Source organism: Lactuca sativa, chromosome 8, assembly GCF_002870075.4.
Source record: "Lactuca sativa cultivar Salinas chromosome 8, Lsat_Salinas_v11, whole genome shotgun sequence".
Lineage (NCBI taxonomy): Eukaryota > Viridiplantae > Streptophyta > Magnoliopsida > Asterales > Asteraceae > Lactuca > Lactuca sativa.
In genome coordinates this window covers 127,712,958-127,785,046 of record NC_056630.2, presented here as the reverse complement: position 1 = coordinate 127,785,046, position 72,089 = coordinate 127,712,958, and the positions used below count along the sequence as shown (strand labels likewise).

The following is a 72,089-nucleotide window of genomic DNA, read 5'->3' as shown; positions in this document are numbered from 1 at the left end:
TGTAAGGTTGAATCGAACTCGGGACTTCGGGGATCGCTCCTAAGGACAGCTACTTCGAGATTGTAGGGAGAGTGAATGAGAGTGGTGTGCAGAAATGGTATGCCCATCCTCTCTGTTTATAATCATGGATTTGGGGTGCACGCGTCGCACGTGATCATCGTGGCTCTATCTAGAGAATGACACATGTCACTTCCCAAGTTAGCCATGTCACTCGCAATCTACTCAAATCCGATGTAAGGTGTGCAGCGTGCAGAGACACGCCCCTCGCGTGCACAAAAAGATTTTGTAAAAATCATAACTTCTTCGTGCGAGCTCCGACCTAAGCCCTCTTTATATCTATGTGATGATCTCAACGGGTACTATAACTTTCCTTTAGGTTGTTTTATCTAGTTTTGACTTTCATTTTTGTGTCTAATGGGGGTAAAAATAAATGATTTTACAAAAATCATCTCTCTCTCATATGGATCCCGTTTTCGGCAAACTTTTCCCTAAAGTTTATATCTTAAGGAGTACTATGAAACTCCTTTTTGCACTTTTATTCAAAACTCAACCAATCTCTAAGCACCATTTTGACGTAATTAATTTTAATTTGCGGTTGATCTCTATTTTTATAAAATCCATAACTCTTTCCTTTAGATTTGGATTTTTACGAATCTTATATCCTTGAGATCATGTTAACGGATACTTTCTAAGTATGTTAACCAGTTCAGGAAACGGTACAACTTTTTGGACACTAATTTTTTAGCCTAATGGACGTTTTAACCAATAAATGTAATTGCACATTTGACTTTTATTATCTCAAAATCAAATATTACAATACTAAGCTATTACATCTATTTTTCTACTCTTTCCTAATGGTGATCAGCGACTGAAACCTCTTGGTTGTCACATTCTCCCCATGTTTAGGAAATTTTGTCCTGAAATTTTATCTTGTCGTTAGGCTTCCTTCGAACAAGTGAGGGTACTTGTTCTTCATTTGATCCTCTCGTTCCCATGTGTAATCTAGTCCTCGCTTAGAGTTTCGTCGTACCTTGACAATGGGAATCTTACTCTGCTTGAGTCGTTTGACCTCTCTATCCATTATTTCAACTGGCTCTTCGATGAAGTTCAGTTCAGAGTTAATCTGAATTTCATCAAGTGCAATGACAAACGTATCATCGGAAAGACACTTTTTAAGATTAGACACATGGAAGACGTCATGCACTTTATTAAGCTCTTGGGGTAACCTAAGTCCGTAGGAAATTGTACTATGTACCTCGGATTTAGTTTACCCCGTTTTCTACACCTTATAACTCCTTTCCAAGAAGATACTTTGAGCATCACACTATTTCTGACTTGGAATTCTAGGGGTTTACACCTTTCATTGGCGTAGCTCTTCTAACGGTAATGTGCTGTTTTCATGTATTCTCGAACCTGCACTATCTTTCCAGTCGTCTCGTGGATAATCTATGGGCCTGTTCGTAGGGTATCCCCTGCGAATTTCTTGGCCAGTTGGGTATCGCCAACTTCTATCCAGCAAATGGGAGATCGACATTTTCAGCCATATAGTGCTTCGAACGGTGCTGCTTTGATGCTCGTGTAATAACTACTATTGTATGAGAACTCAACTAGAGGAAGGTGAGTATCCCATGTACTTCGAAAATATATCACACATGCTCTTAGCATGTCTTCCATCGTTTGTATGGTCCTTTCACTTTGGGCATCAGTTTGTGGATGATAGGTTGTACTCATATCCAAGCGTGTACCAAGGGATTTTTTCAAACTTTGCTAGAAGCAAGTATCATATTTTGGATATCATTTGACATCGAGTCTTATGATAAATGAAAATCTTGTTTATCAAGATAAATGATGAAGACATCACTTGGTGATGAGAATATTTTTGTAATTAGTTTGCACTAATGGATCATTCAGATTAACCACAATACATGGTAAGACCGACTTCGTATAGTCGTGAGTCTGGAACCTTTCAGGTGTTTAGAGCTCTCATAAAGTGAAGTTAAGAATCAACCAGGCAACAGGATGAGACACTCATAGTGAGCATTTCAGCCTAAAACTTTATCAATCGTCTAAGGAATTATGAAAGAGTTTCATGAGCTATCTCCACCCAGAACACTGCCACTATGAGTGTTAGTTGGATAGTGAGACAAATCATTCATTGATTTTGTACTAGATGAGTCACACTATTCTTACTAACAATTCATGGATTGTACCATGAATAGTCTTACGAGAAGTCTTTTGGTCTTGTACCAACTGAGAAACTTCATGAAACACTCTATGAGATATGAAGTAGGATTCACTCCTTGCTTGTATATATGGAAATCTACAATTATGAGGCTTACGCTCATCATGAAGCGCTCGACAATCTAGAAATTAGAATAGAGATGTGTTATCTTGTTAGAGAACCCATCAATCATTTTGTATAGTTGTTTAACAACCTTTTTTAGAACAAAGTGTATGTCACTCGAAGGGCAGTTTTCCAAGAAAGGGAGCCAATATCCAAAAGGGCTAGTGGGAGCCATATTGATCTTGATAAGATTCAAGAGTCAACCAATAAAGAACCTAAAGTTGGACATAGCATTCAATTCGGTATTGAAAGAGCTATTGAGGAAACTGACATATTTCCACTTTTTCCTTATAGATCTGATCATGGAAACCATACACCTAGTTATTACTAAGGTATACGAGTCACTGGTAAATAGCAATCAGAGTTACCAGCTATTAGAAGCTATGGTAGGCCCAAAAGGCTACAAAATGAAAGGAAGACATGGAAAGTGAGATTCGGTCCATGTATGTTGAAACTTGGTAGATCAAGCACTTGGCCTTAATAATTAGGTGTAAGTGGATCTTCAAGAAGAGCCAGGCATGGATAGGAACAAACACGTAATCAAACCAATATATGTTATGAAGGATGTGTAAGCTTAATAAGTTTATTTATGTACCTAAATAATCATCTCGCAAGTAGGATCGATATTTAAATGAGAAGCTTCAAGGAGTTTGAAATTTGAGTGTTGGAGCATGAAAATGATCTACAATGATGATTGTTTATTTGGTTAGGGGATTATCCCTAGCCATGAGTGTTGTTCATGTAACATTTGCATCTCTCTATCTATTCATTATCAGTTGACTCACATATTATGTTCTTCACTGTTCATATGATTATCTTCTTGATAATATTATTTTTCACCAATGCAATCGAAAAAATTGGTTCCTACAAGTGGTATCAAAGCGAAACCTTGAAGATCTCACGATTAGTTCAAGGGAATGTTCATGATTGGTTTATTATCTTGAAGATTTTCTTCATTCTTGAAGCATTTCTCAGCTTTCGCAACTGAAAATCTCCTGTGAATTATTTATTGTTTTGTTGGTGATGTTGCTAGAAAAATAAATATTTTGTTGACATTGTTCATGCATTTTGCTGCTGTTAAATATGAGTTTATGAAGAAAAATATTTTTTGTTGAAGAATATGAAGTTCCTTTTAAAAAGGTGGTGTTTGATCTTGTTATCCCATGCAAAGAGGTGCTTAGAAAAAGACAAAAATATGGTTGCGAGATAAAAGATTCTATCAGAGGTTGTGATTTCGGAATTTGTGAACTTTTAGTGTGTTTTGGACTTTGATTTCAGAGTATACAAGGTGCTCAAGCATGTAGTACAATTTGTTTATGCATGCATATTTAAATTGTGGGTCATTGGAACATTAAATGCTTGTTTGATGATGGAAAACATTTATTATCCTATTGGTTGACTTCTACATGTGAGAAATATGGGGATGCAACAACTTATGAAATTTTCAGTATTTTATCACTTTGCATTTAATGCTCTAACATCTACTATTGACTTGTGACAAAATCATCATGTCTGAAGATGCCTCCTATGTCGAAACTTCTCATATCCAATGCCCTCACCTCACTTTGGACAACACTTCATATTTAATCTATATTCCGATATTAACACCTCGTTGTCTGAGGATACACTCTTTATCCGAGACACTTAGCTTCCGGAGTACACGCCTCGCACCCCATCTCAGATTGATCCTCTTGAGGACTTCGCCTTCCGAGACCCACTGCCATTCCGAACCATCCGTCTCGGATTCACCCTTCTGAAGACCTGCTCACTTCGCCCATCTCGGTCCAGACATAGGATCCGAGATCTAACTCCAAAATACCCTTCCCTCTGTGGCAAGCACTTCTGACCTTCTCTCTTCGGATCCAATTGACTCGGATTTTTCTGATTCACTTCGGATCCATCTTAAAACCATTTTTTTGTTTACTTCGGACTCATTTGGTCCGAGACCACCTTGTTCATTATTTTTTAAATTTTTTTCATTTAAAACCATTTATTTTATTTAACACCCATTATTTTTTTAAAAACCAATTATTTTATTTTATCCAATTTTTTTTAAAACCAATTATATTTTTTAACACCAATTTTAACCTCATGGTTCATGACTTCATTCTTCTTGTTGATTATAAGTGAAGACACAATTGGTTCAGAGATTTTTATTTGTGCGTTCTTTCTCTTTCCGAGCAACTCGCATTTGCAGCCTTAGATTTTTATGCTTCAAAGATTCGTATCCACGATTTTCTTTCCGAAACTTGTTTGATCAACAACATTTTCCGAGGTTTGGATCTTTTCCAAGTATCACATTTTACTTCCTTCGGACTAGTTGTAAGGGCTAGAATGTTGTAATAGTCGAAGGGTCAGTTTGATTGTTACGAAGTATCTGTTGTCTTCGTATATATAGGTCTTCGGATGTATTGTTATTTTACTAAGGCATTATAAAGTCAAGTCTTAACTCTTAGTCCTTAGTATTGTTATGCTTTTGTTCTCCTATAAATAGGGGTCTGTAATAGTGATCAAACGGGTCTAGAACAGAGATTTACAGTTTAGTCATTGTATTCTGTAAACTGAAAAGCATAATACGAGCTGATCAAATATTCTATTTACTTCTCTGTTCTTCTTTTGAAATCATTTACTCAATTCATACTCGAATTACATTCAAACTCGATTCCAAATCTCATCAATTGGTATCAGAGCAGGAATCCTTTCTGTGATCTGATTTTCATACGTTCAAAAAGATTTTTGAATCTATTGTTTGATTCAAAAAGTTTCCGTTCTTTTTATATGTGAAAATTCTTCTTGATCTAGGTCTAGGATCTGATTTTGCGAATATTTTTGTGAATCGGTTGTTCGTAGTGTGATTCTAATCTGAAATATACAATTTGATTTCAAATTCTCAAAGTTTTCATATTATTGTTGAAGTTTTGTTCCGTACAACAATGGCGTCATTCAATCTTAACTCAATGACATCATTTTCTCATTTACTTGGATCATCCACAAAGATTCTGATGCTAATTCCAGAATATTACGATCAGTGGGCAGATCGTATGCAAGACTACTTGAACGGACTGGATGAGGATTTATGGAATTGCATTTCTGGTGAAATAAATCCACCTGCAACAGTTCAGTCAATCGGTGCATCTTCAAGCAGTTCAGAGGTTGAAAATCAATCCAATCGTTTAAAACAACTGGAGAAGAAATACATGAGGGAATTAAGAGGTGCTTTGCCTCCTGTTGTGTACAATTATGTCAGGACATGTACAATAGCTAAAGAAATCTGGAACAATCTCAAAGACAAATTTCAAGGCAGTGAAAAGACAAAGATCACATCTGTGAAACAATGTCTAGTGGAGCTCAAGGATTTCAAACAGAAGGAATCTGAATCCATTGAAGTTTACTATGATCGATTCAACGAGTTAATCTACCGTTGTAATCGTTATGGTATCATAAGGTCATCAATGGAGTTCAACTTGATTTTTGTAATGGGACTTCGAAAGGAATGGAGAAGTGTAAGTATGATGGTGAAAAATCAGCAGAGTTTTGACACTTCGACATTAAATGACTTGTACAATCAGTTGAAATCTCATGAAAATGAGGTTAATGAAATAGCTGAGGAAACAATGGCAAGTCTTGGTGGACCATTGGCACTCATTTCGAAGGGTTCAGAAAGAGAGAGTTAAAAATTAAAGTCTGATGAAGAAGAAGGTTTTCTGATGAATTCTGATGATGAGGCTGTTGCATTTTACTCAAACAATCGAGTAAAGAAATTTTTTAAGAAACCTTTTAATACAAAGAACAAGTCATCGGATTCGAAGGGTAATTTTGAAAACAAAAACAGAGTGGATGAAAAGCTAAAAGAAGTAAAGAAGGATTCGAAGAGCGAAATGGAGAAAATGGAAAAGATGTTAAAAGGTGATAGGGGGATGAATTGCCATTATTGCAATGGTGCTAATCACTTGGCAGTAGATTGCTTGTTAAGAAAGAAGGAAGAAAAGAAAAATAAAACAAAGGATGAAGCTTATTATACAGAGAAGCTGGAGGAAGTGAAGTTAAAGGCAAAGAATTTGTCTCTGGTAGCTCATGGAGAAACTGAATCAGATGGTACATATCAAATATGGTCTTCAGGTTCTGACGATGAAGAGATGAAAAATCCATCACATGGAGTCATGTTTGCAAAGATGGAAGAGGATTCAGACGAAGAACAGACTTACGAAGTGCGTGGGCAATGCTTCGTATCGAAGTCTACTGACAAGTCACCGATGACAACAAAGGTACGTAATATTCTTGAATCCTTTAATATTCCTGTTTCTGCATATAATTCTGAATTAATATCTTTTGATGAAACTGTTACTTACTTTGATTCAATTGTTGTGTCTGCTAGCAATGAAGCGAAAAAGTTAAGTGATCAATTACTAGAGACAAGAAAGAAGTTAGATTCAAAAGTCACTAGGATTGATTACTTAGAATTGCAAGTATCGAATATTATGGCAGATAGGGAGAATTTGTCAAAAGAAATAAATTTGTTATTAGCTCAAAGAAATATTTTTTGTAATTCTGCAAAAAGACTATATGGAAAATTAACTGAATTACACCATTCAAGTGAGATAAGTAAGGAACAACATAGAAAATTGCTACCATTTTTAGCTTATGACAGAGCTAAGGTAGATAGTATTTCATATGATTGTGAAAAAGAAATTTCTGATTTTAACAAAGTTCCAGATGATAGGTTTAGATATGGAATTGCTAAAGTCGAAGATTGTCTTGATGCTAATGATTTAGTAAACATTGTGAATGAAACCTTAACTAAATCTGAACAGATTCGAATTTTGAAAAAGACTGAGAATTCTACATCTAATTCAGAATCTAATTTCGTTGATATTGAAGATAATTCTGATAATATTAGTGAAATTAGTGATTTAGAGGATGTAGATTGTTCTCAATTGTCTGTAATAAATGTAGCAAATTATTTTAAAGGGAAAGAAAAATGTGAAGATTTATTGGTAAAAATTGACACTGATCAACCTTCAACTTCGAAAGTTTGTGATATGGAATTTGTGGAAATACATGATAGTCAAATAGATTATAGTGATAATGAGGAAGAAAGTACAAATTCGAAGACAAATAAAAGTTCGAAAGAAGTTGAAATTCCTCGAGTGGTTGTTGATCAAGTTTATATGGATTCACAAGAGTTTGAGCAAATTCTTAGTGAAGAAGGTGCTCATTATCTTGAAACGAATATTGTGGTTTATCCAATCTTCAAATGCACTGATGATATTGTATTCCCAAACCAAATCTTCGTAACAACAGGTAATGTTGAAAATATTAAGCCTGAATTCAAAATTTTGGTAGAGGAAGACAATAAGAAAACTTCTGATGAGGGTTTCTTTTCGAATCAAAGCACAATTGAAAACAATCTAACAAAGAATTCATATATCTTTCAACGTCAAAAACCAAAACGAATATGGGTTGAAAAGTCGAAACTTGAAAAGAAGATAGTTAACACAACTGAAAATGTGTTCACAAAGCACGACAATGTTAAACCAGAAATTAAAGAAGTCAACAAAGCTATAAAATTAAATTCAAAAGAGTTTAAAGCACAAGTTGAAAAATTCTCAAAAGAAAATAATATTTCTAAACGTCAAGCAAGAACAACAATTTTTTGGCAAACTATTGAGTCATTAAATAAGAAATCATTAAATTTTTCAAAAGGAGGAAAAGTTTTTAGAGGAAAATCAAAGACTCGAAATTTTGAAAAGAAAAATACTTCATTTTCAAATATTCAAACAAAATTTTCTAAAGAAACAAAAACAATACTTCCAAGAAAAAGTTTTCAGAAAAAGGTTGAAAAACAGATTTCAAAATCACAATTCAATACGTCTTATCATGAATCATATCTTTTAAAACCAAAAGTGGATTATGTTCCAAGTTCAGCAAAATGTTATAATCCTTCGAAGAAACAAGCTGACAAAGTATCATATGTGAAGGGTATAACAACTAAAAGAAATATTGATCATTGGTTGGAAGGAAATGGAAAAATGTATCAATCAAGTAAGTTTTCAAAAGAACAGATACATGAGGCGTATGACAAGTATGCAAATCCTTCAATGAATGGCAGTTCATCATCCAAGGAATCCAACATTACAGTTAAAGCCTGGAAACCAGTCACAAAAGCGAAAAGTGACATATCACAAACTCAACATGCGAAGGGGAATATCAATGAAAATTTGAAAACAATAAAAACTCATATATCTGACCCTTTGAATGAAAATGTTAAATTTGTTGACAGTTTCAAAACAAGAGTTTGTGATTGGGTTAATGGTTGTACTTTACAATTGAAAAAGACATCTAATATGAATGGACCCAACAAGTTTTGGGTACCTAAATTTTTTCAATAATTGCAGGTACTTTGTGACGAGCAATATGATAACAAGTGGTATATTGATAGTGGTTGCTCACGTCACATGACTGGGAAGAAGGAAAACTTACGTGATTTTCGAAGTCTAGAGAATGGTGGAGTGGTTAATTTTGGCAATAATCACAAGTGCAAAGTCAAAGGTTATGGAAAGATAACGAATGGAACATTCATTGTCAATCGAGTTGCATTTGTCGAAGGCTTACAACATAATTTGATAAGTGTTTCGCAACTTGTTGTGGGTATTGGAAATCAAGTTCTTTTTAATGAAGAAGGCAGTGTTATTTCGAATGTTGAGACAAATGAAGTTTTACTCAAGTCAAAACGGAAAGGTGATATGTTTACATTGGATATAGTTCCCATTGTTAGCAAACATGCTGTGTGTTTACTTTCGAAGGCTGCTGCCGATATTAGCTGGTTATGGCACAGGAGTTTGTGTGCAGCATGCGAACTAGGAAAACAACACAAACAAGGTCATCCAATCACAATAGATTCGAAGATTGTTGAACCCCTCGAACTTTTGCATATTGATTTATGTGGTCCTTCAACAGTTGCTACTCTTAAAAAGAAAAGGTACATTCTAGTAATTGTAGATGATTTTTCAAGATTTACGTGGGTTTATTTTCTCAGGTTAAAATCTGAAGTTTCACAAATGATGATTGGTTTTATCAAGAAAATGGAAATTTCGTTGAAGAAGCCAGTTCAAAAAATTAAAAGTGATCATGGAACTGAATTCAAAAATCGGGTTTTACATTCATTTTTGGTGGAAAAAGGCATTTCGCATAATTTTTTATCTCCATATACGCCACAACAAAATGGTGTAGTTGAACGAAGAAATCGATCATTATGCGAAGCTGCAAGAACAATGTTGGCATATTCAAATTTACCTCAATATCTTTGGGCCGAAGCTGTTTCAACTGCTTGTTTTACTCAGAATAGATCATTCATTCATAGACGGTTTAATGCTACTCCTTATGAAATCATCAATAATCGAAAACCTAATGTCAAACTTTTTCATGTTTTTGGATGCAGGTGTTTCATAATGAATCTTAAGGATAATCTTTCGAAGTTTCAAACAAAAGCTGATGAAGGAATTTCCTTGGGATATTCACATAATTCTATTGCTTATAGAGTGTTAAATAAGCGAACTCGCAAAGTGGAAGAAACATTCAATTTGACATTTGATGATAATTACATTAAAAAGACTAATCATCAATTTGCAAATTATCCTATTTTGCAAAATTCTTTGAATGAAAATGAACCAATTGAAATGGATGATGCTAATTATGAATCGATTTTTGGTACTTCAGATCAAGCAATTGATGTAGAGAGAAATGTGAAAGATAATCAACAATCAGAAAATTCGAAGCTTGATAATGACTCAATTTCGTGTTCGAATCAAAACACAAATGCAATATATGGTGGTCCAATGGAGGGGGAGCACTTGGATTCGAACAGTTTTGTTGAAGGGGAGCATTCTTACGAAGCAGATGTAATGTCAACCAATGTTAATGTTGAGGGGGAGCCAATCATCGAAGCGGAGCCAATAATCGAGGGGGAGTCAATCATTGAGGGGGAGCCCATACTTGAGAAGGATCCAATTCTTGAAGAAGAACATTTTGATGATGCTGAGGATGCATGTTCAATAAATGGATCAGAAAATGATGCTATGTTTGAAGATGCACCTTTGGATTTTTGATCCTGATTATCCACCATTAGATAAATGGACAAGAAATCATCCAAAAGAACAAATTCTTGGAGATCCACAAGCGGGAGTATTGACAAGGGCTCAACTTCATGCAAGAAATGAGGTATTAAATACTCACCAAGAGTTATGCATGTTTAATGTTTTTATTTCCAAAATCGAACCAAAGACAGTTAAGGTTGCAATGGAACATTCTGATTGGGTTGTTGCTATGCAAGTTGAATTGTCTGAATTTGAAAGAAACAAGGTTTGGAGATTAATTCCTAAACCTGTTGATGTTTCAATTGTTGGACTTAAATGGATTTTTAAAAAACAAAACTGACAAAGATGGAAACATTATTCGAAATAAGGCCAGACTTGTTGTTAAAGGATATTCTCAACAAGAAGGAATTGATTATGAAGAAACATTTGCCCCTGTCGCGAGACTCGAGGCTGTTCGTATTTTTCTGGCTTATGCAGCTCATAAAGATTTCGACGTTTATCAAATGGATGTCAAATGTGCATTCTTAAACGGTGAACTCGAAGAAACGGTTTATGTTGAACAACCACCAGGTTTTATAAATAACGAACATCCTGATCATGTTTATATTTTAGATAAAGCTGTGTATGGGTTGAAACAAGCACCACGAGCATGGTATGCAACATTAACATAATTTTTGAAACAATCTAAATTTAAACAAGGATCAGCTGATCCCACTTTATTTCGAAAGAAAGTTGGGATTCATCTGATGCTTGTTCAAATTTATGTTGATGATATAATTTTTGGCTCTACTGACCCTGCTTTATCTAAAGAATTTGAAGATTTGATGAAAAGCAAATTCGAAATCAGTATGATGGGAAAATCAATAATTTTTTGGGTTTGAATATACGTCAAAACAGAGAAGGCATCTTCATTAATCAGGAGAAATATACGAAGAATTTGTTAGAAAAGTTTGGAATGACGAATAGCACAAGGTTACGAATACCAATGGCAACGGGCATAAAGCTAACTTCTTCGTTAGATAAATCTGCTGTTGATATCACTCTGTATAGAAGCATGATAGGGTCTTTATTGTACTTAACTGCAAGTCGACCTGATATTATGTTTTATGTTTGTAATTGTGCAAGGTATCAATCGAATCCACGTGAACCACATCTAACAGCAGTGAAGAATATTTTTCGATATTTGAAAGGCACTACTTCGTTAGGTTTGTGGTATCCTTCGAAAACAGAGTTCTTTGTACAAGCTTATTCAGATGCGGATCTTGACGGATGCAGTCTTGATCTAAAAAGCACAACTGGTGGATGTCAATTACTAGATGGAAAATTGGTCAGTTGGCAATCGAAGAAGCACACATGTGTTTCGATATCTACGGTTGAGGTTGAATATGTTGCTGCAGCTGCGTGTACATCACAAATTATTTGGATTCAAAGTCAATTACGTGATTATGCTATAAATATGAAAAAGATTCCTTTATATTGTGATTCACAAAGTGCAATAAGAATTTGTCATAATCCTGTGCAGCATTCGAAGACTAAGCACATTGATCTCAGATATCATTTCATAAAAGATCATGTGGAAGAAGGGAATATTGAAGTTCATTTTGTGAAAACAACGGAACAATTGGCAGATATTTTTACAAAGGCATTGGATGAAAAATCATTTCTTCGTATCTTAGAAGGATTGGGTATGATTGATGGAAATTCACTTACATGTGATAAAAGCGAAGAGTGATGGGTCTGAATGATTTGGTGAACTGACGGACAGGGTGATTAAGTGTTAAGAAGTTACTGTTCATGGTCAACGCTTCGAATGGTTCGCATTCGTATGATTTATTCAATGTTGCAGTTCATATTCAGAGACTAATGTTCCAAGTCAACGGTTCGGATGCTTCGTGTTCGTATGTTTAGAAGATAATACATATCTCAACTAAGGTTAGAATTCTCGTTTTTTTTTATTATTATTTTCTTCGCTTTCGAAAAACCTGAAAAATCAAAAATATTTTCTTTTGATTAATTTGTTTTGAAAAATTAAAAATCCAAAAAGATTTTATTGTGTTCTGTTATTTTTTTTTTTTTGAAAAATTAAAAATTCAAAAAGATTTTATTTTGTTTTGTTATTTTTTTGAAAAAAAAATCACAAAAATATTTTTGTTCTCTTTGGTTTTTAAAACATTGTGTATTGGGAGTTTAGTCAAGAGAAAAATGCGAAGAGCTCATATTTGTGTCTTCTATGGGAAGGTATGATTTCGATAAATTGTGTACTAGTTAGGACGTCCCTAGAAGCATGTTGTCGCATGTTGCCTCAAGCCTCATATGACTATGTGTGGGAAATGAAAGCCTTGATGAAATTATCTCATGAAAATTTCTTCCCAACAAGGCTTGTATTCGCATAAGTCAACAGAGCTACCTTACTCTTCTCAAATGAGTTAAGAGTTTTTTGTTTTGTCCATTATAACAGAGGTACATTTCGATTCTTATCCAATCTTTTTATACCAAACAATTCTTTTAATCCAAATTTTTGAAGAGATTTGTCCTTGAGGTATTTGATCAAACCAATCAAAACCTAGACAAATCACAAGTATGTGTTTATGATCTAACATCATGAGTCCGTGATGGAGGTGAAACCCAAATATCATAAACCTTGAGGAATTGACGGGGAACTATGTTCCAGAACTTATGAAACATTTGTTTCAGTACCTTCTATACTCAAAATCATATTCATTTTTTTGAGTGATCTTAATCAAACATTCGAAACCTACGATGTTTGTTCCCAACAAGATCCAGCATAAAATTTTTTTGTATGAATATGATTTCTGTGTGAGTATATTTCGAAAATCCTAGTTACTTTGAATATCATTCGAAACAAATTTGTCACTGACTACATTGGTCACACAAATAATTTCGATTACAATTTATCATCTTATGTTAAGGTTGATATGTAACGAAATCTTCGAAGCCACCCTTTTGCCTTATAAAAGAAACCCTTCGAAACTTCTCTACAAGTTATCGATTGTAATTCACGGGAAACCAAGCAAGCTGTTAATTATCTCTCTTGATAATTTTCGAAGAAATCTTTGCCCGGGATTCAATTGTTTTGTGTCAAATTAAATTTTTGACATCACAGGTTTCCAAATTTTTTTTATTTGTTTCTTCTCTAATTTTTTTGGAACACAGCACACACGAAATCCTTGAGGTTTGAGTGTTACCAACTCAATCTGATGATTTCAAATCTCTGGCATATGACTTCGTTTTTTCAACCCAAAAGCGAAAGAGCCTTACCTCTATTCGAAGGAATCCGACGGTTACACTTCTTTTGGGGAATATCAAACAGTCTTGTCTCTTGGTGACGTATGGTATACGATACGAGTTTTAGGCGTGCTGACAGTTACGATTGTTACTTTTTGATGAGTACGGCCCGTCTTTCAAGGCGCCATGTCAGCAAGCATTTAATGCATCCCGCTTCAAATTCAAAATTCTAGGGTTACATATAAAAAGGGAACTCAGAGGTCTATAACACTTTACGCGATCAAACATTTTCAGTCATACAAGTTCTCTTTACAATTCATCTCTCAAACAGTTATCTTCTTCAATCATCTTGATCATACTCATCAATGGCGACTCACAAACAAGACAGTGTTACATCATCACCAACAACTGAAGAAGTCGTTAGTGTTCCAATCTTGAAGATCCAAGGTTCAAATTACCAAGTGGAGTCGGATTTATCCAAATATCCGGATGAACTCAAAATGTTGGTGGTTGCTTTACAGAATTCGGTTATGTCCAAAGCTATGTTTGATTTCTTTGTTGTTCCTATGTTGTGGTTATCAAAGGCTGCTTCCACTGCATCGTACAACAAGGAGACTGGTTGCGTGGAATTTACAATGGTGAATGATACTCGTATTAGGGTATCTAAGCAGTTATTTTGCAAAATTTTGGGGATTCCGAATACTGGTACGTATGACGAAATTTCATCTTCCCATGTAGTGTTCATGTTCAACGAAATGGGACATCAACCTCCATTGACGCGTATCAGTGACTTTAAGAAGTCTGGATTACCTACGGTATGGAATTTCTTGTTCGACATTTTTCTTCGATGTCTTACTGGAAGAACCGTAGGTCTCGACAAAGGACGAATGGAAGTTTATGCAATGGTGGAAGGGATTTATTATGATTTGAATGTTGATTACTCTGAACAGTTGTGGACAGAGTTTTTAACAAGTATTTCCAATACAAGTGCCAAGCAGGGAATCTCATGTGCTCGATATTGGAGTTTGATTATTCAATATGTTTACAACAAGGAGAAGATCGGAGTTCCCGATTTTGAAGAAAAAGCAGTGTTTCACATGTATGGCAGTCCGAAGGAAGTTGCTGATGATCCTGAGGTTTTTACATCCATAGCTCGTATTCCGGATGCGATGCTCAAGAAGGTGGATCCAACAAATGAAGTTTTGGTGTCATATTTGCAATCAATTGACACAACAGTTGTGACAGGAATGTTGTATGAAGAAGAGAAGAGGAAATCCAAGAAATCGAAGAAGATAGATGTTGGGTCTTCGGAAAAAGTGGTGAAGGATGAGAAGAAGAAGAAATCTCCAATAACTAAATTTGCTACAAGTGAAGATGTTCCTCTCATTTTAACAACAGTTGCTGATACACCCATTATTGAAGCATCCCCTTCGAAAGAAACTATTTCATCAAAGACAGGCATTTTTCGTTGAGTAAAAATAAAGCGAAAGTCTTCATCTCAGCTTGTTAAGAAAACACAAGTTACACATCAGGGTGCAACTATTAGGGAAATTCCAGCTCCGGTGTCTCCATTATCCAAAAAGCGAAGGGCTGAAGATCTTGCAAAGTTTCTAAAGAAGAATCAAAGAATATAAGATGTAGAGCAAGTTACTAAAACACCGGAGATTTGAATTCATGAAGAAGCAAAGACCAGTGTGTCTGTTGGTCTTTCGAAGTCTACTGAACAAAGTCCTGTTGTTTCATTACCTCAGGTTACATCGACTACTGATTCTCCTACTTTTCAATCTATTATGGATCAACCATTCACTACCATATTTTCAACTCAATCAACTGATCCACCAAACCCATCATCCCCAATTGATGAAACTATGGCTGCTGATGATGAAACTGATACTGAAGGCTTTGGAGGTACATTCGAAGCTCTTCATTTTGATCATACCGAAGAAGATTTTCCAGACCACATGTTGATGACAATGTAGCAATTCAAGATCTTGAATTCAAAATTGAATTCAATCTTGCAATCACAAGCTGATGTGGGTAGTGGTGGGGTTACAAGTTTGGAAGTTGATTCCTTAATCAAGATGATGGAAGACCGTGTGATTTCGAAGGCATCTGGGCTCATTCGGGATTCAGAGAGTCGTGTTCTTGAAAAAGTTGATCAGCATGATGTTTCGAATGAGAATCGTATTAGTTCTCAGAGATCTGATTTTGTACGAGAGTTGGAAGATCTCAAAATGGTTACGAAGGAGCGTCATGTGCTCTTCATACAGGAAGTCAAGAAAGTACGAGAGGATGTCAACTTACAGATCAGAGAACTTCGCGAAGACATGCAGAAGGAAGTTCAGATTGCTCAGCAGGATTACGCTTTAGCAAATTAGAAAATTGACATTATTTGTGATGCTATTGTCAAATGTGTCAAAATGTTTGAGCAGATAAATCCACAACTGACAATTATTTATGCCAAAGAAGAACAAAGTTTTGGAGAATTGGTCAGGTTGCTGAAATAATTAGAAGACTTGTCTTCGAAGAATGTCTCTTCGATTATTTCTCAAGAATTTCTGTCTCAAAAATTTTCTCAATTCGAAGCCATCTTACACAAGAATTTGGCTCCACTACTTCACGTTTCAAGCCTTTTACCAAACATATCGGATGCCCCACCTGCTTTCACAGGGGTGCAAGGGGGAGAAAAGATTGATCATACAAAGGCTGGGGAACAAATAAAGACAACCGAAGATGCGAAGGTAGTCGGAAAAGTATACCCTACGAAGGTGGTAGTAAAGCCAACTGTTGTTTCAGCTGATCCAGTCATTTCGACTATGATTACAGCAGTTCCAATTTCAAAACCTATATCAAAAGTTATTGTAATTGAGAAATAAACTGATGTCTCTTCTTCAAAGAATATGGCTTCGTCAAACATTAAAGACAAGGGAAAAGGAATTATAATTGAGAAGTCAAATAAAGAGAAGAAAGCTGAGGTGGCAGCTGAGGTTGAAAGAATGAGACATGTTCAAAGTATAATGAGACAAAGAGCTTTGGATAATTCGAAAGTTGACAAGGGTGATCCTTCAAAAGTTTACAACTACGAAACCATAGAATCCAGGGTGATGTTTGATCACATGTATTCTTTTGAGAATGTCCCTAAAAAGAGCTATGTGGTTACAAACACAGATTTTGGTCAACTTGATTTTCCTGTCAATGAAATGATGTTTGTTATGCCACAATTCAAAGCTGAAATGAAATCATTGGAAACCGAAGAGGGAAAGAAGATGAAAATAAGATTTCATGCAGTGTTGGCTAAAGCTCAGGAAGAAGTGTGGTTTTTAGAGAAGATTAAAAAGGTGATATCCATAAAAAGGGATGTCGTATTCGAAGGGAAGTTTGAAAATCTCAAGTATACTGTGGCAAGAGCAAGTGGAAAGATACAAGAATTTACAGTGGCAGACTTTCCTTTGATGAATACGTATGATCTAATCAATATCGCCTTGATGCTCAAAGACAAATCATTTTATTTTCTTCAAGACACTGAGCCAGATGTTTTTAATCTTGGGTGAAAGCACATCAAAATATTTTTGGAGAATTACTTTGAGTGTTTGGCTCAAACAGATGTCGAACTTGCTACTGTCAAAGGCTTCGACATAACTGCACCAATGGCACCAACGAAGAAACAGACTGAGCTGAACAAGTACGAAGATGGTGAAATTTGTATAAAGCCACTAGGGATTGTTTTTGCAGGAAAAGATAAAGCTGGAAGAGCTAAAAGATTTTTATTTCAAACTTATGAAGTGGAGAGATACTCAAATTCGTAATATACGAATTTAATTGTTCGTATGAACCACTGCAAGAAAAACAATGAAGGAGACAAGAAAGAGATAAAGAAAGTTATCTCATGGTATATGGAAATCCAAAGAGTGATGATGTATGCTGTTCAATCACTAACGTCTTGAAGACTTCGACCTTGATTCCAAAGGGGGAGATTGTAAGGACTAGAATGTTGTAATAGTCGAAGGGTCAGTTTGATTGTTACGAAGTATCTGTTGTCTTCGTATATATAGGTCTTCGGATGTATTGTTATTTTACTAAGGCATTATAAAGTCAAGTCTTAACTCTTAGTCCTTAGTGTTGTTATGCTTTTGTTCTCCTATAAATAGGGGTCTATAATAGTGATCAAACGGGTCTAGAACAGAGATTTACAGTTTAGTCATTGTATTCTGTAAACTGAAAAGCATAATACGAGCTGATCAAATATTCTATTTACTTCTATGTTCTTCTTTTGAAATCATTTACTCAATTCATACTCGAATTACATTCAAACTCGATTCCAAATCTCATCACTAGTTACATGTGGGCTTGGACCATCATTCAGACCGATTAGAATTCTATACCGGTTCATTTCGACCTTGATTGACGAGCCATTGGTTGTGTTTTGAGAGTTCAAGTTTGCATTTTGGTTATAGGCATTACTTAGGTTCAACATTATGATTCTTCAGTAGTAAGTTTATCATAAATATTCTACAGTGTTTGTTCTATTCAGGAATTGTAACGCCCGTGTTTCTGGGTTTATCACTAATGATGATGTAATAGTCTACGTCAACCATTGTAACCCATTTTAAAGTAATAAAGACGAATTACTTGAATATTGTGTGAATTATGTGCTTTTGTGTGCTTATTACTTGTTTATAATAATATAATAAATAAATGATAAAAATAAGTGTCAAAAATAAAATGCTAGATAAACCCGATATCGATGAAGAAAGTTGTAGTGGTTGCGACAAGGATTCCGGACACATAAAGAGCGCCAAAATCCGTGTTATAACGAAGAATTTATGGCATGTCGAAGTTTCGCGACAGAACCAGCACGACACTGCGTGACGTAAATAGTGAATTTACGATAGAGGAATTTTTAGCCTTAGAGATCTAAAATAAAGTCGAAGTATTCGTTAAACCGAGAGCATGCATAAAAAGAACGCCCAAATCTGACTTCGTATGAGGAAGTTATGATTTTTCTAAGTTTCGGATTAGCAGTACACGACCCAGAGTTCGAATGATAGATCGAACGATTTTTAGGCGACATAACCTAAACGAGAATCGAAGATCTCATTAATAGTAGCGCAACGGTAAAAAGACAGATGAAAACGAACGTCGATTGAAGAAGTTATGAATTTTTAACGGACTTTTCCAGTCCCGGACAGTTAAAAATATAACTTTAAAAATAGAGTCAAAGTTAGCTGACGACGTTTAAATGAAAGTTTTAGAGTACGATCCCACCTACACGTGGGTATAAAGAACATCGAAAACGGAGCTCGTATGCGAAAGTTACGAAATTTAGAAGTCGAGTGTGAAAAATGTGAAACTGGATGCGAGGTTACGCCCCACATAGACCTCCGGACGCCCAACATCCGCACTACGCCTCGCGTACAAAGCTCGGTACGCCCAACGACCTCGGTTTCTTCGGTTCGCATTGAGCCATGTCGCCCCAGTAGTTCATTGACACATATGGTACGAACTTCGGACTACGCCCAGCGTAGTTCAAGCCTTCGCAACTATAAAAGGAGGCTGAGGGTTGCCGAATTCTTCACACCTCCCACTTCTACTACTCTCTCTCTCTAGCCTATCCCAAACACCCCAAAGCCTAGGAAACCTTCCTAGCTCTAAGAGAAAGCCTCGGAGATCCCGGAGTCTCCCAAAAAAAGAGTTTTTCGGTTTGAAACTCTACCCGAGCGGAGGACGGTTTTCAAGCAAACTTCCCGGTTTCATCAAAGAAGATTATTTTAAGAAGCGAAGTGTTGTCCGAATCACTCCTTATCAAGTGAGTGTATATATATAAATTACGTGTTGTGTGTATATATATTTTCTGTTTACTTGGGATCTATGCTGTATGAAAGACCTGAACCTCTTTCTTCTCAGATCTGAACTTTTTCTTTCAAATCGAAACTTTTCTTCCAGATCTGAACCCTTTTCCTTCAAATCTAGACTTTCTCACTTCAGATCTAAACTTTTCAGATCTAAAGTGTTTATGTATGTTTTATATTTTGAGATCTATGTTGTATGAAAGATTTAAACTTTGTTTTCCAGATCTGAACTGCATATGTATTTTATGTCTACAAATATGTTGGGTAAAACATGGGTAGATGAAATAGTTGGTGTGTGGTGAAATAAAATGATGAGAGGCCTCAATGTTGACGTTGATCCAGTCATCTAACAAAGTATGGATGACGACCACAAACTTTTCTAGGAAGTCCAGTGGAACGCTAGCAGGCTCGCAATATGTAGGTGTTTGTGAACGATGTTTTCACCGGTGTACTCCATCCACCCCCCCCCCCCATGGTTGCCTTACAGACACATATGGCTGAGGAATCCCTTTAGCAGTAGTGTCCATCCCAATAAAATTCCTTAGGATAGGTCCCTTATGAGAGATGCTTTAGGAACGTAAGGTGAGGATAACGGGGATGGGTAATCGAGTTTGATGATTGTTGAAAATAATAAACTTATTTATTGTGGGTTGAAAACCTTATATGCTTACCAGACTCCCCAGCCTGACCCACTCAGTTTCTTGTATTACAGGTAGTGGCAAAAGCATAGTTGGATGACTTGATGAGAGATTATGGATTTTAGGCCAGTAGAAAATAAATGGAATATTGTAAGACCTATGTTGTTATAAGGCCAGATTGTGTTTTGCGGCCTATGATGTTTTTGGTTCATGCTTATGATCTGTATTAATGATTGACATCCTGAGTTTTTGTAATGTAATGAAAGTACATCACTTTAAGAAATGTTTTGATAAATTTTTATCATATTGTATTTTGGGAACGAATTCTACAACATTTTCTTAAGAAGTTACTCTGATTTTTACTAAAAAGCATAAAAGAAATCGTATTTTTTTGCCGTAAAAATGGGGATGTCACAGGAATACATCACCAGGTCTACCCACGACCGAAAAATAATATCATCATTTTTACAGGTAGATGCTCACATCAAGGTGAGCATACGATGCTCCGTCATATCCGACATATTCTCTTGTCCGGTTTCATGATTATTTTTTATCTTTATTGCATGGTCGATCAAAATAGGGGGAATCATGAGCATCCATTTTGAGTTTATTATTTGAGTTTTGACATTAGAGACATTTGAAGATGGAGAACGATTTTGTAGTGTGATCTAGCATTGATTTTTGATCTTTACAGATCAAATTTTTGGCATTACTAGATGTTCTTCGGATTATGATTATTTATCTTCAGACTCTAAATTTTGGGATGTCTCATTTGTGTTAGCATCTGGATTAGATCTTCTAATTGTTCGAGTTTGGATTTGTGATATTTTAAAGACGAAGATTATTTTGGCGATGTGATGTGGCACTTATTTTTTACCTTCTGTTCAAATTTTTGGCATTGCTAGACCATGTCATCGGACTCATATTATTTATTATTCGAACTTCACTTTTAAATGCTTCACATTTTCAACAGGTTATTCTTTAGAGATTTTTTGGTGCATTATCATCCGAGTTCGGAATATTGAAAACATTGTATGATTCGACAATATGCTCTTCAATTCAACAGTTAAGGGGGAGACTGTGAAGATGATTGGTTTTTAGGGACTGATCACATTTGAAGATTGGGATTTCATAATCTTATTCAGAGATTGGGTTCCTCTGTATGTTCTTTGATGCTATAGATTCCATTGTCAGATTCCGAAATCACGACAGCTTCAGCTTTTCTGAGACACTTCAACACCTGACCTACCGAACCTGTCCATCAGATTTTCTGCCTTTTATCACTATTTTACCCTCACCATTTCCGAGCATTTATGGTGAAATTGTTGGAGCATGAAAATGCTCTATAATGATGAGTGTTTATCGGGTTAGAATATTCCCTTGTATGGAAAACATATTCCCTCCACTAGTTTATAAAGTGGAGGTGAGTGGTCTTTTATTTTATGTGTGCACTATGTAGACATTTAGATTATAGAGTGTTTGGCTGTGGGATTCTCCCTAGCCATGAGTGTTGTTCATGTAACATTTGTATCTCTCTATCTATTCATTATCAATTTATTCACATATTATGTTCTTCATTGTTCATATGATTACCTTCTTGATAATATTATTCCGCACCAATCCAATCGAAAAAATGGGTTCCTACATTGAGAATTAAAGATAATCCATACATATGTCAAAGCTAGTGGGAGTGATTGGAATATTTTTTCAATGGGAAAGTAAGGAGTTTGAATTTCGAGAAACATAGATAAGCCATATATATGTCAGTGGTAGTGGGAATACTATTGTCGCCCTTGTTTAGTACATAAACAATGTATGATTCATAGGAAATATGTTCTAACTTAGAAAGTGTAAAAGCTTGGGTTGGTATAGGAATCGTTTCACTGTGATATACATGGGAGATACAAAACATGTACGTTATAAGGATCTATGGAGATAGATCAAAGTGATTTGTTCGATTAATCCAAAGTACATGGACTCTTGAGGAAACTCAACATGCAGAACTTGGAAAGGTTCGTGCTTAATAAAATATGACATTAAATTGATCGACGCCAATGTCCTAGTTCTACTATTGAACTAGAGTTTATGATTCGTGTCCCACATGCTTCTGCTATGGGATCGATCATATATGTCATGACATGTACCATATTTGATGACTCGTATGCTCCGAGCATGAAAGGTTAGATTAGATCAAATTGACAATAATCAACGAATCAAGATCAAGAACATTCTTAAGTTTCCTAGGAGGACAGAGGAAATGATCTTGACAATACGGAAGAGATCATTGTAAAAGTTACATTGATGCTAATTTCCACACTGCTAAAGATAATTTCGTTTGCAGACGGAATTTGTGCTTTTACTGAATTGTGATGTATTAGCTTGGAAGAGTACCAAGTAATACACCATAGTGGATTTAACAAACTTAGAGTGTATTTTAGTTGGTTAAATTGCAAAGAAAACAATGTGACTAAAACAGATTCATTAGTGACATCTTTGTTGAAATCAATCATTGATGGTCCTTTTGGAGGCTCTTTATGACTTTAAGGGTGAAGTTACCTCGAATATGGATCCCAAGTCACACAAGCACATCAGCCACATACTTAATAAATACCATCATATTTGATAGTGAGTCAAATGTAAAGACAACATAGTCAATAATTCATATTGAAATATAATCTTGTCGATCCATTCCATAAGCCAATGTCACTGACCAAGTCTGACAGTCAGACAAAGTCAAAAGGCATTAGATTTGAAAATGAATAGGCTTAAACACTCTTATTTTAGTTTGTTTTGAACTTGATAACTTAAGCAATATAAGTGTTAATTCGATTTGGTGATCATTAAGTGGAGATCTTAATATATGATGGAGTTCAATCAGTTCAATTAGCTTATTGATGTGTTCTCATTTTTCATGTTTAGAATACACTTCCTAAATATTAATTTACTCAAACATCCATAGTCGGTCATGCTCTTGGAAGTAAGTAGTGATTCAAGACTATCCTGAGTATTAGTGGATTGTCCATAGTGAATGGACATAGCATGGAGATTGCGCTAACACTCATGAGTAATTAATAGAGATTTAAGTATTGGATCAACCCATGCTTAGAGATTACTTCATGGGTCTAGTCACGAGTAATTCTAAGACGATAATATCTTATATTCTTCAAACCTAGATACATATGGGTTTTTTCTCTATGATTTTGTTATGCATTGGTCTACTCCAACACTATTCGTTACTGGTAGTTATAAAGGGTATGTCCATGTGTGACATGATGAAGTAGAAAAAAACTATGTAGTCAAAGTTTATTTGTTCCTTCTTCCTTAACGGGAGAAGCGATATCTATGGGCTCCATGATGATTTAGTGTTGACATCTAAAGTGTTTGGTCGAGCCCTGGCCAAAATTGATGTGTTTAATTTAGTAGTCAAATGCAATCGTCACAAATCTATTTCGGGAAACATAATCTTGAATTATAAGATTGATCATTATCCATGTATCGAGTTCATATAGATATCATAGAACGAAGGTATAGTTGATCGCTTATCTAAGGGTTGAATCTTGAGTAGATCAAGAGTTCGGTAGTTGCATTGGATGAATAACTCTTTGTTGATTATTGGAGAAATACTGGTCCTCATATAGTTGATGACTTGTCCAAGTGAGAGACAGTTGGAAAGAGTGTCCAAGGTCATTAACTATTGGTAATATTTCTAATAATAATATGGTCCTTTTGGGTTGCCATCAAGACCCAAATTGAGTAGAATAAAGAAAGGAGAAATTGGTTAATTGTTTATTATGGTTATTAATTAATTACAAACTGATTCAGAATATATTTTGGGAATTAATTAAAAGTTTAATTCGTAACAACCCAAAAATCAAGGGTGTTTTTATTATAGTCAAAACACATATATCATTTAAATACAAACATTACAAAAACATTGCTAATTAAAAAGATTTATTAGAGTTCATCCTAAAATCACATATTACGGAAACACAGGTGTGTGCGCTGCGATCAAGTCGGGTCCTTCCTTTCCAAACCAATGATACATGAAACCATAAACAAAAGTGTAAGCAAGAAGCTTAGTGAGTTCCCATAACATACCCCACATAATCCACATAACCAAATAAACCATATCAATCACACAAGCCATGCATATAAATATATAAGGAAGTCGTGGAAACCTTCCAAGGTCTTACTCCGGGTGCCATAGGAACCCCCTCATGGTCTTAACCCACTACCATGGGAAACCCCTCATGATCTCAACAACCTGGCATGGGAAACCCCACATGGTCTTAACTAACTACCAAGGGAACCCCCACATGGTCTTAGTTATCTGTCATGGGAACCCCTACATGGTCTTAACTAACTACCATAGGAACCCCCACATGGTCTTCATATATATACATACATCATATATATATATATATATATATATATATATATATACACACACACACACACATATATATAACACATAGTTAGGACAATCGCAATAAACACCATAGCCAAATAAATTAACTGCCATGGGAAGCCCCACATGGTCTTAACTAACAGTCATAGGAACCCCCACATGGTCTACACATAAATACATAACATATTAATAGCACATTCGCAAGTAACCATTACACGCAAGAGTCACGAAGACAACTAGCATACCCCATATAACTAACTGCCATGGGGACCCCTACATGGTCTTCACATAAATTCCTAACACATAGATAACACGCATGCAATAAACATCTCAACTAAATAACATGGGACGCCCTTGGTGCCTACAACCCATTGGTATGGTGAGGAGACACACCTCACACTGCTGAAGTCTCGCAAATAAATCTCTGGCTACTGGATGACAGATCCCCGAACTGTTAACACCAAAACAACACCAAATTAACCATTTGGGTTTCAATGCATAACCATAAATCCACACTTGGGGTAAAAGGAACATTTTAACCCTAACCTAGCTTGGTTCAAGACCAAGGCCCAAACCCACACTATGAAAGCCCAAAAGCCAAATAATCAACCAAGGCCCAACATATGGCCTAATTTTCCTAATTGGTATCAATCCCATATGGGTCTTATCCTAAGCCCATAATCTCTTCCAATACACTCCAGATTACTCCAACACCCATTGGGACAAACTTGGTCAAATGCATTGGTCAAAGGTCAAATTCAATTCCAAAGTCAACGGTGCAGGTGACCAACTCACCGAGTTGCTCCTTCAACTCGTCGAGTCCACTCCCAAGTCAGAATAGCGATATTGCGATCAAAATCGTCGTGTTTTCCTACAACTCGTCGTGTTCCTCTGCTTTTCAACAGACTTGGGGCAACCCCAACCCAACTCGTCGAGTTCTTTGATCTGTCAGCCCACTTAATGCATTAAGCCATTTTTCTTGAACTCTGAAGGCTCCAAACCTCAAATCCCAATCTATAGAGATGTCTAAGAGGATAAAGTTTCCCACTTTACTCCTAAGGATCATCCATGAGGCTTCAAACTCAAACCCTAAGTCCTTTAAGGAAGGTCTTGAATCATTAAGCCCTTAAACTCTCATTTCAACCTCCCAAAACACAAATCTGATGTCTAAGGGTGGACAAATCACGTAAAGTTCCTAACTTTACATCCATGCATGCTTGAAATGCTCTTTAAGGTTCATTTAGGCCTCATAATGAATATATGGCAAGCATGGGACCTAGGAACCAATAAAGCTTGCAACTTTATGCTTCAAGAGGTCATTTAGGGGTCAGATCTACCCTAACAACCCATGGAATCCTCTTCTTCTTGGATAACTCAGTCAAAGACCCAAAACTACAAGAGATGAGATCTAATAAGCTACATGTCAAGGTTATAACTTTATACCTCTGAGATGTAGCCTTTTATGTAGGGTTTCTGGATCCAAGATTAATCCTTCAAGCTTGATGTTTCTCTTTTCAATGCTTCCTTCAAAGATCTCCAACAATCACTCTAAAACTCACAAAACTCAAGGAACAAGTGGAAAAACAATCTAGGGTTTCTTCTGGACAAGGGAGGCTGGTAAGGAGGCCAGCCTTAGAAGTTAAGTTCTTTAAATAGGGTGCAATACCCAAAAAATTAGGGTTTTCTCTTCTAGCGCTAACTCGTCAAGTTGGTCCTCCCCAACTCGTTGAGTTGATCTTCAAAACGTGTGTGTCACATATTTCCAACATGTCGAGTTTATGCCTTAAACTCGACGAGTTGACCTTTAGAAATAAGGTTTTATTTCCATAATTAACCTTCTAAATTCCAGGTGTTACAGATCTTCCCCACATAATTTAGATTTCGTCCTCGAAATCACTCCTTATTAACACTTATGCCAACACAATCAACCTGATGATCATGATCGGAAATTATGTGCATAAAAATATCCTTCTTAAGGCAACCGAAACCCAAACCGAAACTTCTATCCCAAGAATACACCCAAACCTTCAACCCTTTCAAGCCACTTCTACATTTTGAGACCTGAAACCTACCATATCCTGACTTCGCGACAGATCGCCCAAGCTGAAACCACTTTCTGCCAAACTCTCAATGAGTTGCAAACCAATCATAACACTTCCAACAATGATCTATCCAGATCTGTGGAAACCATCCTCGGAATAGTTCCCCAAATCCGATGAAGAACGAATCCTCAAACTCTCGAATAGAAATCGACCCCACTTATTTGGAACCCGAAACTTAAGTCTCAATGGCCTGACTCCCTATCAAACCCCTCACACCGAACTGCCACCAAGCCATCCTCATAGAGTCTCACACCACACAAAATGCTTTCAATCCCTGATCACATTGTCATCTCGACGGAGACAAAGTTACTGACCATATACCGTTAAGAACAATTAACTCGACAGGAAGCTCAGATAATCCTTCGAGTAGAAGATTCATCCCTGCAATGGTTAGACTCAGATGAGAGTTGTGCAACAGGGTCAAATTAATTACTCTGAGATTATTTAATCCCGCTGTGAGTTACTTGGCATTACCCAAACACCCAGATACTCCTCATTCCCATTGAACTCAAATTGTTAATACTGCCTGAAACACTGAAATTGCCTGAAACAGCAGGCTGCTGCCTTCTGGTTGCTTTCCTCAATCCACTGAGACCTCCCTGGTCCCAATTCATCAGCCAGTCATCTGAAATTTCAGGTTCTAGCCTAGTTACCGAGCCAAAAAAGGCTCCCACATCGTATCCCTTCACAACTTCCAACATAAAACTCCACAGGTAATAGCTATTCAAACCATCTCGACACTATCCTGATGCTAGGTTGAACGCTACAGGTCCAACTGTAGTCTTCCTCATGCCCGGTCTCCTACGATCTACCATTTCCTGATTTCAAACATGTTGTGGTTTACCCATAATCTTGCAAATTGGCCCACCCTTGCCTAATCATCTGAAAGAATCTGGGAATGCTATAGGTCATCCCACAATCTCACAACACTTCCCACACTATCTGGCTGCTAGTGAATGCTACGGCTACCCCGCAGTCTTAAAACACTTCCCACACTATCTATCCGCTAGTGAATGTTACAGTTACCCCGCAGTCCTACAACACTTCCCACACTATTTGGCCACTATTGAATGTTTCGGCTACCCCACAGTCTTACAACACTTTCACCCTAACTGACTACTAGTGAATGCTACGGCTCCCCCGTAGTCTTACGACACTTTCACCCTAACTGACCATTAGTGAATGTTACAGCTCCCCCATAGTCTTACAACACTTTTTACCTAACACCGCCGCAGCCCGATGCCTTACCCCTAATGTTGGATTAGGTGTCTAAGCCCATAACTATAATTAGTATGTACTTGATCCAATATTACCATGGTCCTTTTGGGTTGCCTTCACCATAGCAATTTGATAGGATGAATTATGGAGAAAGAGGTTGATAAATGATTTATTAATATATTATAAGAATAATATATTAATTGAGAAATCATATTATTTAATTAGTATTGATCATAAATTATTTTGGAATTATTTAGTGATCAAAAGAGACTGATTAAAAGTAAGGGGACTGATATTGCAAATCATTGATAGTTGCAAGTTGGGCTGATGGACTCCAAAAGAAGGAGTGGATGAAATCTATGGGAAGCCCATAGAGATTTCCTCAAAGGGGCTTTCTAGAAGGATCCCATGGATTGCTTAAGGCTTAAGCAGAGAATTAGGGTTTCCACTTAAAACCTTAGCAGCTTAACTATATAAGGAACCTTTGGCTTAAGGTTTTCGGCCCTATGCATTCTTAGAGAACCTAGCTGAAATCTTGAAGCCTCTATCACCTCTCTCTTGTTCATACTTTGCTAAGTGGTGTTTGTGACTCCATTAGAGGTGCATCACTTGAGGCACTAAGCTCTTGAAGGTCAAGATCGAGCAATAAACAAGAAATGTATTCTTCTAACCCTAATATGATTAGATTTCGTTTTCTTGTATGCTAGATTAGGGTTTTTCTTTGGAAAATTAATTTGCATGTATAACTTGAGAAAAACCTAGATCCAAAGCAAATAGGGTTGCATGTGCGTAGGAATGTTGAATTGCTTAAAATCCATCACCTAATCTATCAATTTGAAACGCACACAGAGTCGATCACGCACTCGACCGAACACCCAAACTGAACCTAATTCATGACTGGAACCCCAACCTGATTCCCCAAGTTCTACTATCAAGCACCAAGAAGACGTTATTCACATGTTGGGGAGTTTTACCGAACTCCCAACTCACGTAACCCTCAAACCAAACAGCCACTTGGGCCGCCCTCCTCCTTGACGGGGATGCGAAACTCATCCTAGTTTCATAACCGCTCCTACTTCTGAATACCTGAATGATTCTTCCCTACTTTGAATAGACTAAATTCACAATGCACACGAGAATTGAAGGATTCTCAATCCCTCTTACCTTACAACAATTGACCCAATGACAACCGACGCTTACCACCTAGTGCTCCATCACTAGCCAATCTCAACGATTACCTAACTCCTGAAATCCGAAAGAATACACTTGAGACCTTAACCAGTCTGATAATCCAAATCGCCTCCCATGATACCATGCCAACTCCTTGAGTTCTTATTCCGACGACTAAGAACCATAACTCTTACCATGTACTGACGAACCTCTACTCTAATTTCTATCCTCAAGGAATCATTGAACTCTAATTGACTTCAGTCCACGCGAAGGTACGATTCCCTTGACACATCCAATGATCAAACAACTCACGCAGCTAACACCACCATCTTCATGCTACCATTCCTTTCCTAGCAACGGTAGTTCCTTGAACTCCAAAGTTCTTCCATAGGCAGATGTCGATTATACCCGAATAGAAGACAAAACCACTGAACCCTTACGTCACTAGAGAACTATCCAACTAATTCCTGACCAAAGATCCTCCAGGCAATACTTCTAAATAGATTCCTACAAAGACCTGGAACAATAACGGTACACGCAGGACCCACTCTGCAAGATACGTCTATCCGAAGATTCCTCAAAGACTCCTCGACATGTAGAATGGCATATGACAATCCTTGATAATTCAGACAATAGCAGAGAACCAACCCGAGATCTAACTTATTCCAACTCAATCAAAATTCCAAAGCGATAAAAATTCCCGATATCTACTTGAAATGGCAAAAGATAACATACCCGCAAACATCTGATGGAATCCTGACCACCTCCTCCTAAGTTACCTTGACCATCCTAAGGACATGGTGCAACACTCCCTTCCAATCCCAATGACAGGAACTAACGGTAAGATCCTCCTTCCTGAAGGATTCTAGGGATCCATAGGCTTTGGGATCCAGATGAGCCCCAAACTGCCAAAAAAACAATTCTGACCCGAAAGGCCCCGAGATGACTATCGAGAGCTCCCAAAATCCCTTCCTTCGATGAAAGAAAGATCCCTGAGGTCCATTCCAAAACTCTACGAGTAATCTCTGATTAGATGAACTCCCACGATCGCGCATCGATTGGCCCATGTCCTGCTCCTGAGCCGGAGCTAGAATTTGTATCCCATTCCTAAGTGCTCCAAATCAGTCTCCTGCTCTTGGGCTGTAGAAATCATATCATTCAGGGTCTCGCACCCTGACACACTTACCAACTCAATCGTCCACAGTTGAACTATAGTAGCTGAAGCAACCTCTTTTGTAAACTGGGCTACAAACTACTCCTAATACATAGTCTCCAATCCCGAAAGCGCAATAGATCGCACAATCAATCCTTGTCGCCCGATACAAGAGATCCAAGGCGAACTGAACCTTAGCTCCTAAGGGGTAGGGACTAGTGCGGAAAACACTTTCCATCTCCTTAATCCAATGCGAACTCAAATCCCTAGCAGTCCTTCCACTAACTAGCTCACCACCGGAGCCGGGACCAAACCCTGGTCCTTCCCCATGTGTTCTCATCCTCATATGGCAAAGCAGTTATCCCCACGATCAGAGCATAACCAAGAATTCATCTTCCCATGAGCTTATCAGATTCTCCAAGACTCTCACCGATTCGAGTATGGATCTTGTGCTTTCAGTAGTACGGGCCCAATACTACCTTCCACACCTATCCATACTTTCCTCAACAATCCCGCAAAATCCTCTAAGTCTCTTCCTCAATCAGAGCACCAACCTCGCTAAATTGCCTCACTAAACTCATTGGAGCATATCCTAGGTTTTCCTAGATTCCCGACCTCACCCTGCCATTAGCTACTGAAGAACTCCTCATGATGCTAGCCATCGACCTCCTGAATATCGTCATATTCACTTGGTAGCTGACTCTGATCATCCAAGAGTTCCACAAAGCACAAATAAAGCAACATTCATGCAGTAACTCTCCAACCCATGAAACTATCATAGAACATTCAGCCCTCATACCACAACTCATGTTATCCATATCCACCCTCACTATCTGCTGCCTTATGCATGCAAATTATACACAGAACAGGATCTAATAAATTATCGAAAAATAGACTCTACCCTAGGATCACAACCAGACAAGGAACAGGAAATAAGGACAAAACAATTATTCTAAGGCTATAAGATCCTAACCATATACAATTTTTAAAGCATACACTTAGTAGATACCAATACCAATAGTCATTTATGTTTCAACATAGAATCCAGTATCCCCAAGGCTATAAGCATTACATATCAGACCAATCTATCGCTGACTAATCAGCACTAGCATGCAAGTCTACCAACTCATACAACATATAAAGGCATCTCTCCTAGCCCTAACTAGCATGCGATTCTCATATTCATAATTCAAGTCATAAAAGATAATATATATATATATATATATATATATATATATATATATATATATATATATATATATATAGGTATTCTGGGAGAACTTACTTGAGCTCGGCTAATTGCCTGCACCACACCCCTTTCTTATTTTAGAAAGTTTCTTTTCTCAAAGTATTTTTCTTTTGAAAACTTTACCAAATCCTCAGTTTGAGTTCAAACACACTCAAGAGTATGCCCGAATCCCTCAAACCAAGGCTCTTATACCAACTTGTAACGACCCAAAAATCAATGGTAAAAATTTTATTTTTATTATAGTCAAAACACAGATATCATTTAAATCCAAACATTCCAAAAACATTACTAATTAAAAAGATTTATCAGAGTTCATCCCAGAGTCACATACTGCGAAAATACGGGTGTGTGTGTTGCGATCAAGCCGGGCCCTTGCTTTCCAAACCAAGGATACCTGAAACCATAAGCAAAACTATAAGCACGAAGCTTAGTGAGTTCCCCATAACATACCCCACATAATCCACATAACCAAATAAACCATATCAATCACATAATCCATGCATATAAATATATAAGGAAGTCGTGTAAACCTTCCAAGGTCTTACTCCGGGTGCCATAGGAACCCCCTCATGGTCTTAGCCCACTGCCATGGGAACCCCCTCATGGTCTTAACTACTTTCCATGGGAACCCCCACATTCTCTTAACTAACTGTCATGGGAACCCCACATGGTCTTAGCTATCTGTCACAGGAACCCCCATATGGTCTTAATTAACTGCCATGGGAACCCCCACATGGTCTTAATTAACTGCCATGGGAACCCCCACATGGTCTTCATATATATATATATATATATATATATATATATATATATATATATATATATATATATATATATATACATAACACATTGATAGCACAATCGCAATAAACACCATAGCCAAATAAATTAACTGCCATGGGAAGCCCCACATGGTCTTAAATAACTGTCATGGGAACCCCCACATGGTCTACACATAAATACATAACATACTGATAGCACATTCGCAAGTAACCATTACACGTAAGAGTCACAAAGACAACTAGCATACCACATATAACTAACTGCCATGGGAACCCCCACATGGTCTTGACTAACTGCCATGGGAACCACCACATGGTCTTCACATAAATACCTAGCACATCGATATCACACATGCAATAAACATCCTAACTAAATAACATGGGCTGACCTTGGTGCCTTCGACCCATTGGTATGGTGAGGAGACTCACCTCACACTGCTGAAGTCCCGTGAATAAACCTCTGGTTGCTGGATGACAGATCATCGAACTATCAACATCAAAACAACACTCAATTAACCACTTGGGGTAAAAGGACCATTTTAACCCTAACCTATCTTGGTTCAAGACCAAGGCCCAAACTCACACTTTGAAGGCCCAAAAGCCAAATAATCAACCAAGGCCCAACATATGGCCCGATTTTCCTAATTGGGCTCAATCCCATATGGGACTTATCCTAAGCCCATATTATCCTCCAATACACTCCAGGTTACTCCAACACCCATTGGGAAAAACTTGGTCAAATGCATCGGTCAAAGGTCAAAGTCAACGCCAAAGTCAACGGTCCAGGTGACCCAACTCGCTGAGTTGGTCCTTCAACTCGTCGAGTTCACTCCCAAGTCAGAATCGCAATATTACGATCCAACTCGTCAAGTTTTCCTACAGCTCGTCGAGTTCCTCTGCTTTTCAACAGACTCGGGGCAACCCCAACCCAACTCATTGAGTTCACTCATGAACTCATAGAGTTCTTCGATCTTTCAGCCCACTTAATGCATTAAGCCATTTTTCTTGAATTTCGAAGGCTCCAAATCTCAAATCCCCGTCCATAGAGATGTCTAGGAGGATAAAGTTTCCAACTTTACTCCCAAGGATCATCCATGAGGCTACAAACTCAAACCCTAAGTCCTTTAAGGAAGGTCTTGACCCATTAAGCCCTTAAACTCTCATTTTAACGTCCCAAAACACATATCTGATGTCTAAGGGTGGACAAATCATGTAAAGTTTCTAACTTTACATCCATGCATTCTTGCAATGCTCTCTAATGTCCATTTAGGCCTCATAATGAACATATGGCAAGCATGGGACCTAGGGACCAATAAATCTTGCAACTTTAAGCTTAAAGAGGTTATTTAGGGGTCAGTTCTTCCATAACAACCCCTGGAATCCTCTTCTTCTTGGATAACTCGGTCAAAGATCCAAAACACAGCCAAACTCTAAGAGATGAGATTTAATAAGCTACATGTCAAGGTTATGACTTTATACCTCTGAGATGTAGGGTTTCTGGATCCAAGATTACTCCTCCAAGCTAGATGTTTCTCTTTTCAAGGCTTTCTTCAAAGATGTCCAACAATCACTCCAAAACTCACAAAACTCGAGGAACAAGTGGTAAAACAATCTAGGGTTTCTTCTGGGCAAGGCAGGCTAGTAAGGAGGCCAGCCCTAGAAGTTAAGTCCTTTAAATAGGTGCAATACCCAAAAAGTTAGGGTTTTCTCTTCCAACGCCAACTCGTCGAGTTAGACCTCCCCAACTTGTCGAGTTGATCATCAAAACGCGTGTGCCACATATTTCCAACACGTCGAGTTTATGCCTTAAACTCGACGAGTTGACCTTTAGAAATAAGATTTTATTTCCATAATTAACCTTCTAAATTCCGGTTGTTATATAATTAATTAAAGGGTTGAATATTCGTTAATCGATAGTTGGTTAATCAGGAATGTTCCAGAACCCTTATGGAATTAGGGTTGGGCGAAAATTACTCCATCTCATATGGAAAAGTGAGTGAATTTCATGGTTGCCTCCTTGTCCCACATTGGAAGGAGTACAAAACCTAGGAAGGGATCTAAAGCTATAAATAGGGCCTTAGGGATTTCATTCTTCTTTGCACCTTGGCTTGAAGTTTCGCCAACCCTTCTTCCTTCCCCTCTTAGGGACGATTTCTAACCCTCTTAGGGTTTGTAAAATTGACCCTTATCCTAGTTATTTTTGCTCCACTCTTTGGTGTCATTGGTTGTGATACCATTAGAGGGATTCTGGTTTAGGTCCTCTCATCCAATCAACTTCATGGAGGACGAGATCACAAGCATGAAGATCAAGGGCTACATAAGAGGTATGTCTTTCTTCTTTGTATTTTTTTTCTAGGGTAGATGTAATTAACATGAAACCATATATCCATAGGTTGCATGTACACTTAGGTATATCGTAGTTTTGATTTTTCCGCTACCTACTTTAGAGTGTATTTGATGTGTAGAAAGCCTAACAGTTGTATTGTTTTTAAATTGGGAACCTTGATGCATTTTTTGGTGTATAAAACACAAACTTTGGTTTTTTATAGTTCGGTTACACCAAATTTGGGGTTAATTTGTTAATAGTTTCGTAATTTAAATATAGAAAGCAAAAGAGTTCAAAATTTGGTGTTGATTTTTAACAATTCATGTATCCCCAGTTAAAGGTAACAATTCTAGTATTATTTATGTAAGTAGACTACTATATTGGGTTTTGACAAATAAGTGTGTTGCTATTTCAAGTTCATAATAACCATGCAATAATAAAAAAATTACGATTAAAACGAATTCATAAATGCAAATAAGAGAAGCATGATGATAACAAAAACTAAATTAAAATCAAATGTCATAAAAACATTGTATTTTGGAAATACGATTAACCAAAACACTACCCAGTACCTATAAATTATTTTAACAAAAACACTACCCAAAAGCAAAAGTACCCATAAACATAAACATAACAAATATCACCCCTTAGCCATTGCTTTGCCTATATTCTAAACTCTTTTACCACCAAAATTCTTCATCTCTCCTTCTCCACCTTGACCCTTGCAGCTTCTTTGATTGTGCCCTTTGTTTCCACACTTGCTGCAAGTTACTGTGATGAACTTTCTACTCAGGTTTTTCCATGTAGTCACAGCCTTACCCTCAGCTCTCTTTCTCTTCTTTTTGGGCCTCCTAACCTAGAAATTAAAATTTTAAATATTAGAACCAAATGATACCTAAGTATTATGTTTATATTTGAATGATTACCTAAGTATGATGTTTAGGGACCATTAGTGTCAAGGGACATGTTGATTTGTGAAACATCCTCCTTCCATTAATAGGATCTACTTTATGGCTATACATTTCAGCCAATGTTTCAAGCCAATAAACTGGATGAACCCATGCCTCCATAAAAAGTACCTTTTTCCACCATACTTGATTTTGTCCCAAATTGCACTCACAACATGACTACAAACAATGCCTGTGAGTTCCCAAAACATACAAGTACAAGTTTTTTCCTTTAAATGACCACATATTGGTACTTCCTCGGAGTGGTCACTTGTGTCTTATCAACACCATTAAAAATGCACACATTTTGGGTTGCTTCTTTCTTAATACCTTCTAAAATAGTTGTGGTTATTGGTGTTTAGCCCGAAAAGCTTATTGAAAAACCCACTTCATATTGTTTTTTCATCTCTTCATGTAAGGCAATAACAGGAATAGTTAGGACCATATATTTTTAGCTATGAACTTTGTTGTGAAAGCTTTGATTTCTCTAGTATAAACACAATTGTGATATGGTACTATACTCTTCACCATCCAATCCTCTTCACTATTTCTCCTTGAAACAAACAATAACCAAGGGTAAGTGGAAGAAGCGTATTGAACAACTTTTTTGCTTTTAAGCTTGCTTTTTGTCCATGTCCTACATTGAGTAAAGCCTGGAACAACACCTTTGCTCTTTACCCTAAATCTTGTTTGGTCAATTTTTTCAAAATAAAGAGACCTCTTAGTTGGTACTACATTAAGATTCACCAACTGCTTCACGTCTTCTTTATTCTTAAATCTTTGACTAAGTCTTAATGTTGGTAGATGAACTTCCCCATGTGAACAAAGAATTGGTTTTGCAAGATTTTTCAACATTTCCTTCCTCTTGTCCCCTTCAACTATCCCTAAATCAAGAACTTGTGTATCAATGACATTCAGTTCATCTTCGTCACTGCCAAATGAATAAGGAATTTGAATGGTGCTTGGGTCTCTATCAACTTTGTGGTCAAAAACTCTAATAAAGTTTTTCATCTAAGATATTGTTCTCATCATATAATAAATCAATACTCTATTCATAGTTTTCCTTACTACCATCTATAATCCCATCTTCACTCCCATCATGCATATTGGACACATCATCATCATCCAAATATGTGTCCCTAAAATTAAGTCCTTCAAATGGATCTAATTTAATAGCATCTTACAATGGATGGTTGTTATTTTCATCATAAAAATATGGAAGAGTTTGGGTTGTACTCTGTTCCAACTCATAAACTTCATTTAAGTCTAGAAGTATGGTTTCTTGATTGATCACATTCTCATTTGCTTGGGATTGGCCAGAAGCATGCATAATGGGAAACCTCTAATTTATATGCATAAAGTGAAGTTATTAACCATTAATCCTAAGAACTTTAAGCAAACTTGTCCCCATTTTCATAAGCATGTCTCCCATGCCTTTAAAACATGATTATACAAGTCTCCTAGAGAGCTCTCGGCCATTAGATGGGAAGAAGAATGAGCAATCCATTCAAGAATGCCAACCTCTAATTTATATGCATAAAGTGAAGCAATTAACCATTAATCCTAAGCACTTTAAGCAAACTTGTCCCCATTGTCATAAGCATGTCTCCCATGCCTTTAAAACATGATTATACAAGTCATACACTTCTTCTTTTTATGCATATCTCGAAAACTGCATAAAGAAGAAGAAAGTTAGTTTAAATTTTATAAACTAAAGGTTTATAAAAAAAATATACTTTGTCTTTTGAGTAAAAGGCAAAAAGTTTTCAACTAGTACAAAAAGTTGTGCATGACTTATTAATTCATACTATATGAAATAATATAATGTTACTTGCTTATGAAAATTATTATTTCCATGAAACAAATAATTTCCGATTTAATTATAAGAGTTTTATTGAATATTTATTAAAATCAATTTCTAATAAATAATCAATTGTATCAAGTTGTTGTTAGTGTGACCCATTAGTATCATATGTTATTTAGCAATATCACTTTAATATGACTTTTCAACATACTAGATCTTTCACTTTATTTTTTCACTCAAAAGGTCCCCACTATATGTTTTTTGGTCCATATCAAACTTCAAATGACCTATTTACCATCACCAATTTTATTTTAATTTAATTTTTTATTAATTTTCAAAAATATATTAAAAGATAATTTGGGTTCACATTGATAGATATTATTTTATACATTTTTTAGGGTGGTTTTTATTAACATTTTGCATCATATTTTATGTTATTCCATATGAATTCGTTAACTAATACTCAACTCATGTTTACCATCAGAATTCTCATACTACTCATGTTTTTAAGTCGTTTTATGATGTTTCAAGTGGAGTGTTACTTTGGATGCATATTTTGATCTTAATGGAGGTAAAACACCTAAGGAAGTTGGAAGTTGGGTTGGATTTGCTATAATTGAAGAGTTCACGTCTGAAACGCGCGTTTTATGAAAAATGTGATCGTGCTTCTCACCAAAATGCAATCACATTTGTGCTTCGAGGATTTGCTGAACCAAAAATCAGTCTAAAGAATTTAGCAAAACAATGCGATCGTGGATTCCCAAAATACGATCATGGATTCCCAAAATGCGATTGCATTTCTCCTACGATGTGTTAAAAAGTTTGAAAATATAAACATACTTCATTAAACGGAGTTTATGGGAGTTTTGACCAAAAATACGATCACATTTTTACCTAAAATGTGATCACATTTTTGCCTAAAATGCGATTGTGCTTTTCTCTTTCTTGATTCGGAAGTTGTTGGCTTGCATATAAATTCGACCTTTGTGATCAGTTTAAGCCCTAAACATTCCTAGTCGACGAAAACGACTTCTAAAGGTGTTTTTGCACTTTTTCATCACTTTTTAAAGATCTGAAGGTTGTAGATCACCTCAATCATTCAGTTTAATAAGAATTAATAGTTTAATGTCTCTTTTCATTAGTTTTGATCGGATTTTAGCCATGTTTGGCTAAACCATAGAGTTCGGTTCTGCATAGATCAATACTTTTTATGTAATCAATCATTAGACCTGATTTTTGATTTGTGATTCTATCTAGTAATTTCAGTTTTGATTTTAATGAATGTTTGATTTTGGTTCTTACGGAAAGAGACATTGAATTTTAGGTTGTTTCCCTGTGGATTCGACCATGCTTCCCTGTTCTATCCAATAGTGCAACTAAGCAGTGAAATTTAATTGCTTAAGATGTTCGCGATAGCATTTTAACACACATCCCCCATGCCAACTACCCAATCCCATCTACCCACCCGCTATATTATTATCCCTCACTCTAGACTAAAGCAATTCAAGAACCCTAAATATGGACCACTACCCACCGCCACCGGAGACTGTCGTTGACTGCTTTATAGTTGTTGGAGTGTCGTCGATCTTGAACGATGGCGACGATAAAGTATCCACCCATTACCTTCGGGCCCCTAAAGTTGAACCATCACCATCTGGAACGACGACGATGACGATGTCTATGATCCCTTGCTATCATTGCCGACAACATATTCATGAAGGAGTGGTAACGTCGAGAAACATGACGACGTGAAAGAGTGGTTTTGCCAATGACTGCCTTCTTTCCCACTACTAGTTATTAAATTTCCTTTCGCCGAACTAGATTTGTCCTGAAAAACTGAACTTGTTCTTGTTTCCCACCCCAACTCGTCCTTCTCTCAAATCTCTTTCATACCCCTCTTGTCATATACTCTCATTTTAGGTATCGTGGTTCGGGTTTCAGATTTACAAGTAGATGGTGGTGTGTTGAGAAGAAGATGTTTCTCATAGATATTTGAAGATTGGTGATGTTGTTGGTTTTGTGCCAACATGAATGTGTGTTTATATAAGTGTTTGATTTACTGAATGAATTTTTGGAGGTTAGTTATGGTGGTGGTGGTCATAGCTTGTTGGTGGTGGTGACCAGACGTGGTTTCCCTGATCAATGAACACAAGGGGGAAGAAGGGTGAGGGTAGTTTGGGTTTTTCTATTAAAATGGAACTATTTATTTAATTAATACATTTATAATAAATTTCATTAATATTATTTAATTAATTAATAATATAAAAAGGTAAAAGAAATCACTAAGCCATTTTAATTTACAAGGAACTCGTAATAAAACTGAAAATAAAGTTAGAAACCAAACATGTAGATAACCCCAAACTATAGGGGTCTTTATGTAATTTTCCCTATAAAATATTGACAAAACTGCAAATTTAGTCCTTGTGGTTTGCAAAAATCTTTGGATGGGGTCCAAAAAGTTTCCAGTTTGCACAGAAGGTCCAAAATCAAGGTTTTTCTGGGTTTTTAGTCTAAAAAAACTTGAAAAGACGATTATACCCATTTAATTTTTTTTACAATTATTCTAATACCATTTTGTCTTAAAAATAAAAAGAAAAGAAATATATTATCCCCCACCCACCCATACGTTCTCTCTCTTTCTCTCTCTCTCTCTCTCTCTCTCTCTCTCTCTCTTTCTTTTTCTCTATCTCTCTCTCTCTCTTTCTCTCTCTCTCTCTCTCTCTCTCTCTCTCTCTCTCTCTCCCTCCCTTCACTAATTATGAATCTCTAGCATAGGAGGAAACCGGTGGAACTAGGAGACCACCAATCGCCACCATGACAGTAATCCTCCTCTTCCTAATCTGCTCACCGGTCTCAGCCAAACACCCCCTTTCATCGTTACTGCTACTGCTCAAATCCACAGCCTACAACGAGAAGGGAAGGAGTCGAGTGGAGCACCAAAGCTACCCCTTCCTCCGTGGCGATTGGCACCCAAACACCCCTGACTCCTTCACTACCGACGATGAGAAAGGAAGCCACGGCGGGCCTGTCGGAGACGTCGACTGCAACCCCTCCTATTGAAGAAGAATTACCCAAATGCTTCCCATGCCCACTGTTGTCGATGGATCGAAGACAACAACCCCCGATGAGGTTTTTTTGTTGGTTGATTTATGTTTGTTGGGTTTGTTGGTTGATTTGTATTTGCTCCGATGAGATTAAATCAATGAATAAATGTGTCTTAAATGAATCTGATTTCTCTGAAAGGAATCCAAATATTGAAAAAGGAATCCCGATTCATTTCTCCAAGAACAACATAAGACCAACATATGTTTCCAATTTCTTCCCTATTAAATTCAAGAACTAGAAAGCTTTCAACTTTCAATGGTTGAGAGATGTGTGAGTCATTCAGCTCCAAATTGTGTTTTGGATGAGAGATATGTGGAGAGGGATTATTTTGATTTTATTGATGGTGATTCTTTTGGGAGTGATTCCAGTTTCTTCACGTGTGCATCTGATGTCGTATTCCAATCTCCTGATAATCGTTGAGCTCCATCGATGACACATCAACAACTTCATATCCAAGCTTTGATGATTCCAGTGGTGGAGGACGATTCATCGCTAATCAAGCTATCTTCAAAGCAAGTGAAGGGTGAAGAAGAAGAAGATGGGAGAAAGAGTGAAAAAGAAAGGAAAGGGTCGGGTGGAGTGAAAGAGAGAGGGGAGGGTCGGATAGAGTGATAGGGTGGGATATGTTATTTTTTTTTTAATTAAAAAAGGTATTAAATAAATATATAAAATAAAAAAAAATAAAATAAAAGGGCATAATCGTCTTCTCAAGTTTTTTTGGACTAAAATCGCAGAAATATTTTGATTTTGGACCTGCCATGCAAGTTTAAAACTTTTTGGACCCTATTCAAAGATTTTTGTAAACCAAAAGGACTAAATTTGAAGTTTTGTCTAAAATATTAAAAAAGATTCAAAATAATATTTTTTTCGTAGCATGCTCAATTTTTAAACCCGCTCTCAAAGTTCTTCTGATGAATACGACACCATTTCCAATCGGATTTGTTGATTGATGGGCTCCGGGTCTCACAACATCTAAATTCACATTTCACGAATTAATTCTTTGCGTTTTCTAGAAATTCGAGATCAGATTTCGTTTTGGGGGTTTCATGATTCATCGATCAAAAAACAAGAATCAAAGAAATGGATTGGGGAACGGTAACAACAGAAGACCTGATCGAAGCACTTAAAGAAGTGGATTGGTCGTCGCCTCCTCGTCCTTTCAATGAATTCGTCTCCAAATTCACAGTCCCTCGTTCCTCTAACAAATGGAACAGTCGCCTGAAGTGTAATCTTTACTAGTATGTTCTGATTTTCATCTCTACTAACATTTTACATTCGTTTTGTTTGATTATGTCGAGTACTTATCTAATTAGTTATAGGTTTGAATTGTGATCATTATGGAGATCATAATGGGGAATGAACAGCAGTAAACCCTAAATATCGTTTCAACTTTTTCCGTACCTAATCTGAATAGTACTTCCGTAATTTACATCGTTGAGCTCCATATCTTCTGTTAAAAATAGATGTAGAAATTTGATTTGGCGTAATCGGTTACATAACTTACACTTTACGAATCGTTTTAAGAATTTGTGCTTTTTGCAGCTATCGGACAAATTACTTTCTCATGATTCTGTTCATTCTTGGTAAGTCGATTGAATAAAAGACACTCAAATGGCATGATCCAAATTTGAAATTTCTTTCGGATGCCATGATTATAAATTTTCATATGTAGGATTGGGATTTCTTAGGAGACCACTTGCTATAGTTGCAGCTATGTCAACCGCTCTAACTATGGCTTTCTTAAATGATAGGTACATCCATACATACACTGCTCCAATCTTCACCTAAGTTACTATGTATACTGATATTCATGTTCTTTCTTAACTTGATCAAGATCATCTGATTTCATACTGCATTTGCTTACAGCTTTGCAAGCACATTTAGTGAAAAAGTAACAAGAACTATAAGGCAATTATCTCCACATTTAGCTGCAAAAATGAGACATCCACTATCGTGAGCCTCTTTCCATTTAAATATCTCATTAAACATATACTGCTTATCTTCTTTAATGGTGATTTGCAATTTCCAGGCCTGTTCTTCGTGGGCGCCCTTCATCTAAGAGGACAATTTATATATGTGGACAGCGTCGTTGGACATTTGTTCTGGCATTTTCTGCTGGTATGGATATTGCTAATTCTCTTTAATGGTGAAATTTTTCTGATTTTTAAATGCTAATTTAGTATTTTGACCATTTTGTCCTTTCACAGTGAGTTTCATTCTTTGGTTTGTTTCGTGTGGACTCTTGACTTTGTTATGGGCGTTGACCACCGGCCTTCTTGGTATATCTTACAACCTTCTTATTTCATGAATGGTATAACTTTGAGTAAATTACACTTTGGGTCCCTGTGTTATGTTAGTTTATTTTGGGTGTTGTCCAAAAACAAATCTTTTTGCATCTTTCGTCCCTATTTTCCTGTTTCATACATATTCTGTCCGTGGGTCGTCTAAGTTAACAGCCCAACTAAAATTGAATCTTAAAGATAAATCAAGATCATAACTAAATCACTCATAAACCAAACCTAACTGTTAAATTTATGAAATTGACAATTTTGCACTTGTCTTCTCCATTTTCTTCACCTTCAAACCCTAAAACCACCAAACCACAAGAATCAATGTTTAAAGTTAAATCAAAATCACAACTCAAAAACCAAAAACACAACAAAATTGAAACAAATCCCATGAATAATATCAACCTTAGTAAATTACACTCGTGGTCATGTTCTAATATCATTTTTTTGGATATGGAGGAATATTTTTTTTTTCATTTGCGTTCATATTTTGCTGTTTCATAAAATTTTTAGCCTGTGGGTCATAACAATCTAATTCTTAAAATTTTGAAAATGACCATTTTGCCCTTGTCTTCTCCATTTTCTTCATCTTCAAACCCTAAAAGCACCAAAGCCCCAAAAATCAATGTCGAAGTTTAATCAAAATCCGAACTGAAATACCAAATAAACAACAAAATTTAAACAAATCCCATGAATTGGACTTGATAAAATTACAATTTTGGTCCCTACACTATATAGTTATTTTAGATATAGTCTAAAAAGGAGTCTTTTTGTGAATTGTGGGTTAATAATTTTGATCAGGGGTAAAAGCAAGTGTAATTTACTCTATAAAACTTGTGTAACAATCTCAAGTATTTATTGCTGACTTCATCTGTTGTTCAGCTACTGTAGTGCATGCAAGCTTTAGAACACCAAACCTGAAAGCTCGTCTCAATACATTCCGTGAGGAATTTCGTGCAGTTTGGCGCAACTACAGTGAACTTTAATCCTCCTCTATCCATGTGATTGTGCGTATTACCTTAAAAAATGCATTATGTTTTATAATAATATATATGGTTTTATTAATATTATCCTTTTTTAGGGTTACGGAGAAACATGTGGTGGTATTTTTGAGGGAATAATCCTTGTAGAAAGCTGCCTGAAGTTGGAAGTCTTGGATAACATGACATAAAAAAAATATATTTGGTTATTAATATTTCCCCTGAGTGGGTATAAAATGGGGAAAAATTAAAAAATGTAGAAGAGGGAAAGCTTATGTGGAAGGGTAATTCAATTTTGTTCGGAAACCTGTGAATGGATCATATCTTGAACTTGTCTTTTTTTTTTTGGGTATTGTTTCATACAATGTGAAGTCTTTATTGAACCGTAATACCTCATATGATACGGAGGACATGCCATAACATATTGAATTGTATTTGATGTGTTTTGGACTTGGACAAGTCTCAATGAGACAAATTTTACTTTCTCACTCAAAAAGGAAAGACTTAAATTTGTTATGTTTACAAAAGACTGGAATGCCCTCTATAATCTTCATCATCCCAAAATATAAGTACAAGACTTGTCTAGTCTTTTGGCCCATGTAACAAACAGCCTTAATCTCATCTTTAACCCTTTAATCTTCATCATCCAAATTGAAGTTTTTATTTGTATATGACCAAAAACATAAGCTTTTGAATGTGTAAAATGACAAAATATAAAAGCTAATAGCTTCTTAAGAAAGCCCTTATGTTTTGTTTCATATTCCAGTTTGGTCCTAATTTTTGCACAAAATTTCTACCCTTAATAAGTAACACAACTTAAGATCAAGGATATTCTCAAAGACAGGATTACATTTTATTTTTAATTGGTTTATGAGTAGAAAGTCTAAAAAACTTAGAGTAATCGCGTTGAGTTGTTGAAAAAACCCAATTATGTCTTCTCACTTGTAATTTCCTTCTCGCTTTCCGTTAGCTTTAACTAATTAGTATATATGGAAATGTGAAGGAGCACAGACCCGCTACCTCTTGGGAAATTGTACAATTCTTTTAATTTTTAACATTAAACCCCGTGTTAGCCTTTTATGGAGAGGAAATAAATAAGGTCATAAATCTAAATAATACAAATTAAATTCAAATCCATCCGATTCAATAAAATTACAATTCGGTTAGATGCGTTTTTATAATTCGCTTTCAAAAAATCGAAATATTTTTTTAAATCAAATATAATTAGAATATTACCCTAATTAATAAAAGAAAAAAACCAAATAATTTAGTTTTTTTTTTTTAAGTTTATAAAAACCTACTAAAAAATATATTAAAGTTTAATATTTTATAAATAAAAAACTTTGGAGACAAAATATATATATTAATGTTTTTTATTAAGAGAAATATTTTAATCTATTTGAAAAAATATATATTAAAAATGAATAAATAAAAAATTATTATTAGGTTTTTTTTTGGATTATTCGGTTCCCCTATTTTATAAACCAAATCCAAATTAATAATTCGGTTTTGTTGAAAACCAATCCAAAAATCAGAATATCCAACCAAATAATCCAATCCAAAACTATCCAATTGGACAATTCAATTTTATCCAAATAATGAACAGCCTTATACATTTATACATAACTAGTTACTCATATAAATAGTTAAATACATGAGTATAATATTTAAACTTTGAATAAAATGTAATTTTTGTATAAATAAGTAGAGAAGTTATATTTTGTATAAATACATAGTTTTATAAATAGTATTATACAAACAATAAGTAATTTCATACTAATTTTTAAGTATTCTAGAAACCTCCAAACAAAAAGTTCAATGTCGAAGTCTAAATGGTTTAAGACTAACAGTTAACAAAATGTTCATTGTCAAAACAAATATTATTAATTCTGTGTGGGTATGAACCAACTATTACCATGTTTTAAAAAAAAATGTAAATAAAAGGTTAAAAAAATATAAGTTGGTTCACTCGGTTGCAATTTTAAATGAAAAAGATAAATACATGCGCACACACACATGCTATGGTAAAGCAAATCAAGCAAAAGGTCCTGAAAAAAACCTCAGCATAAATAAGTCACATTGTCACAATAATAACAACAATCAGACTGAAAGACACGAATGTCTTCAATTATTCAGCAAAATTTATAACTAAAAAACTACCCAACACAACTTTATAAAAGTTACGTTGTACCATAAACGCCCTCATTCGGTTTCATTTATGTACCATAACTTCGGTCTCCTGCATCTCCAAGTCCCGGGATAATCATCCTGAAATTCACCATTCAAACACAATCTTTAGATAACTTCACAACACAATATCATATATTTTCTTGAATTTACTAACTTACCCTTTGTCAGTAAGTGTTGCATCAATGATTCCAGCATATACATGAAGCCTGAGGAATTACAATACAAGTTAACCACAAAAGACAGATATACCCTTCATCAAGTGTCAAGGGTTTTAGTAATATTGTACCCGGGATACTTCTCACTCAGCTTTTGGAGGGCTGGAGGGCAAGTCACGGCGGATACCTAAATATTTAGATAAATTTAAGGAATCTTGAAATTAATAAACTGATTATTGCTTTTTATTTTGGAAGGAGGAAATTATTTAATAATTGATTTTCTACAATACTAAATATTTTTACCACTTTGATATGCTGGTTGGCAACTCCACGATCCTTAATCATATCAATGGCTGCCATAATCGTGCCACCTGAAGATTATTTAGATGCAAAACGAAATTAATTTAAAAAGAGCAAATTTTGTAACTTTTTCATTATTAAAGGGTATTTAAGACATTTGGTTAGTAATGTGATTCACCTGTTGCTAGCATAGGATCTACAATAAACACTCGGGTTCCTGCAGGAAATTTGTCTGGTAACCTGCACAAGGAAAATTAAAAAGGGTCAAAAATGAAAATTTCCATTCAAAATAAACAGATGATAAAATATTATTAAGTTTTTGTTCATTAGTTTTTTATAAATTATATTGCAAAGAGTAGCTAGCAAATATGAGATATGTGCAGCTAGTAATAAACTATGACCCCTTACTTGTTCAAATACACCGATGCTTCAAGTGTCTCCTCATTTCTGCTAATACCTTAATTAAAAAAAAACATATAATAAGAAAACAAGCAATAGTCTCAGGTTAATAAAAGAAAAGAAACATCACTTACTGAAAAAATCATTGAAAAATTAAAATTTGGCAAATATATAAAAAGTTAAGAGGACTTGATGTTATAGGTCTCATTTCCCTGATTTTCGGTTTTAAGTCATGTCCTCATTAAGTCCATCAAGGTTAAAAAAGTAAATTTAATTTGTTAGTTAAATAGTTACCTAGGTGGTATGTCTTGGTTGCTGGCAAGATGGAAGCTGCATGTTCTGCAAGAACAAGCCCAGCTCTTAGAATGGGAACAACCTGCAAACACAAGGGTATTTGTGTAAATTTACTCACATAACAGAAGTGTTTATAAATTATAATAAAGCATAATGTAAGAGCATTGATATACTAACCGCTACAGGTTCTCTTGGATCAATAAATTCTACTGTAGCAGGCCCAAGTGGGGACTGAATCTCCCCTGAAATTGTAGGCTGCAAAACAATAAACTTACTCCATTAATGATTAAAGCAAGAAATTGCAATGCATTTTGATATATTTATGTATTATAGTATAACATCTTAGTTTCATTTATATCTATTACAGAATTGTATAATCAAATAAATTCTTATTAAGGCATTGTACTTTCGCTACAATTGAGTATATTTTTTAGAGTGCAAAATGTTGTAATAGGAAGAAGTAAAAGTAAGATGCTATAGTAAACAAATTGATAAAAGTATATTGTTATTTCTTGCAAAAACAAAAAAAAAAAGAAAAAAAAAAGTGACCAAATAAAGTAAAAGTATACCAGCCAATCCCTTGATGCTTCATACATAAGAAGCCTTCCCAGCTCAGCCATGGCATTCTCTGCAATTGAAGTTGTTATAAACAAAAGTATAACATGCAATTTAACAAAAACATGAATGAATGAATCTTGATTCAGAGCATCTTTATTGAAGTTATATTAAAACTATTTTTGGATCTTATTTGATTAAATATGCTAACAAGATCTAATGGCATGGCACATTTTTATAAACACAAATGCAGAATCACAATCAAAGAAACTTCTTGACAGATTGAATCAAATTCAAAACCCGAAAAACGAAAAAGTAAGGAAGTGAAATTTGACACAATTAGAGCTGATGAGAAGAACATTCAAGAAAGACGACATGCAGAACCAAAATCTAAACAAAAACTAAAACCCAAAAAAAACGAAATTGAAAATCCAAAGCAGAATCACAATCAAAGCAACTTCTTGACAGCTTGAATTAAATTCAAACACCCCAAAGGGAAAAAACGAAAACTGAATTTCATCCAATAGTTTGTCACATGCAAGAAACAGACATGCAGATCCAGAATCCGACCAAAAATTAAAAAGCCAACAAGAAAATTACGAAACTTGGAAAACCCAAATGTGAATCAAAATTTAAGCGACCTGTGGACAGCTTAAATCAGATCCAAACACCCAAAAGGATAAAAGAAAATAAAATCGAACTTAACTCGAATAAATCCGATACCAAATGTTCATCCGATTACATGTCACATTAAAGAAACCGACATGCAGGACCAAAACTTAAACAAAAATTAAAAACCCAAAGAAAAATTACGAAAACAAGAAAAGAAATTTTTTTGAATCGACTAAAGCTCATCCAATTGCATGTCGCATTCAATAAACAGGCATGCATGCAGAACCAAAACTTAAGCAAAACTAAAAACCCAAAAACAAAAATTACGAAAATCGGAAACCCAAAACGAAAAGAGAAAAGTTGATTTTGACTCAGCATGTCACATTCAAGTAACAGACATGCAGAACCAAAAGTTAAGCAAAACTAAAAATCCAAAACGAAAAAAGATATGAAATTTGATTTTGATTCAACTAAAGCTCATCAAGATGCATGTCACATTCAATAAACGGACATGCTGCCAGAATCCGAACAAAAAAGAAAAATTACGAAAAGTGAATTCGAAACGCCATAGCATTACTTACTGAAGATGGGACATGGTGTTTCCTCGTTTCTAAGCACTGAGACCCAGTGCTTGATCAAAGGATGAGGAGGTACGAATACCTGCAGAAAACAACGAGTACATAAATCGGGAACTCATCCACCAAAACAACCCAATTTCGATCGAATCCAAAAACTCGAGTTTGTTACCAGCATTCTGTTGTCCAAAGGAGCTTTCTTTTCTGCTGTGGCTTGCGACTTCAATGACAAGAATCTGGTACGTGGCTGCCGCCTATTAGAGCATGAAAACTGTAGGAACAATAATATACAGTAAAGTAAACAACAAGATTAGGGTTTAAATTAAACAAAAAAGAAGAAAAGAACAGAAATTGGATTAAAAAATTGGGAAATTGATGGTGGGTATACATTATTCGCAAGGGAATGAGAGAGATTGTGGAGAAAAGGAGGCGCCGGCGATGAAAATGTGAAGTGAACGGGGGGAGTAGAAGATATGCGAGCGGAAGCCATTGTGAAACAGTCGATTTAAAGGGGATTGGGTTCCGTATATTCAGAACACGTATCCGAAAAAAACTCGTCAAAACATTGTCTTTTTGTTTTTTAGTCAGACTTCGCTAATATCGATAACAAAAATTAAATATCTCCTATTATCGATAAATCTATATTTGGATAAGAATATCTTTTTATTGTAAAATCATTAATTAAACTACTAATTATAACAAATATTATTATAATTAAATATAATAAATATTAATTATATATAATATTATTATAATTAAATATAAAATATATTAATTATAAAAAATATTAATTATCATTAATATTTATCATATTTAATTAATGTAATATTTTTATAACTAATACTTCAATTAATATTTCTTATATATATTTTTATGGTATATATTATAAAATCTCTTCAATGAAAAGTATATTGTTATCCAATGCAATAATTCGATAAGGACCATAATACAAGGCTCGAGCCGGATAATATTGTTGATATCGATTGAAATCGATATTTTGGATAACAATGTGTTTTTCCGTTATTTTCTACAATTTTTTGCATTTAAAAGAAATGTTCTATGAGATGATAAAAAAGTTTATTTCTAAATGTGTTTCTAAAAAGTAAAAAATGATAAGGACCGAAAATGACAATCTTAACTCTTAAGTAGTAATAGTCATCTATAACAAGGAAGTTGTAAGATATCATGAACTGTTGAGTCAATTGTAAAATTAAAATAAATTCTTATATCGAAACATCGTTCAAAGGAAAATAAAAAAGTTTTGAAAAATTCGTATTCCCTGACGTCCAAGATGGCGACTTAAATTGCCTAAATAATCCCCCAATCGAATCCACCAAAAAAGCCGACAATATAGTCATCACTCGACAAGTTTAGGAATCCTTTTTCAGACAAATGCACTCCTTTTTTATTGTGTCATAGTAACGCCCTCCTTGTGAACATCATATTGGTATGACACGCCAAACAAAAATTTAAGGCACAAGTATGTCTTCGGATACTTTGAAAGTGTGGTTGGGTTGAGACTATACTGCTTTGTGCAATAAGCCAACAAACCTGGGACAATCCAATAAGGAGATTATGGGCCAAAGTGGCAATCCAACCGGAAGATTGTGGGCCAGGATAATCCAACCACGGTTGTGGACCCAATATGCGATGTGTGTGGCAATCTAATCGGGAGGTTGTGGGCCAGGGTAATCGAACCGGGAGGTTGTGGACCCAACATGCAGTATGTATATTTGTTTGGTTGTGCTACTTTGGGGTAACTCACTAAGCCTTTGATTACAGTTTAAGTTGTATGTTTCAAGTACTTCAGATGATCAGGGAAAAGCAAATAAGTGATCATGCACATTCTTTTGATTTTATGATATATGATTTTGGGACACTATGATTCGTGATTATTACTTTTGGGGACTATGTATTGTAAACATTTATGGTTTTTGGTTGGATTTTAAAAATGAACATTTTAATTTGATTTTTGGGATGTTACAATTTGGTATCAGAGCCACAGTTTGAGAGAATTGGATGAGCATTTGTGTGACTCTAGACTCAAACTAAGGATTTGTAAGAGTTTTCAAAATGGTTTTCAATATTGTTTTCAAAAGTAACCAAGCAAGGATGAGATGTGTACGATCAACCGGAGCAAGAAAGTGTAACCCAAGTTACCTACATTATTATTTATTTATGACTTTTATGATGGAACTACATGCTAGTGGTAGGTTAGGGATCTTTAATAATTGAATGATAGAATTATCTGATGTATGATGCCTGATAGCCTGGGAGAACTTCTTGTATGATAAATAAAACTGACATCATTATTGTAGTTTCTTAGTGTGTGCATCATAGCTGTACATAACTAAAATTTTATAGCATGACAATGTTTGGTTTAGCTTGATTTCCTGTTCTTTGTCTGGTTGTGACCTTAGGGTAGAATCAAGTATTCCACTGTCTATAGAATCCAACGTTATGTATGATTAGCATGCACGAGTGACTATAGGGTTGGTGGAAGTTTCATGAGTGAGTATGTGAGCAGTCGGTCATATGAGGCATGACTAGCCACTCTAGAGAGAGTGAGTGTAGCATCCCAAAAATCAAGGCCAAAAATTTCGTTTTTAATTAAGTAATTCATAAATTAGTTTACCAAACATTTCCACGGTCACATCAATTTATAAAAACCATAACAACGTGTCTGAAAACCATATCATCGAAGTATTAAAAATCAGAGTACAATCCCAGAAAACTTCATGCGGAAATCATGTGAGTGTATGTGATGCGCTGCTACACCGCCGACTCCTTCCCCTTGGACGAAGAGGTACCTGAAACCAAAACAGAAACTGTAAGCACAAAGCTTAGTGAGTTCCCCCATCATACCACATACCATACAATCACATAGCATACATACTGTCGGGCAATTCTGGGGTGCCCGACCTACCTGGTACGGCCATTCTGAGGTGCCAACCTACCCATGTCAAGCCATTCTGGGGTGCCAACCTACCCTTCGGTCCTAACAACCGAACCTCAGGGACTATTCCATCCCCTACTGCTACTATCACATATATCATAACATAAACATACTATCAGACATATCTAGGATGTCCGAACTACCCTTCGGTCCTAACAACCGAACTTTAGTACTATTCCCTTCCTACTACCACTATCACATATAACATATCATGCCAGCATATAAACATATCATAACATACTGTTAGACATATATGGGATGTCCGACCTACCCTTCGGTCCTAACAACCGAACTTGGGGACTATTCTCCCTTACTACCACTATCATATATAACATATCATGCCAGCATATAACATATCAGGTAGTAGCAAACCTAGATGAATATCACAAAGACAATCATCTAACATACAACTCCTACTATTGGGTCGACATTGTGGCCGTAGACCCACCGCTACTTGAAGGTAACTCACCTCATACGAGTAGCAGTTGATGATCTGTACGAGAAATCTTTGTCTGCTGCTGCTCAGGAAATCTTCCGGCTATAATCCCCACAAAACACTCAGTAAGAATCTGATAGCTACTCCTAGGGTAAAATGACTATTTTACCCTGACCAAGTCCAAGTCCAAGTCAAAGTCAAAGTCAACTTCCAGTTGACCTGACTCGCCGAGTTGGACCGTCAAATCGTCGATTCCCTATCCTTTTAAATGTCCTTATCCACGTCTCTACTCTTCGAGTTTAGAAATGACTCGACGAGTTCTCCTTCTATAAGAACATCGAATGAACCTTCATCCGACTCGCTGAGTTGTATGAACAACTCGTCGAGTTTATCTTCATCCTATGAACCAGTGTAACGCCTGTGTTTCTGAGCTTGTCAATGTTGATATAATAGTCTAGGTTAACCTTCGTAACCCATTTTGAAATAATAGAAGTGTATTATTTGAGTATTATGTGTTTTGTGCTTAATTGTGTGTCTTAATTGAATTAAGAATAAAAATATGCGTCAAAATGAAATATTAGATAAAGCTGATATCTTTGGGTAATGTTGTAGTAGTTGAAACGAGGTTTTCGAATATATATAGAATGCCGAAATCCGAGTTATAACAAAGAAGTTATGACCTGTCGAAGTTTTGCGACAGAACCGGCAACACTGAATGACGTAAAAAGTGAAATTTACGTTAGGGCGATATTTAGCCTTAGTGATCTAAAAGAAAGTCGTAGAGATCGTTAAACCGAGAGCGTGCATAAAAAGATCGTCCAAATCTGACATTGTATGAGGAAGTTATGATTTTCCGAAGTTTCGACTTAGTTGTATGCAGCCCGAATACTCAATTTGAGATCGAGCGGTTTTTAGCCGAAACAATCTAAACGAGAATCGAAGATCTCGTCAATGGTAGTGCAACGGTATAAAGACAGACGAAAACGGACGTCAGATGAAGAAGTTATGAATTTATAATGGAGTTTTCCTGTCCCGACCTACTAAAAATAAATAATAAGAATAAAATCAAAATTAGCCGACGGAGTCTAAATGAAAGTTGTAGAGCGTAGTCTCACCTACGCGTGGATATCAAGAACGTCAAAAACGGAGTTCGTATGAGGAAGATATGAGTTTCGTAAGTTTTATAAATAATTAAAATATATATTTAATTAAGAATTTCGGATAATATCCGAAATAGTCACTGATCATATCCGAACTACGCCCAGCATAGAGCTGTACGTCCAACGTACACCGAAGCGTGACCCGCCTCGCACTCGAGTTGTAAAACCCCGAGATCCAGGTACAATTATTTCACCCTTATTCTTTGTCAATTGGTCATGATTGGTCCTTGAGTGGAGGAAACCTTGCAAGTGAGTACGCTGCGCGTACTCATGCGCTTATTTTGGACGCGAAGTCGCTAGGTACGCTGGGCGTACCTATAGTTACGGCGGGCGTACCCGGCCCAGATGCAAAACCCTAATAAGACTTGTGCAATATTTAAAGGATGCTAAGGCTCATTCCTCAGCCTCCATATCAGTGAGTAAAACCCTAAGAGAGAGCCTTCCATCATCCTTAGTGAGTGTGTGTGTTCTTGGAGCTAATAGTGCCTTGGTGTGTTATTTAAGAAGGAAGAAAGGAGCTTGTGGAGACTAAAAGCTTGAAGTGTAAGCTTGGATCTGAGATCTACAGAGAAAGGAGCTGCATTTAGAGGTATAAAGTTCAAAACTTTCCTCTTTTTTTGGTTGTGGTTGCATGTGCCATTTCTAGGGTTAAAAACCCCTAAGGTGGAGACTTTATGAGTGTAAGGTGCTCCATGGTCCAAGATCTGTCCCTTTTCAGTAGTATTTGTGGTCTAGATCCATAAAGTCCCCATTTTGGTCGATGATATGAGGTTATGCTTAAGTTCTATGCCTTCTAGGGTTAGAGAATGAGATGTTTTGGGTGCTAGTGACTTATTAAGCCATGCAAGGGCTTAAAGTCATCGACTTTATGGTTTTGGAGGGTTAGAAATGGTCAGATCTAAAAGTTGGACGTGGGTCTTAACTGTTTAAGACCCCAAGAGCTGAAGGACTGAAACTGAGTATTACGTCGGGCATAATTCCAGTACGCACAGCGTAGGGGGTGGCGCACCCCGATCCTCTGATGTTATCGGTTACGCCCAACGTACATGTTTGGTACACGCAACGTAACCCGAAGGGTTGACTTTTATTGACTTTTAGGGTTTAGTCAACTTTAGGGTATTTGAGCCATGTGAAGGGTAAAATGGTCTTTTACCCTCATAAGAGTATTAAGAGAATGGATGATCTAGCTTTGGGAAATGTGTTGATATCGAGTACTTATTTCATATGATTAGGCGGAGGCTAGGTCTTATCCCACGGAGTCTGAGATTTCTGAGATTTGAGAGTTACCGAGCTACACGAGGTGAGTCTTCTCATTATACGTCACCTAGAGTGGTATTTCTGTGGACCGGAGGGTCTTATGTGTTATGTATAAGATTATGTGAATCTATGTGCTATGTGATATTTGTATGCTATATGATTGTGTAGACCGGACCGGAAGGTCCAACGATACAGACCGGACAAGAGGGTCCAACGATTTAGACCGGTCCGGAGGGCCCGATGAATCAACAGGACTGGAGGGTCCCGCTGAGACACATCGACCGGAAGGTCGTATTATAGCCTCGAGTGGCGTATATGTTATATGCGGTATTTTGGGGAACTCACTAAGCCTTATGCTTACAGTTGTTGTGTTATGTGTTTCAGGTACTAGTGATGAGCGCGGGAAGGCGTCGACATGATTCGTACACACTTATGGAGTTTATGTTTGAGATTCTGGGGAGATGTTTTGATGATAACAATTGATACATTATGTTTTGACAATATTTTATGAGTAAATGTATGTTTTAAAAATGAAAAATTGTTTTGAAAATTTACGTTGTTACAAGTTGGTATTAGAGCCTTGGTTTGAGGGATTCGGATGCATCTTCGGCCATATCTGAACTCAAACTGAGGATTTGAGGAAAATTTTGATAATGAAGTAAGATTTTTGAAAAGAATAAAAAGAGTTTTGAGACAGACAGAGCAGAGCCGTGTGTACGATCAGCCAGCACCCGAACGGTGATTCCCCAAAAGTACCCTTACATTATGTGTTATGAGATATGTTATGTTACATTATGCATGCTAGAGTAGGCTAGGTATACATATTAGGACTAGAGTGGCCTGATTTGTGATGCCTTAGCCTAGGAGATTTATGCTACTGAGATGGTTCGAGAGTGAGTAGATAGCAGTTAGGAGCTCATGAAGATAGAGTACTTGTAATCCAAGATCCAAGGAGGAGGACTTGGAGTGAATGTTGATGCGGTGTGGTCAGTAGTATTGGGCCCGTACTACTGAAGACACCGGATCAGTGAGCATTCCAAGTAAGAATCTTTTGGACAACGGAGGACAAGTAGGGTTGCGTCATCGAGTATGTGTATGCTCGATCGAGTCCCTAATAATTTTTTTTGTTGTATTTCAGAGGCATCATGGTTGGGACTCGACACACACCTGAGAGCAGTGGTGTCAGCGACGAAGAGATCCGTCGATTGATTCATGAGGAGGTGGCTGCTGCCATCCGTGCTGAGATTCCCGAGATGTTTGGGGACATCAAGACTACGTTGATTGAGACTTTTGAAGAACGGTACGTAGCGTTGACTGAGGCTGTTGCAGCTGCAGCTACTGCTGCTGTTGTTGTTGCTGCTGCCAGACCTCAGGGAGGTGACTCGTTGTTGTTCCGGGAGTTCAAAAACACGAAGCCACCAGAGTTCGACGGGACGCAGGACCCGATTGCCGCTATGAGGTGGATCTCTGACATCGAGGGATGTTTCTATACGTGTTCTTGTCCAGAGCACTTGAGGGTTCGGTTCGCCTTGAACCAGCTCCTCCTGGGAGCGAAGGATTGGTGGAAGTTCGCTACGGCGAACTTCACTTTGGCTGAGATTTCCGAGGTGACCTGGGAAAGGTTCACCGCTATGTTCAGAGAGGAGTATGTTCCCCCGGTAGAGAGGGAACGGTTGATTCAGGAGGTCTTGGCCCTCAAGCAGGGTACTGATTCTGTGACAATGATCACCAGGAAGTTTCATGAGAGGGCGATGTTTTGCCCTGAGCAGGTGTCATCTGAGCAGGATCGTATGAGTCGTTATCTGAGTGTTCTGAGGAGAGATATTCGGGATTTCGTGGCGAACTCGACTTACCATACATTTGCTGAGCTCCAGGAAAATGCCCGGAAGTGGAAGATCGAGTTGGAGACTCAGGCCAGGGAGGAGGCCGAGTCACAGAGGGTGGATCGGCGACCGGCTCAGTCTCAGCCGGCAGCCAAGCGGGCTAGACCCGCTGATTCGAGATCTGGGGGCGCAAAGGGCCACACTTATGGGAAGTGTGGTAAGAGTCACGAGGGGTCGTGCAGGGCTGGGGTGTGCTACAAGTGTGGAAAGGAGGGGCATATCGCGAGGGATTGCCCCAATGGATTTTCGGTTTGCTTTCATTGCAACCAGACCGACCATCGGAAGGCCGAGTGCCTGCAGCTTCTTCAGGGATCAGCGCAGGGATCTGCGCCTGCTGCTAGGGCTACCGAGGTTCGGCCGGTGAAGGCCGAGGCCCCGAAGGCTCGTGGGAGAGCATTTCAGTTGACCGTGGAGGAGGTCCGTGCGGCGCCCGATGTTGTGGCTGGTATGTATTCTCTTTTCATCTTTTGTTTGAGTTGAGTTTTTATGCTTATATGATGATATGCGTAGGTACTTTTCTTGTGAGTTCTGTGCCTGCGTTGGTATTATTTGACTCGGGTGCGAGTCGGTCGTTTGTTTCCATAGCATTTAGTCAGCATATTAGTGTCCATCGAGAGGCGTTGGATCGGCCTCTGCGAGTTTCCATAGCTGATGAGTGAGTAGTGTATGCTTCGGATGTGATTCGAGGATGTGTCCTTGAGATCTTCGGTGTGGAGTTTTGTTAAGTATTTTAGTGTTGCGTCTTGAGCCTTTTGGTTTTGTAATCGGGTTGGGCTTGTCCATCCGTAGTTATCTAGAATAGTTTCCTTTTATCTAGATAAGTTGTTAGGGTTTTATTATAAATATATGCATGCATGTATGCGTATAAGGATATAGTCAATTACGTTGTTTCTTGTAACCCTATAATACCTCTACAGATTGAAGTTCTTTATCGAGCTCTTCTGGGGTATCTTTGCATTAATCATTCGACATATTCAGTGCAATACTTGTGTTCTTCATTACGTTCTTATTTATATTTTGCTTAGAATCATACGATCCCGATAGAAACATTGTTCTAAAAATTGGTATCAGAGCAGGAGATTGTGTGTTCAATACACTTTACTTCTGTATTCTCAAATCTTTAGGGTTTCTGCTTTTATCAAAGTCGTCGTCTTCTTAACGACGACTACTCAGTTTTTGATAAAAACCCTAATCTCAAGTTTACAGGTAAGATTCTAGCAGCTCACCATGTCTCACGACGATACGCATACAAACCCAATTAACATCTCAAACAACATTGGATCTACAACTAGAGTTCCCATACTCTACACTCAAGACTACGAAGTGTGGGCTCATCACTTTGAAGATTATGTGGTTGGATATGAAGATAATGGCTATCTCATCTGGGAAGCTATCATTCTTGGACCGTTTGTGCATTCAGAAACAAACACGATCGTTAACACACAGAAGGATTACAACAAGTTGGTGACAGATGTTCAGAAGATGCCACAAGATGAGAAGGACAAGATCCTGTGTAATGTTAAAGCCATGTGAATGATAAGATTCGCCTTACAATCTGACACTTTTCGGCTTGTAGGCTCATGCACAACTGCTAAAGAGATCTGGGATAGGTTGAAGGAACTTTACTCAACTGATGAAGATCTGGAGCACTCCATTCAAACTCTGTTGCTGTCAGAATTTGGAGTTTTTGAACAGAAAACTGAAGAGAAGCTCATTCAGACCTTTGATCGGTTCAATCATCTTTTAAGTAAGATGATCAAGCATGGAATTGAGAGGAAGCTGATCGAGCAGAAAGTTACATTCATGAACGGGCTCAGACCAGAATGGATAGCTGTGGTTTCCACTATGAAGGCGCATGAACAGTTCAAATCCTACTCACTGGCGAAACTAGTTGGGATACTAAAGTCACATGAAAGTGTTGTAACTAAGGAGGTGAAAGTGGTCTCTGGCATGGGATCGCTGGCTCTTGTCTCTAAAGGAAAAAACGTTGTTGAGGAAGAAGAAGAGTCAGACATGTCAGAATGTGATCTTACAAGTGAGGAGTATGCTTTACTGATAACAAATCCAAAGAAATTCGCAAGAAGAAAATTTCCCACCAATAAGAACCAAAATTGGCAGGGAAGTTATAGTTCTGAGAAAACAAAAGATGAACCGAAAGTCTCTTCTCAAAAGGTGGAAGAGAAAAAGGAAAACAAGCTTGTAGGAGACTGTGGATACGACTGCAACTATTGTCACGGCAAGAACCACTTTGCCAAAGATTGCATGCTAAGAAAGATGGCTGAGAAGAGAGAGGGTGAAGATGATGAAGCGTATTACATGCGTAAATTAGAAGAAGTCAAGAAGAAAAAGGCTTCCAACAGCTCGATGAATGCACTAATTGTACAAGAAAATGCAGGGGAAGATGAGTTCGGTGGAATAGAAGTCTGGTCAACAGACTCTGAAGACAAAGAGGTTAGAAGACCCACTCATGGAAAGGCGCTTGTGGCAAAGAATGAAGTTTCTGGTGGAAAATGTTTTATCGTCACTAATGGTCCATCAACTGAAAGTGCAGACACAGAACCAAACCTGACAGAAAACAAGTGTTTTGCAGCCAAGCCGGTAAGTGAGAAGATCAACGACTGCGATCGATTGATCAAAAAGGTACATTCTATCCTTGAATCTCTTAAAATTCCCAAAACTGAATATCTAGAAGAATTAAATGAACTAAACTCTAAATTTTCCAACCTAAGTAGTAGCCTCATGCGAACCCGCTTAGCAAACTCTAACCTAATTGACCAACTCGGTAGGGTGTCTTCAAAAAGTGAGGAGAGGAGGATCTGGATTGAGCAAAAGGAAGCAGAGTTAGTTAGGGCTAAGGATGAGAGTATTTATTTGCAAAGAGGCAATTTAAAATTGTTAAAACAAAGAAATGTTTTCTGTTTAATTGCTAAGCGTCTTTATACTAATATTGCTCAATTACATCTGAATTGTGAAATTGGAAAGAAAATACATAAAATGATTTTGCCCTTCCTTGAATTTAAGGAAGATGAGGTTATAGCAGAGTGTGAATCAGAAGTATCCTCTGAAGAAACATCCATGTCGTACAGGCTAGGTTTAGATAAGATAGAAACTTTCATCGATTCTAAGGAACATAAAAGTATGTTAAAAGATATCTTATATGAAAATGACAGGTTAAAGATTAAAACCGAAACTATACGAACATTCGATGAGTCAAATGCCAAAATTGTTAAAGATAATAAAATAAACTTAGATAATTCATCTGAATTTGATGGGGAGAGTGAAATGAGTGAATTCTCAGTAAAGGACGTTGTTGATTGTTCTAAGTTAGTGAAAAATGAAACCCAGAGCGAAAAACCTCTTATTTCAGAAAATTCGGTTGAGTTTGCTCGTCTGTCAAAGGAACAGAAACCGAAACTCAAAGAAAAAGCCTTGGTCTATAAAAAGGTACAAACCGTGCCAAATCAAGTTTATGCTGTGACCGGAGTCACTCAAAGACAAACAGCAGAGTTAAAGATAATAGTTGACGAGGATAACGCTAAGGGATGTGAAGACTATTTCTGGTCTGCTCCCATTGATAATGCAGATGAAACCGTGGGATTGTCTGAGAAAACCACATGGAGAGTCAGTTTCGATATTCCCAGCACAAGCGGAACTAAAGATGTTCCTGAAGAACCGTTAGTTGAACCTGATGTTCCAATCGAGAGGAAAGAACCAAAAGGTCCACTCAAGAGATAGGAAGCACCAAAAGTTCAAACTAAGGAAAGTACCGAAACCAAAATGGAGGATAAGACAACCGCAACTCAGAAGGAGAAACCACAGGCTAGCTTCAATGTTTACCAATCACAGAAGGAGCTAGCTGAACAGAAAAGACTCAGAAATCAAAGATATGCCTCGAATCTGAATGAACGGAAAAGGCATTGGAATTCTCAAAATCCTAACTATGAGCCTTCTAGGAAAGAATCCATGGATAAAGAAAAAGAAAAGTCAAAGGAAAATTTCAGTCCAAATTCATATTATTCCAAATTCAAAAACCGAAAGTCAAGTCTCGGTTCTCAACCCAAGTTCGGTTCTCCACCTAGTTTCGGTCATCAACCCAGTTTCGGTCCTCGACCCAAGTTTGGTCCTAAACCCAAATTCAGCTCTCGATCCAGATTCGGTCCCAATTCTAGACATGGATCCTCCAGATCCCAAGATGAAACAAATTCCTTAAAGGACATCAAAGGAAAAGGAAAGTTGTTATCAAACTCTAAGAATGAAAATAAAAGATCATCCCCTAAACCTAGGAATCCAACGAAAAACAATAAACCATCTAAAGAAACACCAAAAGATACATTAAGATTTAAAGAAGATAAAACAAAAATCAAGGTGTTTACCATCAAAAGAAAGGATCAAACAACTCTTGTTAAACGAACTTATTTAGTTGATGCTTCTATTGTTATTCCCTTCTCTGTGAAAAACTCACCAGGTCCCAAGAAACTTTGGGTTCCTAAATCTGCTTAAATTTGCAGGTAATCAGTGATGAGCAGTTTGATGACGAATGGTATATAGACAGTGGCTGCTCGCATCACATGACAGGGAGAAAGGAGGAATTAAGGGAATTTCAGTCTCTAAAGGATGGTGGATCGGTGAAGTTTGGAAACAATTCCTATGGAACAATCAAAGGATATGGGATGATAACTAATGGAGACTTCTCCATCAGAAAGGTGGCTTATGTAGAGGGATTGCAACACAACCTCATCAGTGTCTCACAATTAGTTGTGGGCACAGGCTTGAAGGTATCATTTGATGATGAAGGATCTGAGATAATAGAAAAACAAACCAAGAAAGTTCTGTTGAAATCTGCACGAAAATGAGTGATGGGATTAAAACAACTTTTAATCTATGAAGATCGATTAGATCTTGAACAAGTATATGAATATGAAACAGCAAGAACACAATATTAAAAACAAAGCAAAACGCAATATTAAGAACAAAACAGCTTGAATCAATCGTGTCGAATGATTAAATAAAATCCTTAGAAGAGCTCGATTAAGAACATCAACTGTAAAGGATTGGAAGATTACAAGAACGATTACTTGAAAATATTGTACTCTTGATTAATCGCTATTTCGATAATCTCTAGAATCTTAACCTAATATGCATGCAAGCATTAACTTAAATACTATACATAAAAGGCTCTCGGTTGGACAGGCCCAAACCAGAGAATAAAAGACTAATCTAACGAGCCCAAAAGACGCAACATCTAATAGAACTTCAGCCCAACAATCTCCCCCTTTGCGTCAATTTGGAGCGAGACCTTCACTTCCTACTTGGGTCGGCGGCTGAAGCTGGTACCTTCTTCTTCACGGTACTAAACAGACACTTGGTTATGGAAAGGATGGTCTGTCTAAACCGGATGTACCAACTGATCATATCATTGAAGTACTTGATATCATCAGCCGAATTGTCCTTACACCGCTTGATGATTGATAAGACGTGTTCCAAGCAGGTAGTGGTGTAAAGGTGCTTGTCAGCTAAAGCGAATAGACATTTCTGTCCTTCGGCTCTAGTGAACATTACAGAGTTTCGCCTCGAATCTATCTTGCCCATTTGCATTGTGTTTAGATCACTGGCCGATCCCACAGGCTTGACTTTCGGTTTCTTCTTAAAAACTGTGGCAACCTCCTGATCCATTAGGGCCACCTCCATGATATAGCATGCCAGCATCCTTTTGACATGGTCTAAGATGGGACCATATTCGGCTTCGTTTGTTAGCAGGATATTGTACAAGACTATCCAATCATGAGGGTTCAGATTGGGCAGATCCGCCAGAGAGATCATGTGAGCAGTTCTTGCAGATCCTCGGATAAGCTTGAACTTGACGTTAGTGAATCTCCCCACGGCAAAAGGCTTCATCACCCGAACATTGACAATCTTCTGGGCGCTCCATGTAAGGTATTGAGGGCGAGCGGCCTCCAGGTAGAAGTCAATGAGCTCCCTGTCAAGCTCATCGTTCGGATGCGGGACTTCAAAGATGTTGGAGAAGGCGTGGAAGATGAACGCCTTTCGAGTCAGTGACATATCGAATTGCGAATCGATGGTGTTGTTGCAGTCGAACGATATCACCGGCTCGAGCCATAGTATGCTTGGAGTCTCTATGGCCTCCTTTATCAAACGATCCCTGGTCCAGGCAGGGAAGAGCAGCTTTTGGCTCTCAAGGAGATCGTGGGCTTTTTTTTGCTTTCGTTCGGCTTCTTCAGCCTCACGCGCCACACGACTGGCATCATCTTCAGCATTGCGACTGTTTTTCCGTTTCAACATGTCGGCAATGGTCTCCTTATCTTTATCTTCATCTTCATCGTCATCTCCTCCCTCTGCTATGTTTTTACCCTTGTTCTTCACACCCGAACCCGAGGCATGACCAGTTGGGGGTGGTTCGGTTGTGTGAGTAGCTTTGGAGGAAGGAGGTGGTTTCGATCCTTTCTTCTCATCTCCCCCTTGTTTCGGAATGGACACGAAACTCGGCAGACCTTCAATTTTGCTTAAGAGGTCCATGGCTGGGGAGAGCTTTTCAGCGAGGGTGCGCCTCCCGAATGATTAAGGATGGGGTCGTGTGCTTCCAGGATGTTGGATAGAGCGGCGTGGACATCCGAAACACACGTCTTTATGACTTCCCTCTCGGATCGAAGAGCTTCCAATTGTTGTTCGGAGTTGGAAAGCTGCGTGCTCTTGACCTTTAGGGCAGTTGTTTTACTCGCCAGAACGTCCATCAGAGAGTTCTCTGCCGCAAGATCCTCTTGAAGTTTTGCCAGACGGGCATTGATGGAGGCACGGAGTGCCGAGTTTTCGTCGCTGAGAGTTTGTCGGAGGGTAGCGAACGAAGTCAACTCCGTCGAGACTAACTTGGCCAATTGCTGAACAATCAGTTCCAGAGTTGTCTTTGTGGCATCGGCGCTTTCCTGCAGGGACTTCAGCAGGTGAGAAGCGTCGGAGAATAGTTTATCGACTTTTTCGGTCGCAGCCACACAGGCTTGGGTGGAGGCGTCTATCGCAGCAGTTGCTGAGGCCATTGAATCATGTTGAGCCCTGGAGAAAGCATCAACTATCTTCTGAAGGGCAGCTTCAGATAAAGAGGACTGCTGGTTGGAAGAGGAAGCGAGAAGTTGATCAACCTTCTCGTTAAGCTCGCGAAGATGCTTCTTTGTCACTGGAGCATCATCCTCCTCATCACTCTGAACTTGAAACGGACTATAGTAGACCGAATCAAAGTTCATGTGATCACCGCCAAGGTATTGATCATCGCCATCGGAGGCGTCTTCTGGAGATTGAGGTGGTGGTGAAGCTGGGGGTGTTGTGGGTTTGGTTGGTTCAGGTTGAGTGGGTGGGGGGTTAGTTTCGGGTGGTGGTGGTGTATGGGTTTCGGTTTGTGGAGGTTCGGTTACGGGAGGGGTTTCGGTTACAGGTGGTGTTTCGGTTGATGTGGTGAATATGGGTGGGGGTATAGGGATAGAGGTTGGTGGTATAGTAGGGTTTATGGTGGGAATGGAAATAGGTATTGTGGGTGGAGGGGAAGAAACTGGGGATTGGTGAAGTTCCATCTCCGGGGTTGGTGAGCGAGGGGGTGTGTTACCTCGCTGAGGAGATTCGTCTCCTTGGGATCTCTCAGAGTCCGAACTCCCACCTTCGGATTCACTTGAGGAGGAGGAAATGACGAGCTTTCGCTTTTGTTGGGTCTTCCTCCTTTTCGGTTGTGGGGATGAAGCAGCCTTCGGTTGTTTGCGCTTCTTGGGAGAAGGTTTTGGCGCTTTGGATGGTTTCTTCCCCTTGTCTGCCTTCTTACCCCTGGCCAATGGTTTGTCGGCATCATGAATTGATCGCAGCATGTCCGGTGTCAGTTCCCTCGGACCAGATGGCCCTAACTCCTTGATCGCCTTGATCATACTGCTGTCTGAAGGCACACATCCATACATAGTCTCCGGGATGGAGCCAATGAAGGAGAATTTTGATGCATCCGAGACGATGATCTTCTTGGTATGGAACGTACCAATAGAAGACATCGATGCACCATCAGCAGTTGGGACATCAAACCTGTCCATAGCCCATCTTGTGATCAAGATCCAGAACCGGACCAGCGACACCTCGGAGTGTCGAGAAGTAGAAGAGAGGCTCTGAAGCAGCTGTTGCCAGAGGACAAACCCATAATCCAGGTTTATCCCATTGTACACTCCGTACATGATAGAAAGAAAAAGACGACTTGCACCGTCAGATCCTGAGCTCCGCTCTGACAGTCCCTTGAAGAGCACTGTAAATAACTCATTCCACTGGGGCGGTAGGCATGACTTCTTGAACCTGGCGACGGAGGTGAGAACTTCCGTGTAGCCCATGTTGTAGAACATGGTGTAGAGCATACCAACCGGAATCGTCTCCGGGTGAACTCTCGATGAGTCAGTGGCAAACCCTAACAACGTGCAGAAACGGGGGCGAGAAATGGAAGTCTTGTGATCTCCCACTTCAAAGAATACCCGGTCGACGCCCTTGTCGTAGTAGGCCGTCGCATAGACCTGAGATAGAGCCACCAGTGGCACCGTTTCAATTCTGGACAATGCCGGAGCAAGCGGGGAGTACTTGAATCATTCGATAACCGGCGACATGTAGGGATCATAGGCCAGTGGGTTGAGATCAATCACGAGGCATTGCTGAGGACGGATTGGAAGAATCTGAGAAGTAGCATGGACGGAAGAGGATTCAGCCATTGTTGCAGGTTTGGAGAAGAAGATAACCGGGAGAGAGTTTGGAAGTATTTTTGCTTTAGAAATTATGGGGCAGTAAAGAGGTAAAAGGTGGTGTTGATGGGTTTTTATAGTAGGTGATAGGAGAGAGAAAAATTGTTTCATATCTCTTATGGAAATACGAAACGGGTTTTTGGAGTGACTGATTGGTGACAGTTGGGACGTGCGATGATCACGTAGGAGAGAGAGTGTCAGATTTCTAGGATCACGCCGCCCAATAAGCGCCGGTTCAGAGAAAGAAAGCGTTTCCATTTCCACACGCGCCTGTAACGTCAGAGATATGACGCTTCGACATTGCACACGCGTCCTCAAGTGTCAGAAAAAGCGCGGCCGTTTCAAATTCACGCGCCCTCCTTTTTACCGTCGTTTGAATTTCTATCCTTTTAACTCCCGCCGCGTCAGCAACCTTTTGTCTTATCCCCTTTTAAACGGATGTTTCCAATTAATGATCCACGTGGCTAATTTTTGACCACAACTTCATTTGTAACCATCCAGTAAATATCCAGCCTGTAAAATAATTAGTAACGGAATTTTTGAAAATCTTGGATTTTCGTGCAAAGAGTGTAAAAGAAAAAGGAATAAAACAACTCTTTTTAGGATTATGTGTGATGTCCATAAGGACACGAAACTGATGATCCCGGGCACGAATCTCTTCCTTCAAGGTCAAGAAAGACCTCAAAGTGTTAGTGTGGAATCCCGTTGAATTACGATCAAACATTCATTAATAAATGTTGAAAGGCTTCTTTTAATAAGGCAAATTAAGGGTGGTTTCGCTTTGACTCAACAGTTCAATACTTGATAGAAGAACGAATGTGAACAAAGTACTTGTGAGACCAGTGTAGTCTGTTGAACAAGTAGGTTTGAGTTGATTTTGTAGTGGCTTGGATTAATATGAAATCTCAGATAAAAATTTAAAACTGGATCCCTTGGGAAGAAATGTCATGGTGTGTAACAATTTCATTGGAACCACGCAAAAAGAAAGGAAATTGAGATTTCATGAAGGTACATTCGTCAATTCATTGGTGAAAACTTGATCAAGTTAATTGGTCACCGTCAATTCGTTGGTGTTGAATTTTGGGTTTCACTCAGCTCGTAGTGGCACGAAGCTAAGATCATAAACACAGATGTTGTGTAACCATAAACCTCAGTGGTAGATGCTGAGAGTCTCAAGGGTTACAGTGATGAAACGAATGTTATGGAGAAGTGAAATGGGGATGGTGAAGGAAGACATAGTACCTCTGCTGCGAACAAAAGGACCAAGCAGGAGACTCTGAACTCATGTGAGAAAAGAGTGAGGTAGCTCACGATTAGAATAAATGAGTTAGCCTTATTGGGAAGACAAGGTTTGTGTATACCAGGTCATGAAGGCTATTATTCAAAATCTTATGAGGCTTGGGACACATACAGCAGCATGCTTCTAGGGACACTTAAGTAAGGCATGGAATATTCCCATAAACAAATGAGCACACAAAGAAAAATGAAAGAAAATATTTTTGGATTTTTTGAAATTTATATAAAAAAAATAATAAAAAATAAATAATAATAAAAAAAATTAAAAATAAGACCTAAAAAAAATATAAAAGAGTAAAAAAAACTTGGAAAAAGATTGAAAAACCGGACCCGAGCGTTCGGTTGGTTTCGGTTGGAAGAAGTTGAAAAACCGAACCCGAACCTTCGGTTGGTTTCGGTTCAGGAAAATTTTGAAAAACCGAACCCGAACCTTCGGTTGGTTTCGGTTCTTGAAAATTTTGAAAAACCGAACCCGAACCTTCGGTTGGTTTCGGTTCTTGAAAATTTTGAAAAACCGAACCCGAACCTTCTGGAGGTTTCGGTTGTTGAAAATTTTGAGAAACCAAGGAGTTTAGATATGCAATAAAAAAAACTTTTTACATAAAGAAAAACAAATTTTGCACAAGAAATATACAACACAGAAAAACTACCTTTGAAGTAATGAGCGAGTGAAATGGTTGAACCGAACCCGAACGTTCGGTTGGTTTCGCTTCTTACGTTTGAGATTGAGAGGTAGTGTGAGGTACTGACTCTGATTCCATCATTCCCAGCCCTTGCAATATTTTATTGAACGATGCTTCTGGAAGAGCTTTGGTAAAGACGTCAGCCAGTTGATCAGTGGTTCTTACGAAGTGAACTTCGACATTTCCATCTTCCACATGATCTTTGATGAAGTGATACCTCAGTGCTATGTGTTTGGTTTTAGAGTGTTGCACCGGGTTATGACAGATCCTAATTGCACTTTCAGAGTCACAATATAGAGGGATCTTCTTCATATTGAGTCCATAGTCTCGAAGTTGACTCTGGATCCAAATCACTTGTGATGTGCAGGATGCAGCGGCAATGTATTCCGCTTCAGCAGTAGACAGCGACACACATGTTTGTTTCTTGGATTGCCAGCTGACCAATTTCCCATCAAGAAATTGACAGCCACCAGTTGTGCTTTTGCGGTCGAGTCCACATCCTCCAAGGTCAGCATCAGAATAGGCTTGAACGAAGAAGCCTGAATTGGATGGATACCATAGACCTAAGGAGGCGGTTCGCTTGAGATAGCGTAGGATGTTCTTCACTGCTAGCATGTGAGGTTCGCGTGGGTTAGCCTGAAATCGAGCACAATAACACACAGAAAACATGATATCAGGTCTGCTAGCAGTTAGATACATCAGTGAGCCTATCATTTGACGATAGAGCGTGATGTCGACAGCCAGTTTATCTAGTGAAGGGGTAAGTTTGGTGCCGAATGCCATTGGGACTTTGACTTTTGAGTCTCCCATCATGCCAAACTTTGCTAGGAGAGTCTTCGTGTAAGCTTCCTGATTGATAAATATGCCTTCGGGTCCCTGTCTTATATTTAAACCAAGGAAAAAATTAATAGGACCCATTGAGCTCATTTCAAACTTAGTCTCCATCAACTTTCTGAATTCAGCTGTTAAGCTGGGATTCGTAGAGCCAAAGATGATGTCATCGACATAAATTTGAACTATCATAAGGTGGTTACCTTCCTTTTTGCGAAAGAAGGTTGGGTCAATCGAACCTTGTTTGAATTTGGACATCTTTAAAAATTTTGTAAGCGTTTCATACCAGGCTCTCGGAGCTTGTTTGAGGCCGTACACAGCTTTATCCAGAATATAGCAATGGTTTGGATACTTTTCGTTCACGAACCCAGGAGGTTGCTCCACATACACAGTTTCTTCAAGTTCTCCATTGAGAAATGCACACTTGACGTCCATTTGGAAGACCTCAAAGTTTTTGTGAGCAGCATAGGCCAGAAATATTCTAACCGATTCTAGCCTAGCTACTGGAGCGAACGTCTCTTCGTAATCTATCCCTTCCTCCTGACAGTATCCCTTGACAACCATACGAGCCTTGTTCCTTATGACATTACCTTCCTTGTCCATTTTGTTTCTAAAAACCCATTTGAGACCAACAACTGAAGCATCCGGAGGAGTTGGAATGAGGCGCCAGACTTTGTTCCTTTCAAACTCGTTAAGTTCGTCTTGCATCGCTTGAACCCAATCAGAGTGATCGAGGGCAGTGTTCACTGTCTTCGGTTCAACTTTTGATACGAATGAGTTAAACATACAAAACTCTACCTTTGAGAATATAGATGTCTGTTTTGCCTTCAGTTGAGATCGGGTCAGAACCTTTTCAGATACATCACCAACTACTTGAGAGATAGGATGATCTCTGGTCCATTTTGTAAGAGGAGGGTAATTCGGATCGAAGGTTGGATCTAGTTCAGCGTTGATCATCTCTTCTGGCTCAGATTGACTATCAAAATCAAGCATCATATCATCATGCTCCCCCTCAATTGATGAGTCTTGAGAAACATGAGGTTCAGGGGTTTCTTGTGGTGCTGTACTTTCAGGCATTGAAGCACCTTCGTTTGGAGGGGCACCTTCGGTTGGAGAGGTACCTTCGGTGAGTGAAGGACCTTCAGGTGAAGTGGTAGAGTTTTGCTCCCCCTCGACATGAGAACTTGGCTCCCCCTCGACTGAAGCATTGTTGGTTGGAGAGTCATCAGTGGGCGATTCTCCTTCATGCATTCTTCTTGCAGCATCTTCGACAATCTGCTTCATATGATCTATTTTGTTGTCAGCTGCACCTGCTTCGGAGAGAGAAGCTTTTTCCGGTTCATTAAAGAGTTCCAGAAATTTCTCGTACAAATTGGCGATTGAGACTGTGACTTGGCCAGTTTGAGGAAATATTTCCCCGGCAGTGTCATCTATTGCCTGTAGCTTCTTGATGTAGTTATCGTCGAAGGTCACATAGTATGTCTCTTCAATCCTTCTTGATCGTTTGTTTAGGACCCTGTACGCCTTGGATGTGAGTGAGTACCCCAGAAAAATTCCCTCGTCGGCTTTGACATCAAACTTGTTGCGGTGTTCTTTAGAGTTAAAGATGAAACACCTTGAGCCAAAAACGTGGAAAAATTTCACATTGGGCTTCCTGTTGTTTAATATCTCATATGGTGTGAGCGTGAATCGCTTGTTGAGATAGGACCTGTTTTGTGTATAACAAGCAGCAGAAATAGCGTCAGCCCAAAAATAAAGAGGTAAGGAAGCGAAACTTAACATAGTTCGGGCAGCTTCACACAGAGATCGGTTTCGTCTTTCGACTAGCCCGTTCTGCTGTGGTGTGTAGGGAGCTGAGAAATTATGGCTAATTCCCTTTTCTGCAAGAAACTCTTCAAACTCCCTGTTCTTGAATTCGAGACCATTGTCGCTCCTGATGTTGCGAACGACCTTCTTGAGCTGGACTTCAATTTGCTTGATAAACACTTTCAGCTTTTGAGTCGCTTCAGATTTGAGCTTTAGAAAGAACACCCATGTAAATCGAGAGAAGTCATCAACGATAACAAGAATGTACTTGCTACCACCGATGCTTTCAATAGATGAAGGACCACACAAATCGATATGAAGCAATTCGAGTGGTTCAACAACTTTTGTGTTAATTACGGATGGGTGACTTTGACGACTCTGCTTTCCCATTTCGCATGCAGCACATAAATGCTCTCTGTCAAACTTGAGCAATGGAAGACCCCTAACATGACCTCCAGTGACAAGTCGGTTGATATCTTTGAAATTGAGATGAGAGAGTCTTCTGTGCCACAACCAGCTTTCGTCAGATTGAGCTTTTGATAGCAGACATATGGCTGGGTTTCCTTTGATGGGTTTCATGTTCAGAGGAAACATTTCACCCTTTCGTTCTGACTTCAGAATCACTTTCTTTGTCTTTTTCTCTATGATTTCTGAACCTTCATCATCGAATGAAACTTTGAGACCTGTACCTCCAACAAGCTGAGATACACTGATGAGGTTGTGTTGAAGTCCTTCCACATAGGCCACCTTCCTTATGGAAAAATCACCATTCGTTATCATCCCATATCCCTTTATGGTGCCGAAAGAGTTATTTCCAAACTTAACGTTGCCACCAATTGCAAGAGATCTGTATTCCCTGAGCTCCTCTTTCCTCCCTGTCATGTGACGCGAGCAGCCACTGTCGATGTACCATTCTTCGTCAAACTGCTCGTCACTTATAACCTGCAAAAATTAAGCAGATTTAGGAACCCAAAGTTTCTTGGGTCCATGTGAGGTTTTCATGGGAACGGGAATAGTTAGAGAGACGTCAACAAGATATGTTCTTTTAATTAGAGTTGTTTCATCTTTCTTTTTAATGGTGTAGACTTTTATTTTGTTAAGATTGGGTTTGTTCGCTTTGAACTCAGGTTTGGATTCATCGACCTTCTGCTTTCCCTTCTGTTCAGCAGATGGATGAGGTTTTTGAGAACCAACAGAATTAGTGTTAGAGCAAGATGGAGATGAATGGTTGGAAGTAGAAGAACGAGAAGAATTAAGAAGAGAGGATTTGGATTTAGACGAAGATGTCTTCCTTGCTGATGACTCTGGTTGACCTTTTTGCTTTTGATCGTTGGTGGGGTTAACCTTTGAGTCTTGTTCTCTTTTGACTTTAGAGCCGAACCTCTGCGTTCGGGTGGAGTTGTTCTTGGAACCGAACCTTTGGTTTCGGTTGAAATCCTTTTCAGAACCGAACCTTGGCTTTCGGTTGGTGTTTTCTTGCGAACCGAACCTTGACTTTCGGTTGGAGGAACTTTCAGGCTTTCGTACAGGATTGTTTTCATACTTCAGATTCTTGTCCTTGTGTGTATAGTATGCGTTCTGGGAGTGCCAGAATTGTTTCCTTTCAGAAAGGTTTTTCCTGTATCTTTGGTTCCTCTCTATCTTCTTATCCCTCATCTGCTTAGGTTGATGATGAACGTTCGCTCTTGTTTTTGCTGTCACTTTGACTGATTTCTTTTGAACTTCAGGAGTTTTTCTTTGAGCAGAGGGAACAGATGGAATATCTGAAGAAGATTCAGTTTGCCCTGAGGAAGTGGAAGGAGTATCTGATGAAGTTTCGCTTCGAGCTGTAGGTGTTGAAGGAATGTCTTCTTTTGCTAAACGATCATCCTCTTAAGGAATTTCTTTTGTACCACTTGTGCTTGGTTCACTGAAATTATCAGACTTGTCCAAGGGTTCAGGTATGTATCTCCCTTTCTTCATCCAGGAGGTTCTTTCAGATAGGCCAACGGTTTCGTTTCCATTATCAATAGGAGCTTCCCAGAAGAACTCATCACAGCCATCAGCATTGTCTTCGTTAACAATAGCCGTGAGTTCAGCTGTTTGATGTTCGGTTACTCCAGTCACTTTGTATACCTGATTCGGAGTGGTCCTGACCTTTTGATACACAACAGCCTTTTCTACTAATTTCGGGGACTTTTGTTGGGACAATCTAGCGAATTCCACAGAATTTTCAGAAATAAGATTTTTGTGGTTTT

At 37.8% G+C, this 72,089-nt stretch overlaps 3 protein-coding genes across 3 annotated transcripts; 2 read left to right on the top strand and 1 right to left on the bottom strand.

Annotated features, from left to right (window-relative positions):
- Nucleotides 1-5,301: 5,301 nt before the first annotated feature.
- On the top strand, nucleotides 5,302-10,449 carry LOC128127833 (uncharacterized). The gene is made up of 6 exons (XM_052766539.1): nucleotides 5,302-5,557; nucleotides 5,687-5,817; nucleotides 6,133-6,250; nucleotides 6,368-6,613; nucleotides 7,313-7,975; nucleotides 10,061-10,449. Exons 1-6 carry the CDS (start codon nucleotides 5,302-5,304, stop codon nucleotides 10,447-10,449), a joined length of 1,803 nt encoding a protein of 600 aa, XP_052622499.1.
- Nucleotides 10,450-41,319: 30,870 nt separating this feature from the next.
- LOC111917055 (PRA1 family protein A1) lies at nucleotides 41,320-44,136 on the top strand. Its single transcript, XM_023912708.3, has 8 exons — nucleotides 41,320-41,672; nucleotides 41,977-42,017; nucleotides 42,107-42,185; nucleotides 42,301-42,387; nucleotides 42,464-42,552; nucleotides 42,642-42,713; nucleotides 43,605-43,729; nucleotides 43,804-44,136. Exons 1-7 carry the CDS (start codon nucleotides 41,515-41,517, stop codon nucleotides 43,706-43,708), a joined length of 630 nt encoding a protein of 209 aa, XP_023768476.1. The 5' UTR covers nucleotides 41,320-41,514; the 3' UTR covers nucleotides 43,709-43,729; nucleotides 43,804-44,136.
- Nucleotides 44,137-45,746: 1,610 nt separating this feature from the next.
- LOC111917054 (uracil phosphoribosyltransferase) lies at nucleotides 45,747-49,329 on the bottom strand. The gene is made up of 12 exons (XM_023912707.3): nucleotides 49,171-49,329; nucleotides 48,955-49,053; nucleotides 48,789-48,867; nucleotides 47,610-47,668; nucleotides 47,218-47,295; nucleotides 47,041-47,122; nucleotides 46,756-46,804; nucleotides 46,526-46,587; nucleotides 46,351-46,418; nucleotides 46,179-46,234; nucleotides 46,051-46,098; nucleotides 45,747-45,970 (listed from the first exon to the last, which is right to left on the bottom strand). The coding sequence occupies exons 1-12, from the start codon at nucleotides 49,270-49,272 to the stop codon at nucleotides 45,919-45,921; spliced, it is 834 nt and encodes a 277-aa protein (XP_023768475.1). The 5' UTR covers nucleotides 49,273-49,329; the 3' UTR covers nucleotides 45,747-45,918.
- Between the last annotated feature and the right edge of the window lie 22,760 nt (nucleotides 49,330-72,089).

Coding starts and splice junctions, on each gene's coding strand:
- LOC128127833 (XM_052766539.1), top strand. CDS start 5,302: ATGACATCATTTTCTCATTTACTTGGATCATCCACAAAGATTCTGATG. Junction 5,558..5,686: donor ATACATGAGGGAATTAAGAG/GTGCTTTGCCTC, acceptor AACAATGTCTAG/TGGAGCTCAAGGATTTCAAA. Junction 7,976..10,060: donor AGAAAATAATATTTCTAAAC/GTCAAGCAAGAA, acceptor TTGGTACTTCAG/ATCAAGCAATTGATGTAGAG.
- LOC111917055 (XM_023912708.3), top strand. CDS start 41,515: ATGGATTGGGGAACGGTAACAACAGAAGACCTGATCGAAGCACTTAAA. Junction 41,673..41,976: donor CTGAAGTGTAATCTTTACTA/GTATGTTCTGAT, acceptor TGCTTTTTGCAG/CTATCGGACAAATTACTTTC. Junction 42,714..43,604: donor GTTGACCACCGGCCTTCTTG/GTATATCTTACA, acceptor TCTGTTGTTCAG/CTACTGTAGTGCATGCAAGC.
- LOC111917054 (XM_023912707.3), bottom strand. CDS start 49,272: ATGGCTTCCGCTCGCATATCTTCTACTCCCCCCGTTCACTTCACATTT. Junction 49,054..49,170: donor CTCATTCCCTTGCGAATAAT/GTATACCCACCA, acceptor TTGTTCCTACAG/TTTTCATGCTCTAATAGGCG. Junction 48,868..48,954: donor CTTTGGACAACAGAATGCTG/GTAACAAACTCG, acceptor TGTTTTCTGCAG/GTATTCGTACCTCCTCATCC.